The sequence below is a fragment of the Cyprinodon tularosa genome, unplaced genomic scaffold, assembly GCF_016077235.1.
Source record: "Cyprinodon tularosa strain WSP-4 unplaced genomic scaffold, ASM1607723v1 ctg435, whole genome shotgun sequence".
Taxonomy (NCBI): domain Eukaryota; kingdom Metazoa; phylum Chordata; class Actinopteri; order Cyprinodontiformes; family Cyprinodontidae; genus Cyprinodon; species Cyprinodon tularosa.
Window position 1 is genome coordinate 29,252 of NW_024039158.1, and position 60,948 is coordinate 90,199.

Sequence of the window (60,948 nt, forward strand, 5' to 3'; positions counted from 1 at the left end):
GCCTCTATGGATTTTTCTATTTCACATAAACAGCCTCTGATGGTGTCCTGCTGGAAAAAATATACAAGAGCAAAATGATTTACTGACGTAATGTGGAGCTCAGTTAATACAGTGTGGGGGGTTCACACACATAGAATCTTTACAGGAACATGAACTGAATTTAATCTGAATTTAACCTTGCAATCTAGTAGCTTGGCTTTATTTGCTTTGATAAGATTGTTCTGAAAAAGTTTAAAAAACAATCCACTGGACTTTGTTTCCAAGGTTTGAAGACGTTTCGCTTCCCATCCAGGACGAGCGGGTCGTCAGGTTCAATCTGCATGTTTCCAAGCAATACAAGGCCCTGTTTTTGGTCCGCTATGTAAAGCGTCAAACTCAATGCGAATCCAGACATTTTGAATTAAGAAAGCTTCCTGGATGGGAAGCGAAACGTCTTCAAACCTTGGAAACAAAGTCCATGGATTGTTTTTTAAACTTTTTCAGAATGACTATGACCTGTATGACTGAGAATCTTTACCAGCATTTGATAAGTTTGAAAAAACTTGTTTTAACACAATTCTTTAAGCAAGAAGATACACCTCAATATGTCACCTGTGGTATAAGTTCATGAGGATACTGATCCTACTTAAATATTCCCTCATTTTTTGGAGCAGCAGAACCCCCGCATGCATGCAAGAGCAGAGGGAGTCCCCTGTGAAAGCTCTCTGCAGCCGACCAGGCTATCAGGGATTTTCCCACTACTGTACGTAGCATTTGAGAGTGAATGCAAAACATTTTTTGGGGTTTTTGGTAAAAACTCAGAGTACCAGAAGTTAGAACAGATTTTTTATTTACTGGAAGTTTTTGACATGTTTAGCTCATGTGTTACGAACCTCAGAATCTTGGACCCAATATTCAGGCAGACAGATCTGGACGATTTTCAAACAGGCTTTATTTAAACAATTCAGGGAGTGACTGGTCGTCAGCAGGATTCTCTGCAGGGATAAAAAACACAGGTACGTGACTATGAATGTTGGGCTGATCACAACTGGAATCAAAAAGTCACTGACCTTGTTAAGAGTACAGTCAGGGTAATGACGAGCTGACACCAGCCAAACGCAGAGGAGGCAACAGTGTCCGTAAGGAATTATGCAGAGCTGAAGTCGAATCAGAACCAGGTTTACAGACCAGAAGATCGGAGAGACAAAGAGGCACAGAAGGAGAACCCAAGCCGAGGTCAGTAGCGAAAGTCTAATTTTGGTAAACCAGCACAATCCAGGAAACCAGTCCAAAACAAAACTGACAGAGCAGACAAAGGCGAAGCAAAAACTTTCCAAAGACAGAAAACAGGCCAGAATCAGGACCACAGAACTATTACTTGATCACTAGAGTTACTCTCACCAAACACCTCAAATAATCTGGTGCCGATAGTAGGCAGACAAATAGCATAAATATCAGGAACCAGGTGGAAACGATAAACGTTATGGGCCGCCAGGCCAATTAGAAAGGTGAACAAGAGTAAATGAAACTGTAAAATGAAACTTGAAACGCCATCCCATCGCGTGAAGGAATCTCCCAAAATCACTCTGGTCTTGTTTCTTTCCTTTGAGGCCTTACTTTTATTCTCATGCATTTCGTAGACTCTTTTTCTCTTACGATCATCAGCCATTTTCAAAGAACCGCGGTGAGAAATGCTAGCTTTAAAGACTCACCACATAGAAGTGTGCATGCGCAGAAAAAGACAGCTAACTGTGGATGAGCACGTAGGACAGCCTTACGTAAACATATCTTAAGAATGATTGACAATTAGGAGGACTACTTAGTTTGATGATCCACCCGGAAGAAGAACATCCTCCACTATACCTTTAAGTTTGCAAGAAATGTGGAAGTAAGGCTCTGGAAGGATGTAAAGTTTTACTTTAATGCTCTTAATCCAGTCAGACCGAGCTTAAGCTGTTTTACAAAGTCAGTATAAAAAAAATTTGCCCACTTAAATAAACTTAGAAGCACTTAAGATCCTGTGGTATGTACTGTATGCCCTTTGGTGGCACTGGAACACTGCCACATAAACACATTTAAACTGTTAACAAAAACACCATGAGATGACAGATACCTCATGTGAGGTAAGAAAAGTAACAGGAATCAAAGAGACGCTTGTAGGTTACAGAGAGAAATAAACCTAACATTGTTTGTCATTTAGAGCAAAAAGTGGATCACGTAACAGAAACATGAAACCAGTGTTTTGACCATTTTTAACACAATGATAGGGTTAAATAAAGTTAAGCTTTTATGATGTCTTATGGGGATACAGCTCATCTCTTCTATGTTTTGACAGGGGATTTGTGTCTACATGTGCAAATGTGGTAGATGCTTGCAGCAAAAGGTGGACTAACAAATTATTGACTCAGGAGTTGAATGCCAATCAAAGATTTTTGTTGTTGCATTTGTTGATTTTACTACTTGCATAACATCATATGAGTGTTTCCAAGATTTTCAATGCTCAAGAGATGTTGGACGTTGGTGAAAAATGATAAGATATAAACGTTCAAAAGCAAACACCAACGAATGGAAATGTGTGCCTCCCACTGCATGTCAAATTGATTTATTTCCCTTCCACAGAATATGTGAGGCAATTTATCAACAGCCACCTTTCATTTGTATAATTAAAAAAAAATCTCATTCTCCAACTTCAGCACATTATTTTTATAAAACAGACACAATTCCCAATGCACAGTCGACACAGGTTCATGCTCCACCTGTTGAATGCATAGACATGTATTTAAACATACAAATCCATAAGGACAGAAATGCCAACACACAGGCGACGGCCCCCCTGCTGGGAGTCTAAATAAAACTCCACCGACCGTTACCGGATGTGCATCACTGGTTGTCATGGCCACTGAGGACTAGTCTTTGGGGTTGCCAAGGCAACAGCTTGGGGAACTCTTTGCCAACCCATCCCTCATCTCAGAGAAAATAGTGGACGAGTGACGATGAGTATGTCTGTGTTTTGTTTTTTTTCTCTTATTTTTGCAGCACGAGTGTGTCCGCGTGCTGCAGGAAAGGCTTCAGTTACTGCATGAAATGGATGCGTTAGTAATGACAGGTGAAGAAAACAAATAAGAAACTGATGCAAAATTGCTTTATTAAAACAGATGTTTAAATTTATGAAAATACTCTGACATATGTCTCGAGATTCCCTCATATAATTTTGTCAGAGTGTATGGGAGTGTGTGTGTGGTCCTGTCTTGCTATTAGAGGTAGGGCCATATTTGTTTTTGAGTGGGGACATTTTACTCGTTCTTGTGAGGTAATTTGCTAACCATTAGGTTTAGGACTAAAGTGTGAATTGAGTTCAGGTTAGGCATAGGGTGAGGTTTGCATTAGTAATGGTTACGTTTAGGGTTATGGCATAAAAAGTGTTGAAAATCACAGAAAATTATTGGAAATGTGTGTGTTTTACTGTATTTGTTAAACCGTGGGACCCATTTTCTGGAAAAATAGACCAACTGCTTCTTGTGGGGCCTGATGTCTGGAGAGAACCAAAGGTGTACGGTAAATTGAGTTTAGGTTGGGGTTAGGCTGATGTATGAACCAGTAATTGACATGACCGAGGGGATATTTTTGGCCCACATACGGAAGAAACAAGATTCGATGGAGGATTAAAGGTTTATTTGAGCAGCAAGGTGAGTTACAAGCACACTTGATTGTTTGCCAAGAGCAGTGGAGGTGAGACAGCGTCTGAGGATGAGAAGAAGTCAGCTGAATCCGAGGCGGTTTGATACTGAGAGGAGGAATGACGCTTACTTGAGATCTGTGGGAGTTCGTCTGGGGTGGACGGTGGCGTCCAAGAGGGATTCGGGGAAAGATAGCCAGATTAGGCTACCTTTTTCTGGACCCAGTGAGCAGTTGGAGGATTGCTGGTAGAGAGCAGGAAGGCAGGAGGATCAGATTTACTGCAGAGTTCTTTAACCTGGAGTGGAGCGGAAACAGAGATAGGAGTTAACTTGAGGAGATCAAGCAAAGGTTCGCTAGGTTCTTGCACAGGAAGATGCATGCGTTCAATGTAGAACAGCGACCATCTGCTAATAAGCAGATCAGGATCAAGTGGACCAGCTGCCAGCATACAGCTCCTCCTCCTGAGGCACTCCTGCAAAAATCAAACACTACTATCCCCCAGATCATGGTAGTAATGGTTAGGTTTAGGGTAAGGGTCATGGTTAGGCTGTAAAAATGGGTTAGAAATTAATGGATGGCAATTCATAGTCCCTGCAAAGAGAAAAACCTTTTACGTGTGTGTTTGTGTATACTTGCTTATACTGGTATACATAGGGTGACCAAACGTCCGTATTTCCCGGGACATATCCGTATTTCACGTCCTGTCCCGGGCGTCCCGGGTTTTTTTTAGAAAGTGAGGAAATGTCCTGATTTCACTGCGCACGACGCTGCTTGTGACGTAATCCCTGAGCCGCGTCAGTGCGGGCAGCCCTGTTCTTAATCAGAGGCTCTGTTCGAAAACCTGGGCTGCATCCTCCAAGGACGCGGTCTACCTAGACTGGATCCTTAGAAGTCCTTGAAAATAAGGAGGCCGGAAGAGTTTAGGCTGTGAATTCTAACAGGTCTACCCTTCGGCGGGTTTTACCGCTGTATGTTCACGGTTGCTAAGCAACAAGTTGACACACAACAAGTTGACACACAAAGCAGGAAAAGAATGAATCCCGAGGTTTTCAAAACTGTTTGTTTATTTATTTATTTAAAAAAAGTTAAAGTGAACAAAGACTACACTCACAAGAATCCAGAGTGGAATAAAGGTTCCAACCACCGGGAGCAGGAACAAATAAAATCAAATGTAATGATAGAAACCTTAGTCAGTTAAATAAAATGCTGCTGTCATTCTGCACATCTCTGATGTTGCTGCTATTTTCAAATATCCATTACTGTAAAAATGTCCATAGCTGCATATAGGTTATTTATTCTCCAGTTTTATATTGTTAAAACACTTTACAGAATTGTATTTTTTATATTTTAACTCTTCCCTATTATGTTATTCTTATACATTTTTCTAAGGTCCTCATTTGTGTGACCATTTTCAATAATCTTTCTGCTGCTGTAAATTTGCCCATTGTGGGACAATAAAGGGATTTTCTATTCTATAAAAGGGTTACAAATATATAAGTAAATCTAAACAATGTATCTACAAAATATATCTGCAAAATCTCTAATATTCAATGAAAAACAATTTCTTAGTTAAGCATATTGTGCAAAATAGCAATAAAAAAATAAAAATCCTATCAGATTTATAGTCCCCACCCTGCAGATTTATTAGAATCTGTCCTTAAATTCCAGCCAAACTCATTTACACAGTAACAGATATAAACCTTTAGATAAATCAAACATTACCGCCACATATCTGACTCTATAACCATTAAAACAACTATTTTCATTCATTTCAGACGGAACTATTCACAGAGTTGTATTATATTAAACTGAACTTCCAATTTTCACCACTGTTCTGCGCCAAGTAACATTTCCTCTGATCACGGAGCAAATCCCGATGATGAGACATTTGTTCTTTCAATCAACCCCCCCCCCCCTCCAAGGTGTCCTGGTTTTCCCAAATGAAAATATGGTCACCCTAGGTATACTGTCCTTATAAAGACCTGTAGGACTTCTGAGGACCAAAGCTAAATCCTTATGCACCAAACCGCTCTTTCTAGGTTAAAATTTCTTAAATCAAGCGTATTTACACTTAATTTGAGTAGGTTGATAAGTTGATTTGCCAATGGAATTAGTATTTTTTTTCTTTTAAAATAAGATAATTAGATAATATATACTTAAAATAAGATAATTCAATAGTTTTTTGTTGTTTCAAATGTAAGTTGTCTTGTTCCATTGGCAAAGTGTTGAACTTACCTCCTCAATTAAAGAACAAATGCACTTATTTTAAGAAAAAATTACTTAGATTAAAAATTGTTTGCAGTGTAGAGCTGTAGTCAAGATTGTGTTTACAAACAGTTAGGCTTTGGAATGTTCTGGCAATGGTTAAATATAGTTTGTTTAAAGTTTCAATGGAATTACTAAAATGAATAGAAGTCAGTAAACAACCCTAATATGGTCAGAATCCCAAACCGCTGTGTGTTTGTCATTGCATGAACTAGACTTAAGTCGTGGATCATGTAAGTTTGTAAGTATGAATGCAAGATCTCTTTGCCCATAAAACCCACCGACAGTCAAAGTGACATGAATTGGATGAGAAGAAGAAAAAAGGCAGGTCCCGGTTGCTATGATAATGCAATAAGCTTTAGCTCATCTCATTTGGATGTGATCGACATTAAATTCCACCTGCATGATCATCTATGTATAAATACAGTCGACAGATGGATCTGGCCGAGCGTAACGTCTTGAAATATCTGTAGTCTTCATCTCTGCTGCTGCGTTTCAATTCATCATCCTTCATCTCCTTCTCATATTTGTCTGTTTTTCTCCCTCCTTTTCTTTCTCCTGCCCTATTTTCATACACTAATCTAGTCCGTTCTGACTTCTTGTCTCACTCCAGTAATCTTGTCAGGACAGATGGCTCGCACAGACACACACATATAAAACACTTTCTCTCTGATACACAATCGCTGCACATTTTCCCTTTTGGTGACCCAGATCAGCCCGAAACACGTTGCAGCACTATTCCCACAGTCAGACCTCGCAGACCCCCCCAGTATGGACACATACATACACAGCTGCCATCTCATTAGTTGACCCGGTCATGCTTCTTGCTCAGCAATGGGCTGCTGGTGATCAACAGGTCAGCTGAGTAAAAGATCATTGAGCGTATTAATTTTGGTCCTCACATGGTTTTGGTCCTTATAATATTCCTACTAATCTTTTAGGACCTCATATACGGTAGTTAGTATATTGCAAAAAAAATTATATAATCTGTATTTTTATCCTTTTACATAGCCAACATATGGACGAATGAGCTCTGGTCATATGATACTAAAATAAAAAGAAAGCTAGTCAGGAACTGTTCATGCAAGAACCGTTCGTGCAAACAAATTAGTTCTTAACTCTTTCCTTCGAGTGATTTAGGAGAAAATGTTGCATTCAACATTTTTCTCCTATTTCTTATCTTCTCTCAGATATCAACAAACCCTCTATCCAATCTTTGTTTGAGACAAAGGTTCAAATTCTACAAACTATTGATTCAGAAATGCATTGAAAACGCTTTAGATTTATATTTTATTCATATTTGTATACACCTTTTTTGATACCAAGCATCATTTTCCTTGAACTTTAAACCGTGTTGGTCTGCCACAAAGAAAACAGATTCCCATAACACATTACGAATGTTTTTGGTTTATAACACCATACTGTAGAATTTAAACATTTGTTTGCATAGTTGAAAAAAAATCCTATGACATGTCAAATACACCTCAGGAAACAAGTTTTTGCAGCACCCAGCAAATAGGAATCTTGCTCTGTCTGTCTCTCTCTCACTCACATTTTTAGTATTCCTTAAAACCTGAAAGAATAAATAAACATCTCTACAAATCTGAACTCCCTAAAGGCAGGTCATTAAGTTTTTCTGCTGCTTTAGTTTCAGATTCAATTAACAAAACATTGAAAATATTTGAAGGCAACTGAAAAACAGGTTTGGAAAAGAGATGAAGTGTAAGACTTGAGGCTACACTATCCAGACAGGACCAATCAATCTCTGGTTCATTTGTGTGTCATCTGGTGCATTTCTAATGAACTAATCCATTTAGCATGCTCAGAAAAGAGATCACATGTACCGCCAGCAACAAACTCCACACACATGACTGTTGGCTGTCTGCGTTGCATTGATTACCTTTGCATTTGAGTGAAGGAAAAACAAACAGTCTATGTTGTAGCTGTATGCATGTATAATATATAAATCTTTTTTTAGTTTGTACGTTTAAAGTTTTGGTATGGGCTTGGATAGTGAAATATGCAAGTTTCAGAAAGTCTGCGAATCACCACAGACAGCTCGTTCGGTGACTGAGGGAATGTAGGGCAGGTGGCTCTGGTACTAGATGCAAGTACAGAGAAAACAGTGAGACTACTAAAGAAATATAAAGAAATGTTCTAACCAAACATGAGGCATAAAAGATAAATACAATCACCTCATTTAGTCTCTATTCACAAGGATCACTGTTCAAAAATTACTTGCAAAAGTACTTGACACATCATACTTAGCAGTACCACTTGTAATTTAAAGGGCCTATATTATGAAATATATATATATTTTTATGTTTTCTCTAACCATTACACAAGCTTGCCTCTTAACACCCACTTTCTCTAATCAGTGGTCGATGATGTGGAACAGAGGACTGTCATTTCTGTTAAAAAATAATATGAAGTGGCTCTTTTAGTAACTAATATTTAAATAATTTAAATATAATAATATTTATTTCATCCAAATGTCAGGCTAATTATGAGCTCTTTTAAAAGAACCAAAAAGAAGAAAATCCAAATGAGAAATGTTTTCATTCATTTAAGCGAGTTAATCAGGTTATGCAAAGCGCAAAGAAGTAATATGTATAATGTTTTGCGATCAGAAAAGTTGTACTGTATCATGTTAGCTAGTAATTGTGATGCTACATGAAACGCCGAGAGAGAAATAGGATTCAGAATTTCTATCTCACAATCTACTCTTCGATTCCAAGTTCTCCTTTTTTTGCTCTAAAAGGTTATCCTTCATTCAGAAATCCAAATCTTAATCCCTTTTATTTATTTGTTTGGGGCACCATGGCACCGCTCTGAACCTGCATCTCTGGTCAAAATGTTCAGCAGTTCAGTGTCCTAAATGATTTTCTTATATTTTTATTGTTGGTTTCAGTTTGAGAGATGAATGAACAAATGATACACATTCAGCTGATCGATCATGTTAGGCAAGTATTGCCTACGTCAGAACGGATTCAACTGATGTGTTTCCTTTTATACATATTTATCCTTAAAAAAAGTCTTCATCTATCTCAAAGTACAACTGTTTTGCAAAATTTGGAAGGTTCATTTGATTTTTGCCATTTCCATCAAGCAATCTAGATGCACAGTGCCAGAGTGGGTAGCAATGCTGCCTTGCAGTAAGAAGTTTTCCGGGTTACCAGCCCGGCCTTTCTGAATGGAGTTTCCATGTTCTCCCTGAGCATGCGTGGGTTCTCTTCGGGTACACCGGCTTCCTCCCCCAGTACAAAAACATGATTGTTTGGTTAATTGGCTTCTCTAAATTCTCCTTAGGTGTGAGTGTGTGCGTGAATGGTTGTTTGTCCTGTTTGTTTCTGTTTTTCTCTGCTATGGACCGGCGACCTGTCCAGGGTGGCCCCGCCTCTCGCCCACTGACAGCTAGAGATAGGCACCAGAACCGCTCACAACCCCAGCAGGGATAAACATGAAGAAAAATGGATGCATTAAGTAATTCTAATGTAATACTTCGAGAGGCGTCTGCTCTGCCGATAATGCAAGCGTAGAAGAAGAAATGTGCTGTTTACCTGTGCAAAGAAAGAAACAACGAAAGAAAAATTTCTGAGGACTTCAGTGTTGAGGAAGAGCATGAGTTCTTTGCCGAGCTGAATGCGCACTTTCATCTGGTTTGGTCTGCTGCGGTTTCCGTAGCGTCGTGAACGCGCTTTTAGGAAATCCTATACACTACTGTTTATGCTCTAAAAACATTCTAAATGACTTTGTTTCGAGTAAATTATGGACGCTGCCCACTCAGGACACTTGGAATACATTGGTCGAGCAGTATGGAGGAATATTGACACGTTTTTTGTGGACTTTTATGGACCTTTCTGTCTCGGGCGCCATAGACCTCCATTATTTGAATGTCAGCAGACAGCAAGAAGCCTCCCAGATCTCCAGATGCATTTGAGATATCAAAAAAGTACTCCAGAGTGTTGTTCAGCATGGGGGTGAGTAGAAAATGAAGGGTAATCATGTTTTGGGTATACTATTCCTTTAAGACTGTAGAAATTGTTAGGATAATTATCATTTAAGATATGTGTGTTTATTACACCCTGGTATGGGCTGCCTGTTGCGCGTCAGAACTGACGTTTTAATTTAATTAAGACAGTTCCTCTGTCTGGATATATACTCTTATTTCTGTACGTGGCAAAATTAACAGCATAATTTGGGAGTTTTCTGTCATATGATTTTTGTCAGCTGGAACAAAGACACATCTAAAAGTTGCAGCATACTAGACCTTAAAAATTGGGATTTCCCACCCCTGGTCTAAGCCGTGAAGTGTGTCTTGGCCGCAAGGGATTTTGGACTTTGTTCAGCCTTATTAAACAAGAACCTAATTGCCAGAGGTAATAATGATAAGGCGTGAAATAGGCAACACCCAGACAGGGATAGACAGCATTGCAGTAAAGGAACTGTCTTTCTACCGGGTTGGAAGAAAACAACTAATATCTTATGACAAATAAATATCCTAGTAGTGCCAAAGGCAATATCTTATCATGTCCATCAAAAGCATTATATAAGACCTATGAAAAAAATTATATGATTAAAGGCATTAATGCTTCAATCACTGACCTGAATATATCAGCTTAAAGTTGACCTAACCTGACACTAATATATTCAATACAGTTCATTCCTTTCACTTGCCTGCAAAGCTTCCTGATTATCCTCTTGGTCAGAGTCTCTTAACCCTGATCCTCAGGGCCTCCTGTCTTTTATGTTTCAGAGGTATCTCTACTCAAACACACCTGTTTCAAATGCATCAAATTGCATCATTTCCTCTGCAGCCATCAAATGCTCCTAAATCCTTTTAACCACCTTTTTATTTACGTCAGGTGTGTGGAGGGAGGGAAACATTTGTAACGTGTAGGACACTGGGCCCTGTAGACCAGAGTTAAGAAACCCTGCTCTTGGTAACGGCTGAGTTTCTGTAGAGTTTAGGTTTGGGTGTGACACTAAGGGCACTGAACCATTTTTTCCTCCATTTTGTAGTGTGAGGTGCCAAATCCAGCCAGATAATGAAATCAGCCTATACCCATAAGTGGTCAGCTGCAAGAGCCTTTACATAATCTATTGTTCTATAAGGTGGAACAGCTGATTTTAGATAGGAAAAAAAAATTTGGATCAACCCTGACAGATGCCATCAACCCCTTAAATTATAACTGTAAACTCCACACTAGACCAATGAAAACCTTTTTCTGTATGTTGACGTTTCCTGTTGATACTGGGACGTTGATTTCCAAATGAAATGTAAATTCTGTTGAACTTCGGATCAATGGGTAACAGTCTTATCCTCTTCCCTTTTCTTTAGGTAAGACAAATGTGATGTCAGCTCTGGTCTAGAAGGGGCTTTGAACACGAAATGTGACAGCGTTAGGGCATTTCCTAGATACATCTCTGTGTGGTCGCTAATCTAAGGGCTCATAATGCTTTTTTCAAGTACAAGTCGTGAGGAACATAAGCAGGTGTGCGGGTTGTTGTCCCATTTTGGTCAGCTCCAGGGGCGGAGTGTTCAGCACAAACTACAAATGACACAAGGAAAAGAAAACAGCCTCTTCATGCAGTCGAAGAATGATAGTCATTTCATTTCAGGATATATTCTTCCAACTGTTGATAGTGGTAATATTAATGAGCTAAATCACAATATGTCTCTAGATGTTTACATTTGCGAACCATCGCCAGACCTCAAAGACATATCAAGCAATTACCAAGCTTAATCCATTATGCCTGATGAACCAAAGTCTTCTCAAAGCTAAGGTAATCTCTCTTTCTTTAACATAATTTTGAACAAAAAAAAGCTGAGTATTTTTTCTTTCAAAGTTAAAGCACTTCCCTTGTTTAAACTTTGAGTAAGAGTAAATGTTCATTTTTAGAAGCCTGAGCAGCCAGACTGACTTATGCACATGGTATTTGAGTCTGGAACGGTGCAGGTATACAAGGCATATAAGGGCCCTATAGAGCCCAGTTTTAAAGGGCTAACAGAGTGAGTGGAAACAGTTGAGAATCAATGAGGAAACAATAGATGTCATGTAAAAATAAAGGGCATCATTAAAGCATTGCCCCTACCTGCTGCTGCATGAAAGCATTGCTGCATTAACTCTGGCGCTAAGATTAAACTCCAGCTTCCCGCGCTGATTGGTGTGGTCTGTTTTCAGGCTTTACAAGGCTGAGTCAGTGTGGCTGGCCAGGTTATATTTTCAGAGCAATCAATATAGAACATATGTCCAACTGAACCAAAAAGGTATATCATTTCATAAGGTAGAGGCATATGTCTTAGTAAAAAGAACAGTGAATAAAAAAAATAAAAAAAATGGGAGTAAAGTTCTAAAATCCCAGTACCTTCCTCTATTTAAATTAGGAAATACAAACTTCCCTTTGAACAACTACAACCAGCCCTTTGAAAGAATTAATAATACCGATATGGTCCGGATATAAAAATCTGTTTGACATCTCTGATATATTGGGTGAAGCTTAAAAATGGGATGAAACGTTTACTTGAAAGTAGACTCCCGTTATTAATTACCATCAATACTACTGTTGAAGCATTAGGGGTGTAAATCACACCCATCATGGCGATTCGATTCAGTGTCATTTCCAACGATTCGATTATTTTCGATACTCAAGAATACTCCACGATACGATTCGATTCCATAAATTGTTAAATTTTTTTTTTGTTTTTTACACCTTACAGGCTAAACAATGTTTCAAATTTGAAATAAATCAATGAAAGCTGTAATATCGTTGCGCATTTTTTTTGAGAAACAACAGCAAATAACAGAAGTAGAAAAGTTGTACTCCACCTATTCCTATTAAAACCTCATTCACTGAAAAATAATAATGCCCCTGCGTTATAGATTCTGAAAGGCCTTTCATCAGAAAATACTGCACAAAATCAGTGCAATGCAATACCTCGGCTCCAGACGTCCCCGCCCCCTCTACAGACGCTCCGCTGCACCTCTCTTTGTTTTGCTTTTATGACCGAAATTGTGGGAAACAACTCGTGAAGTTTGACCTGCTAGAAGAGCGAGTTTCACGAGAACGCTGGGACCCTTTTTGGACCTGGATCTCCACTCTTTTTGGCCGTCATGTCCCTCCGTCGTCGGACTAAACTCGGCCGTATCTAGACCCACAGTGTGTAGCACAGACCACGCTTCAATATTGAGCATAAATCAAAAATGTCAGTGTCAAGCTTACTGCAATGCACTGCTGTAAGAGAATAACCAGGAAACGAGGTAGGAGGGCAAAATAGGTTTAGCGCCACCACAGCACGGGAGGGAGAATTACGCCCAGGAGCAAATGGATAAATATAGACCGGAGAAAAAAAAAACATGAATCGATACTCTTGTGGACGTTTCGATGCATGGGATCTTTGGCTGTTGGAACGATGCATCGATACAAAACGATTATTATTTACACCCCTAGGAAGCATGTTTTTCCTCGTCCTAATTGGGGTGAAATGAAGGCTGGGAGTGATAAAAGAAAAGTGTTTACAGTTTTCTCATCCTCCTTTGTGCCGTGAACATACAGGTGAAGACACCTGTTCTGAGTGTTCTGAGTATCAAGCTAATGAAAAACGCATGTCCTTGATGAACTGAGGGTGTTTTGCTTCAATGTTCGAGTGTGAGAAAGTTTTTTATGCAGGGGTGGGATGGTCCTAAAGGAGAGTGTGTTGAAATTTATACAGTTTAGATGTGTGTGCTGGGCTTGCCCCAGTCAGAGCTTTTCTCTCCGTCTAAGGAAGTGAAATAAATTTGGACTTTTTCTTGCAAGAAATGCCTCTATCAGATATTCAGATACAAGTGATAAAAAAATAAAGCTTTTTTTTTTTTAAAGAAAAACACCTTTCCCATTTTTTTGCCCTTTCCAAAGCCGAAAATGTGATGTTAATCTCTGAGACTGGCTAGCCATCATGTCGGATATACACACTGGAAGGGATAGCAACAAAATACTTATGAATCTTCATCAAATGAGCTTCACTGTATCACAAACAGAATCCAGTGGATCAACATGTCCGGATACTGTTGCTCCATATAATCGAGCCTGACGTAACATTGGACAAGGAAAAATTATAGGCCTTTTAAGGCAAAACAACAATGTGGTGCATTTTTACCTCCAGCTAATGAGTGTGGTTCAGGATAAACAAAATCCAGTTTCATTCTCTTTTTCATGTGCGGATTCCACATAAATCATTTCACAAAATATAACATTTAGAGATTATCCATCCATCCATCCATTATCTGACACGCTTGTCCCGAGTGGGGTCGCGAGGGGTCCTTGTGTCTATCTCCAGCAGTCAATGGGCGAGAGGCGGGGTACACCCTGGACAGGTCTACAGTCCATTGCAGAGCAAAACAACCATTCACACACACCTAAGGAACATTTAGAGAAGCCAATTAACCTAACAGTCATGTTTTTGGACTGTTGGAGGAAGCCGGAGTACCCGGAGAGAACCCACGCATGCTCAGGGAGAACATGCAAACTCAATGCAGAAAGACCCTGGGCTGGGACCCAGAAAATTTTTGCTGCAAGGCAGCAGTGTTACCCACTGTTCCACTGAGCAGCACATATTTAGAGAATAGGAATGCAAAAATAAAAATGTGTCTAAATAAGTAAAAGTAGCATTTTAATAGTGTAACTAATGTAACAAAATACAAACAAAAATCTTGGTTAAATAAAAGACTCAGCAGAGTACAGATATGCAAAACACTACTTAAGTACTGAAACAAATTAAACGTACTAAAATACTACACTGTGCTTCATAGTAAAGGAGTCTCTGGAGTCCAGTGCAGCAGCTGGACATTGCACAACAACTACATTCCCCAACATGCTGTGGGGACCCTGGGATGTGAAGATAACCATACAAATTAAAAGAGTAATCTTCCAAAAAATAAAATAAAAATACTAATTAACAATAAACCTATATACAATCTCCAAGCTGGTTCAGCTAAATATGTGGTATGAATACAGGAAGGGAAAAGGCTGATGATAGAGGATGCAGAGGATGCTTTTCCACACCACTTAGTTCAGTCCCATTGGTCCATGATGGTGCCCCTTCCCCCATACAGATCCCACCTTACAGACTGTTCCTTGATGTCTCTCATCTCAAGCACATGTCTACAAACATGAAACCAAATTCAGAGGCTCTTCATCATGCAGGCAAAAGTCAGATATCGTCAGAACAGTGCAGAAAGACTATTTTTTTCTCTTTAATCTGATGAACAATATGGAGGGGTGGAATATAAAGGGGGGTGTGATTGTTTTTGGGAAGATGGATGCTGTTGAGGATGGAAGAAAAAGGAGGAGAAATGGGAGTATAGACAGGCAGCAACAGAGAGAGAAGTGGGGGGTGAGTTCATATTGAGGAAGGGTTGGTGGTGGCGGATGGTGGGAGACTGGGCTACATGACGTTTGTTTCCATGGTGATGGTTGCTCTGTCTCCCACATGTAGGGAGATGGTGTTTTAACATGTGTGTGTGTGTGTGTGTGTAATGGTATTTTTGTCCTTTAGAAAAAAGATAAAATAAAAATGTTTGTTTGGTGGTAATATTTATTTACTAAAATACCAAATCAAAAGCAATGAACTGTGCCAATTTAAGCCCTGAAATGCACCTACTTTTCCAGTCAAAACAGATTTTAGAATCTAGATGCTACACAAGAAGACTGATAAAAAAAATGTCTTATGTTTCCAGTTTATTGTTCATTTAATGGATTATTTACTGATTATCAATTTAAACTGAGAATAACACCGCATGCATGTTTGGGAAGCAATACTACAACTATAACTGCTGGATTCAGATAGATTATTTTCTTTTCTTTTCTTAAAAATATCAAAATGATTAAATCTTTTGGTGCAACTGCAGCTGCTAGTGCCAAACAAACACTAATTCCAACCAGCGTGCTCTGGGCTGCAGAAATGCCAGATCAATTACAGTGAGCCAGTCTGTTTTTCCACCTGTGTTTCTGCCATCAAGCTTTTCAATCCCTGATTATTGTAATTACAGCTTAAATTTGGACTGATGGGCTTAAACCTTAGAATTTAGCTTGGAAAGGCTCATTTAAAATAAACATATAAGACCAAGAGCTTGGATGGGGATGTAATTTGAGTGGGGACAAGTGAGAAGGTCTTGATGCTTCTGCATGTGTGTGTTTTATTAGAGATGTGACAATGCATGTGTCAGAGAAACAGGCTGATATCTACGTGGGGCGTGACCAGCATGGCAAAAAGATCCTGTTGCGATCCACCAAACTGGAGGAAGGCAAGGTGGAGGAGGAGGAGGCAGCAGGGAAATTGGCCTGGGAATTCTGCTTAAACTTTAAGGCAATATCGCCATCTGCTGTCTGTGACAAAATCAGACCCTTAGAAAAAGAATCACAGAATACACCCTAAAATATCTGATTGTCACCATTTTAATCTGCACTTTGTTTCCAGATTTTCACACAGACGATTCAGGCAGAAAACATGAAACCTGAGCATCCAGCAGCAGCAGCATGAGTCACCAAGCCGTCTGGCAAATTCACTTGCCAGTGATGAGGGTGTTAATTCAGGCTATAGACACATCCGTCTTCCTCCATTAACGACACACACCCTCAGCGTTTCCCCCAATTTTAATGATATTATCTCTATCATTTGCAATTCAGCACAGTCTGAAACAAGAATTTTGTACGGTAATGTAACTAAAATAAATTCATTATGGCTTGCCTGCAGAATTTTAAGTAGCTAAGGGACATGGGAGGAATACTGCTGGTTCTCATAAAACCAGCCAGGCCTGGCAACTGTTAAAACACCAGAAGAGTTCAATCTGAAAAACTAATACGAAGTGAAAAGACAATTAGGACAAATTTATTGATACAGTTACTCTGTCTTTGGCGCTCAGACCTCGGCAGGAAACATAGCGCTTAATTTTGATAGATATGCACTACCAGTTTCAGAGGCCTGAAACTGGTAGTGGAGAGGAGATAGATGAAGTTGGTCAGTACGTAGACTGCTAGTTAGCCAGACGGTATGCTGAGCTTTATAGGGAGATCCAGTGGATCACGTGAGCTGACACTAGAGCTTCACTCAGGGACCTGGAAGATGGAAGTCAGGTTGAGAGAACCTGTCCATGATGAGCAAGCATGGAGCAACAGTGGAGAGGAAAAACTCCCTGTGTAGAAGAAACCTCTTGCAGAACCAGGCTCAACATGGCGGTCTTCTGCCGGACCGGTTAAGATGAGACAGGGAACGCAGTAAGAGTCCGGGAAGAATGACACTCTGATGAAGCTTTAGCTACGAAGGTGGAGGAGGGGCTGGAGGTGGGTTGAATTGGTGTCATCTGAATGAAGTCACAGCGTATCCACAGCCTGTGCACTAGGTGGCAGACAGTGCGGATCAAAGATGAACTTTGGATGCCGATTGACTTTCGTGGAAGCGTGGTTCAAAGCTTATTGGCTGTGTCACAGGTGGATATAAGAGAGCAATCAGTTTGTTCAGTTGAACTTCTGCCTTGGCTCCATTTTAAACTGCAGGACCAGAAAAGTTGAAAATGATGATATGGCAAAAATAACTAACTAACTAACTAACTAACTAACTAACTAACTAACTAACTAACTAACTAACTAACTAACTAACTAACTAACTAACTAACTAACTAACAGGACTAACCATATGCAAGATAATATGTTTAATGTTCATGTTTGTTGGTTTTATTTATGTATAAGATATGTGTGTTTAATGTTTTCTTATATACACTCCTTGAATTACTGGAGGTTTAAACAATAAAACGAATACAGAAAAATTGTTGGATGGTTTTCTTATAATTTTTACTTGCTGTGCAGCCAAAACCTTTAGTCTTACTATTGATTCAGATATTAAACTTTAAAGCTCTCTTGATATCAATGGATAAACAGGGCTTCATTTGAAGTGAAGGCCTGTTTTGCTTTGTCTGTCTGACATGATGTAGTTGTGGTTTTGGAGTCAAATGCAAAGCAACAGATAGTCTTTGAACAAATTTTACAATATCAGAAGGAGCACACAGAGCCAGAAATGAACAAAACAGGAATCTAAGGAGCAACAGAAAGCAGGGATAGAGGAGAAAATTAATCGGAAGGTATCAGGTAACAGGAGGAACCAGCAAGGAGTGGGGGCAAGAGAGGAGTTTAAAAATATTAATGGACTGTGGTGGTTGGTTATTTGTTTAGAGGTGTGAGAGGGGAATACACTGCAAAAAAAATAAAATAAAATAGGTCATTAAAAAATTAATAAATAGGTAAAATAGGTCAGGTCTAAATAAATATATATACAAATATATATATTTTTTTTAATAAGTGCATTTTTCTTAAATTGAGGAGGCAAGTGAGACACTCTGCCAATGGTAAAATACATTTTCCATTTAGAATAAGAAAAAAAACATTTGCATTGTCTTATTTCAAATGCATATTATCTAATTATCTTATTTTTAGAGTAAAAATATTCATTTCATTGGCAAATCATCTTATTTATCTACTCAAATTAAGGGTGAACAGGCTTAGATTTTTATTTATTTATAGGTCATTTTTGCAGTGTAAGGAACAAAAGGAGGCTGTGTTTTTTGGTGAAGATCAAACATAAATAAGTTTAATACATAATATCAGAAGAACAGCTCTGATGAAGAAGGGATCAAATTCCATAGATCTCCACAAGAGGGAGCATTACACAAATTAAAGTTGCACCTTCTTTCCCAGAGAGTCTGTGTCCATCTGTTTAGTTTCATTCAGCCTTGAGACAGCCTTAGAGGCAATTTGATGAGTGACCCTTAAAGTTCAAAGGTCAAACACTGTAACTCTACATATGTTTCTGCTGAGGTATGAATATTAAAGTCCTCTGCTGTTGATACAATGCATTAAAGGTAATTAGGAATGCAGTGCACATGATTTACAAAAAAGATCTGTTTGTCAGGGGTTGAATCACGATGGGAATACGAGCAAATAAGAATTTTGCAGAGTCCTTTTTTAATGTTGTTTCAAGAGACAGCTGAATTCAGGTCAGGCAATATACTTTAATTTCCAGCCCCCCTTTAAAGACAAAACATTTGGGAAAAAATTCTTTGCACCTAGGTGATAATAATAATTTATCCTAGTGCATTAGAGGGTTCTGCACCTGTCTGTTTCCCTTAGTTTGCTTATATTATGGTCTAAACAACCCTGGAGCGGAAGGTCACACGCCTCATTTCACCACCATTTTCACACAACAAATGAGACGGGAGAGTTGATTTTTGCATAATTACTTGAAGATTTGCCGAAGCCATGATCAGGAGCCGTGGCCAAGGCAAAAACAAATGAAATTAGGTTGAAGGAAGGCCTTTGGAAAACCACATGCTCTGCGGTCCTCAGTTCAACTTAGAAATCAGTTCAAGAAGAAAAAAGGAAAAAGAATCACCCGGAACACAAAATAAGTGAGTCATGAGTGAAGACTTTTTTCACTTACAAAAAGAAAAAAAATTAAAAAAGAAAAAGTTTGGAAAGTTCGGTATTCATTCTTTCCCTGCTTTGTGTGTCAACTATCACGGTTGCTAGGCGACAGAACGTACTGGGGTAAAAGCCGCTGAAGGGTAGACCTGATTCCCAAACAGCATCATTGCAGAATTGCATGATACCAACATTAAAGCAGGGTGGTGGTAGTGTGATGCTCTGATCAGCTTGTCTATGAATTCCTATTTCTACAAGATCTGGAAGTAATGCAGTCATCAGTTTGAAGCAAAAATACAAAGTCAATTTAAGTCACAGTATGCGGCAGGAGAATAATCCAAATACCTTTACCTTTAAATATTTAAATGCTGAGATACTTTGGGGTTAACTTAAAGAGGTCATACATGCTCAAAAACACTGTAATGCAGCTAAATTAAAACAATTATGCAAAAAAAAAGTGGGCTAACTTTCATCCATAGGTATATAAAAGATTCATTTCAAGGTTTCTCAAACAACTACTGGCAGTGTTTGCATCTGGGCAAGCAGAAGTCATGATGGACAATGAAAAGATGAAAAAACAATTGTTTGAGTGGGGAAATACTTCATATTCAATAATTTATCGTTTATCTTCAACAGCAAAGAACATGTTAGAATTTCATCCAGGTGTCACAGCTTTCTATTAGCTCCCTGTTCATACTCAATAAAATACATCTAATGATCGGTTCTATGTATTAACTTTCTATGACTACAATGTGAACTGGTACAAACATATTCAATGAAAATGAATGCAACCTCGGTACATTTATGTAAATTAATACAACAATCTGCTCTTTGATTATCTTGTTTTTCAAAGTTAAATGCTCAATTTACCACCTAGTTTTGCATCTGATGAGCTACAGCATCCAATACCAGGACGACTTTGCATAGCATCCGAGAAAAAAGAGGAAAGGAATGAAAGGAAGCTAACAAATGTCTCCCTAATGGTTGGAGGTTCTTCTAATCACAACCATCATCAAAGCAAGAGCAATGAGAACTGGAGCTTTTTCAATTCTAGGAAAGGTGTAATTAAATGTAAGCTGATTCTTATGTTTACTGATTGATCTGTGTATGTAGTTTTATTGTTTAAGCTTCAGAGGTAGAAAATCATTTGCACTCTCAATAAGATCTATCTGTTTTTAAAAGCTCATTACTATCTTTTGAAAGTACCGTAGTTTGCTGGAGTGCATTTTCTTGCTTTTTGCAGGATGAAGAACACACTACTGTTTGTCCTCACTTTCTCAGGTCAGTCTTTAAAGCTGCGTACTGATACATTTTAATTCACAGTAAATATTCTGAAGGTGACACATTTTTGTTTTGCATCAATACTTCAGAAAAGACAATTATCATAATGTTAATTTACATGTGAAATTAAAAAAAAATAATCAAAAACATTACAGTGTTATAGTTTTGGATTTTTTAGCTACTTTTCCAAAATTGTTTCAATCAGATCTTATATGCCTCATTTCATTTCAAAATATGGTTAGATACATTTGTTACAGGGGTACACAACTGCAGCAGTTTAATGCTGTTGTTTTTTCCATTATATTCATTTTTCTTTTTTTGATTCTTGGACTTTAAGTAATAGGCATCTTTCTCCCTGGAAACCACCACTGACCAATTGATTCCAGTCTTAAACCGAATATAACGAATATCGATTCCATGATCTTAGAGCTGATTTTTTTAATACAGTTTTTCTTCCTTATTTTTTGCATATACCGATCATGAATCATGAGCATACAGGAATGTTTTTTTGACGTAACAGACCTGACCTGGAGATATTTTGGTGTGTGTTTAAGGTACCTGTAAAAAAGTGACCTTTTAGGGGGGTTTGCTAGAATTATTCTTCGTCATTCATGTATGTGCTTGTTAAAATCCTGCAAACACATTAATGTGATATTTATATATATCATATATCATATATATATATACTTCACTCTCCTGCCGAACCCTCCCCACACACTGATTATCTTTAATTTTATCCACTTGCTCCTTCTGCTTAATATACGGTTTAGCCCAGCTATTGGAGCCTGATCATTGTTGTTTTTTGTTTGTTAACTTGAGTTTGAGTAAAGTCAGTTGTTCATCACCTTGCTCTTGGTGGCCAGTGGTTAGAAAGGGGTTATTTGTCTTGTCTTCTATTTCCTGATCGTGTTCTGGCTCATGCCCACTGAGCACTCTGTTCCTGTTATGGGTCGGCGGAGGGGAAGCTAGTTTGAAGTCCCGTAGTCCTGGCTCTTTGATGGAGCCAGTTTAAAGTTCAGCAGTTCTCTTGGTACCATGTCTTGTCTCTGTCTCTTTTCAACTACTGGGCCCACCTGTCTCCATCTGAGCATGTCTGTCTGAGCTCACTGCTGGACTTTTGGAACTCTTAACCTGCCTGAACAGTCCATGGATTCTTGGAACCACGGATCTTTCTGTTCCTGTTTGGATCGGACCCCTGACCTGGATCAGATTCCTGCCTGCTCTCTGGGGTTGCTGCGTCGGGGAAACTCTGGGCGGCTCTGCGTCGCTGCTTGTTTGGCAGTCCATTGGCTGGATCCTGCCTCCTTCGGAGAGGATGGACTGAAGTGTTAAACCAGAGTGCCTCCGCCTCCCCCCTGCAGCCGATGCAGAATGGAGATCCACAGCTCTCTGCTGTAAACATTTTAAACTTTCCCACTTTCTGTCTCGCCTGAATACAGGGTCCATCTGCCCTGTTCTTGACAATTTGTCCACTTTTTGATGTCTGTTTTATCAATGACCGTGGAGTGTTTCAAAGCTCGTCTTAAGACTCACTTTTATTCTCTGGTCCCCTATGGCTATTTTATTGTTTTCAACTGTTTTATTTGTATTTAATGTTTTATTTGCCTTGTTGCATCTGCAGCACTTTGGAAACATTTTGATGTTTAGATGTGCTATATAAATCAAGTGGTTTGGATTGGATTGAATGATAATGATGTCCCCCCATGATAACTTTCAAATTAGCCTTAGCAGATTCAGTGCTTTTGGAACAAAAGATGTGTGAACCTAACGTCCGGATTTTTTTTTTGTTTTTCTGATTGGTTCAAATCTTTCTCTTATCCATCAGGGGTTTATGTTCTATCTACAAACCTGTTCCGGGAGTACCACTATGTGAACATCCCAAAGACGTGGGCCAAAGCTCAGCAGTACTGTAGAGAGGTGTATGGTGATCTGGTCACCGTAGACAGAATTGAAGAAAGCAGCAGATTATTCACTGCCCTGCAGGAACCTGGAAAGTTTGCTTGGATCGGCCTTTATGATAAGATCACCGGTTGGAAGTGGACGATGGGAGAGGATGACTTTGACTTTGTCGGTGAAAACAGTTTCCCACCCTGGGAAAAAAATCAGCCTGACAATGCAAAAGGCAAGCAGAGCTGCATCGTCATGAACTATATTGGGGGTTGGCGAGATCAAGACTGTGACTCAAAGCGCAGATTCATCTGCTTTGATGTAAGATTAATCTTACCAAACCAAATACTTTATTCTCAACATTTCTGGGAATAAAACCATTAAATATCAAAATATGAAAAACAGGAAAATGTGTGAAAATTCTATTCTCACTATTTCCCTCTTTTTTTTTTACCATCAGAAAAAGCTGCTTCTAAATACATTCCAGTAAACATTCTAAAAACTTGGGAAGATGCTAAGAATTACTGTCGATCTGAACACACTGATCTTGTCAGAGTGTGGAACATGTCTCAGAACAACGAAATTCATCCCATGCTTGGAATTAACAATTGGATGGGCCTTTACAGAGATCTCTGGGCTAACTGGTCTGACCAAAGCCCAGTTACCTTCACAAACTGGGAGGTAGGCCAGCCTGACAACAGCGGCAGCACCAACATGACTTCCTGTACTGCAGTCAAAACGGACACAGGAAAATGGTGGGATGTTGACTGCAGTGAAGAGCACGAGTTTATTTGTCAGACTCTGATCCCACCAAGAAGGAGGATAAAGCTGAGCTTCCAGTCTGAGGCTGACTTGACTGACCCTCATATCCAGCAGCAGATTTTAGAGCAGGTACAGTACAAGCCTTAATGTCACTACAAATGCACTTTTCCTCTCTACCCTGAGACATTTAACACAAAAGTTCAGTTGACCTAAAGTTATATAGCAGTTTTTTAAAGAAAAGTTCTGTTGGAAAGTTTTGAGCAACAGCACCCTCTGTGAGGCTGGGGTCATCTCTGTGCAGAGCTCCTAACTGATTCCCCACTATAAGCTTGCTAATAAACCATACCTCATCATCAGCTAGCGGCTCAGTTGCTGCAAATGCACTCCCTCCATCTACCTCATTTTTCTTAAACCAGACCTTTTTGGCACTACTGGTTTCTATATGAACTTAAAATTGGGTTTAGTTAGAGAGGGGAAGACAAAACCCAACAGGGCAGAACCAGAACCTTTGATGGCTGTGTTAAGGACCAAGGCATGGACACTTTACTCCTGAACCACTGCCAAACCTCCCACAATTTCTTCTATTAATAATGTCCTTCAGCACTGCCAAATTTTCCCACAATTACCCACATTTGAATCCACTAACTTGTAGACATGCATGAATGTTACCACTTTGTCCACCTCAAGGAAAAAGTCATCAAACCTGTGTGCAAAATAAATCTGCTGGTCTGCCTAAATCTGCATACTGAACTATATTACGTACAAAGTTAATAAGAACTATGCTGTGAGAATACGCCTTTTTACACTGTCCTATCCTATTTCAGGCAGCTCCATTTTCAGCTATGACTTTGTAAACGATTTCATTCAATTTTGGTTTTATGTCTGCATCTCATTGTACCGCTGTAGTGCATGATCTAAGAACTATACCTCTAAAATACAGATAAACAAGGTGAAATCTTGTTTCTATATGCCAGACTCCTACAAACATGTCTGATTATGATGACAGACAGAAAATAAAACAGAAAGAATTTAAATACATCAATTTACCAAGCAAAATCATTATTATTCCATACAATTAAGTACTTTCAGTAGCCAATTTCATTATTTAATGATGACCTGAATCCCATTCTGCTGGTGCATGCACATATTAGCTAATTAGCTGTACAGGTTGTGCTTACAGTACAAATAGGGTAGTGACACAACCTGTGTCCGCTGCAAAAAACATCAAAACAGGATTTTAATAGAAATCTTCTCTTTGGACTGGATGTAGACAAAAAGGCCATACTGTATAAATATTGGACCCATTGACACATTTATTCTATCTGGTTATTTACACAGAATCCTGTATTATTTACATCAGAACTTGAGAAGTCCCTTTGTAGCAATGGCCTTCCCCTATGAAACATCCCACAGCAAGCAGAATTTGTTAATCTTTCCAAATCAAAGTGCCTCTATGACTGCTGAGTAGAGCTATTGAAAAAAAAAATCATTTAAACTGCTTTAGCATCTTAGGTCTGTTGTTACTGTTACAACTCTGTTTAAGCTTAAATTTTACTTTAAGTTATTGATTAAAGAGTCAAATTGATAAACCAAATTGTAATTAATAATAATAAAACCCAAATGAATAGCATTTTTTTCTCCATTCTTTCCTTTAGCTGCACTCTAAACTGGAGACGGATGGAATTCCAGACTTCAAACTCCGCTGGGTTGAGAAAGGTGGACAAGTTTTTCACAAGAAAAAATCCCAAAACACCTGAGGAAAGCTCACCCTTTTAAAAAGTGAAATTATTATTATTTTATTAAGTAAAAATTATATTCACTTCATAGATGAAATACACAAAGGTCACTATTCTCTTTCTCAATCTCTCTCGCTGCACACAAACACACACACACACACACACACACACACACACATATATATATATATATATATATATATATATATATATATATATATATATATATATATGTGTGTGTGTGTGTGTGTGTGTAAAAATAGTAGTTTTATATATATATATATATGTATATATAACTACTATTTTCACACCCCTCGTGGGGTGGTTTGTGTCATCCTCAAGCTCGGGTCCTCTACCAGAGGCCTGGGAGTTTGAGGGTTCTGCGCAGTATCTTAGCTGTTCCTAGGACTGCGCTCTTCTGGACAGAGACCTCTGATGTTTTACCTGGAATCTGCTGTAGACACTCTCCCAGTTTGGGGGTCACAGCCCCCAGTGCTCCAATTACCACTTCTTCTAGTCCATGTACGTCTTGTTCCAGTAGCCCATTTCTCATTCAGTTGCCCTGGTTCCCTAGCAACTGACAAGGACCTTGTAAACCCGGGCGACGTCCAAGTCGGTATGGCTCTTGTATTTGCGGTTTCACTCATGCCTGAGGCAGGCCACTAAGCACTAAGGACCATGCCCAAGGGTCCACCTTGATGTCCATGCCGGGAGTCGAACTCACGATCATATATGTATATAGTGTATGTGTGTAAATCTAGATTTAAACAACTAAAACTTTTTCTTCTGCTCAACTCTACTTTGAAGGTTGGAAAATTAGCACGCCGAAGTCTTGAATAGTTTAAAGCCTTGAATATTTTTAAGTACTTGTAGCACTCTTTATCTTAGCCTGCATGTCATCATAACTAGGGTTAATTTCTTTCTTGATTTTTTTTCTGCTTTACACATATTCTGTAAATTAGTTAACATGCTATAAACGCCATATTAAAAATTATACACCTGATATTAAAAAATTCTCTTTTCTTTTTTTTTTTTTTTTTTTTCTTGCATTTTTAAAGGTTTGTTGCTAATAAATGCAATAATAAATGTTCCTGTTTTTGGTCTAAGGACACGGTGGTGCCTCTTGAATTACTCTTTGTTGAGTGACACAAAATGTTTGAGTAGTGTTTGGTAAACTAATTGAAAATTTATCTGATAAACAAAATATTCCTTATCATATCGTGTCACCATTTTTAATTCATTTCTTAAATTTCTTATGATTTATTTTTCTGGGTATCAGTGGTCAGTCTGAGTGACGTAATGGTTAACTGGTCAGAGAGCAAAGCCTTCAATGCTTAAGATTCCTTATAATTTAAAAGGATTGTGGACGTCGTCTGTGTTCATCTATTTAATCCCACTTTTCACTTTTGAGGTTGAGAAAAGTCAAACAGTGTAACACTCCATGTCTCCTGCCTAAGGTATGAATATTGAACTCTTGTGTTGTTCATACAAATAATAATAGGTAATGGGGCATGACATGCATGTTAATGACTAAAGATCAGTTTTACCTGGGTTTGGTATTATAGGAATACAGGTAGAGAGAGAGAAAGAAGGATTTTGGGGAGTACTTTTCCTTTAAAGTTGTTTGGAGGAATGACTGAAGTCAAGTCAAGTCAGTCTGATAGCTTGTCTGATTTTCATAGAATAGTTGCTCCCCTCTCTTAGTTTGCTTACATTGTGATCTAAACAACCCTGGAGCGGAAGGTCACACGTCTCATTTCACCACCTTATTGAAGCAAGGAAATGGGAATCGGGAGATATTTTCACACAGCAAAGGAGGCAGGAGAGTTGATTTTTGCATAATTACAGCAGAATTGCTGAAGCGATGATCAGGATCAGTGGCCAAAGCAAAAAAAAAAAAGAAAAACATGATTTTTTGGGTAAAGATCTTTGGAAAAGCACATTCCTTATTTGAACTGAGAAGTGAGGAACTCCAACACCAGGTTTAGTCCTTTTCGAAGAACTGATGGTTTGGATTGCTTTGTACTCAGAAGTCAGAGAAACACTTGTTAAATGTCCATTAAAATCCTACTGCTGTTCAACCTCTCCAACTGACGAGGCTGCCTCAGTGTTGGAGAAGGGAAGAAAGTAGAGACATTATAAGTGCTGTTGATAGCCATAGCTATTGCATAGCCAACAATGAGCTTATCCTGCAAAATGTTCACATTATAAATGAAATATGCTTACTGGCTGCTTAAATTAGATTCAAGATTTAAATTTAACCACATTTTCTTTAGTTTCAAGCGAGGAAAAAAAGATGTGATAATAATAAAAAGATTATTATTATCACACCAAAAGTGGTAAAAAGTGTTTTCCACTTGTTTTCATATTTCGTTGTCTGAATTGTGCTAGAGTTGGCACCAATTCCTTTATATATCTATATATACCTTTATATCCATTTATATGACAACAATCTGAAGGATGCTTTGTGTGTTTGTGTGTGAAGGAAAAAAACAAAAGATAGAATAACAGAAAAAAATATAACTGCATCATTAAAAAGATAAATGAATAAAACGTTGGTCATTTGTAGAGCCTCTTGGTTAAATCTCATTGAGCTTACCACATCTTGCCACTGGGATTTTTTTTTTTATCATTTCTTGAACTAAAATGACTCCAGCTCTTTCATGTTGAATTGTTTTTCCAGCATTCATTAAGTCCAAACACACATTTGAAATTGCATTAAGGTCTTGCCTTTGATTAGGCCATCCTAAACACATTAAATGTTTTCCTTTAATCCACATAAGTCCTGCTTCAATAGTCATTGTCCTGCTTGAAGTCAAATGTCCATCAAAGCCCTAAATCTTAGTCATACTGACACAGAATTGTTTCAGGAAAATCATTATATTTTATCTTTTTAGCTCCAGCTTTCTGATCTCTGATCAGCTTTGTCTGTTGCTTAGTAGAAATTATTAGTTTGGGGTGTCCAGTGATCTACAGAAAAACCAAACTACAGAACAATGAATGTGACTAAAATCTTTGAATTAATCTAGAATATATCTGCGTTCAGATACTTAAAATTTTTTTCCCTAGAAAGAGCCATGTATGGAGTTAGTTTGCTTTGTCATGGTTTTGTTCTGGCTTCTGACCCACATACAGAGATAAGACATACAGAAGGCAGGTTCAACAGATTTACAATTCACCAGGCAGGGGTGAATATATATATATATATATATATATATATATATATATATATATATATATATATATATATATATATATATATATATATATATATATATATATATATATATACTACCGTTGAACAGTTTGGGGTCATATTGAAATGTCCTTATTTTTGAAGGAAAAGCACTGTACTTTTCAATGAAGATAACTTTAAACTAGTCTGAACTTTAAAGAAATACACTCTATACATTGCTAATGTGGTAAATGACTATTCTAGCTGCAAATATCTGTTTTGTGCTGAAATATCTACATAGGTGTACAGAGGCCCATTTCCAGCAACTATCACTCCAGTGTTCTAATGGTACAATGTGTTTGCTCATTGGCTCAGAAGGCTAATTGATGATTAGGAAACCCTTGTGCAATCATGTTCACACATCTGAAAACAGTTTAGCTTGTTACAGAAGCTACAAAACTGACCTTCCTTTGAGCAGATTGAGTTTCTGGAGCATCACATTTGTGGGGTCAATTAAACGGTAAAATGGCCAGAAAAAGAGAACTTTCATCTGAAACTCAACAGTCTATTCTTGTTCTTAGAAATAAAGACTATTCTATGCGAGAAATTGAAGATTTCCTGCAACAGTGTGTACTACTCCCTTCAGAGGACAGCACAAACAAGCTACTGCAGGTACTATTTAATGAAGATGCCAGTTTGGGACCTGGGAGGCGTCTGTTTCTCAAACTAGAGACCCTAATGTACTTATCTTCTTGCTCAGTTGTGCAACGCGGCCTCCCACTTATTTTTCTACTCTGGTTAGAGCCTGTTTGTGCTGTCCTTTGAAGGGAGTAGTACACACTCTCCTTTTCTTCAGCAAAGTAACTTGCTTTGTGTTAGTCTCATTTCTAAGAAAATACAGAGTTATTATTATTAACCCTAACAGGCCTTAGCAAGAATAGCCTGGAAACAATTATATTTTGTATGAGAATATAAAGGTTACATATGCTACTAACCAGACTGACCATATGGAAGATGATTTGTTTAAATATGTAGTGGTTTCTCAAAAACACTGAATATTTAAAAACAGACACCATTAAGGTTGGTAGTAACACCATCTTACTGAGGGTCTTTTAAATGGCTAAAATTTGCAGGGTATTCCAATACTGTACGTCATTGACCCTGAATGCACATCATATCTGGTTTCAATTTGGGGCTTAATTTACACTTGAAGAACGGACCAGACCTCATCCCAGTTAAATAATAATGTGTACTTAAAAAAATAACAGATCTGTTCTGGCTAAACCAACCAATTAAGACGAGCTCCAAACATTTTGAACGGAAGAAGAGGCCAACCACCCAGCAAGGATCATGCTTGAAACTTGTTGATAGATAAAAAGTGGGAGGCTTCCCTGCATTGTGGTAACCAACCCTGAAGCAGAACGTCACACACCTCATTTCCCTTATTCCTCCGTCCATTTCCATGCTTCCATGGCTTTCATGGATGCATGGAAATGGAAATCTGAGTTATTTTCACATAACAAATGAGGCAGGAGAGCTGATTTTTGCATAATTACAGAAGATTTGCCGAAGCTATGACGAGGAGCCGTGGCAAAAGCAATGAAGATTTGGTTGAAGGCAGCTCTTAGGAAAACCACGTGCTCTCCGGTCCTCATTTTAACTTAGAAGTCAGTTTCGAGTAAAAAAAAAAAAAAAAACTTGGAACACAAAATAAGTTCTAGCAGGAGTAGAAAAATATTTATTGATACTTCTCCCAGTTAGCATTTCATTGTTCTGTAAAGAACCTTTTTTATTTCTAATCTTTTGTAATAATTCTGTTGTATTTCTGACAATAACCAGGCTGTTAGAAATTCTTTAAACTTCCAAAAGGCACTGTCTAGTTATGGTGATGACGAACTGATGGTGAGGTTTGCTTCGTACTCAGCAGTCAAAATAAAAGCCTGTTAAATAATGTTAAAATCCTACTTAAACTCCATAAAAGTGAGCATGTTGCAACAGTGTTGGAATAGAGATTCCATTAGGGCTAATGAGCCAACTATTAGCTTATTCTGCCAAGCTTGCAAATTCTAAATTAAACATAGTTTTTTAATTTTAGTTATTATATTGAAGTTTAAAAAAAAATATTTTGAGTTTTAAGTGTGAAATACACACAAAAAAATGTAATTATCCTGCCAAGAGAACATGATAGCTAGAACTGTTACTGACATATTGAGTGAAAATGAATGTGACCTCTGTACATTTTTGTAAATTAATAGCACAACCTGATATGCTTTGATTATATTGCTGTTCAAAGGTAAACGCTCCATTTACCAGCTAGATTTGCATCTGCTGAGTTATAACATCCAATAAGGGAGAAAAACTTTGCATGGCAACCTAGAAAAAGGAGGAGAGGAATGAAAGGAAGCTAACAAATGTCTCCTTAATGGTTGGAGGTCCTTCTAATCACAACCACCATCAACGCAAGAGAAGCGAGAACTGGAGCTTTTTCACTGGGAAAGGTATAATTACATCTAAGCTGTTACTTATGTTAACTGATTAATCTGTGCATTTTATTTCTATTGTTTAAACATCAGAAGTAGAAAATCTATTGCACTCTCAATAAGATCTATTTTAAAAGCTCATTGCTATCTTCTGAAAGTAGTTTGCTCAAGAGAATGTTTCTTTTTCAGGATGAAGAACACACTCTTGCTTGTCCTCACCTTTTCAGGTCAGTCTGATATATTTTAATTCACGGTAAATTGTCTGAAGGAGACACATTTCTGCACCACAGTCTTTTGGGTTTCTTTTTGCTCTCCTGAACTGGGCCTTCGACAACTTCATTGTCACTTTCTACAAGCAGGGAAAAAATAAATGACCTCTCAGGTTTGTCACCAAGAAAGGCAATAGAACAGTTCATCAGTTAGTCAATAGTAAATCATGGCATTCATAAAAATTAGTAGAATTTAGTAAGTCATGCAAAGAAAGTGAGCATCAGATGCACAATGAAAGACAAGTGTTAGTACTGATTAGAGATTCAAATTAATCAGTTTGTGCTCAGGCAGTTTCCAAACGGCATTTTATACACAGATAAAAATAAAAATGGATAAAAACTGGAGGCTTAAACCCAGGGTCAGCTCACACCTTAATTAGTTTTTAATCTCTCAATCCTTGCTTATGAAAGTGAACCCAGCTTATCAGCTGAGCTCCTCACAGTATCTTGGCCATATGTGTAAGAAATGGTATCGCTTTGTCCAGTTCCAGTTTGAAGTGTGATTCATGCAGTGTTTAATCAGACTCTAATGTAATCATATTGAGAAGAGTAAACTACTTTTAAATGAAAAACACATAATGTCCTCTTCTGGGATTTTATGTTCCCAAAAAGTAAAAGCACCCATCCCGCTTCTATCTGGACTGTTTAATTAAAGGTCCTCAGCTTCACTCCAATACTGCCCATTATTGAAAGATTAGGTGGGGGGATTTTTCAACCCACCCTGTGAAAGTGTCAACGCAAAAAAGAATTACCTTACACATCACAACAGCAAGCTGCTCCGGTCTTGTCAGAACCTCTTCTAGGTGGTGCATCTGAGCAACATGTTTGATAGGATGTGGTCACAAAAATCAGTTATTTGCCATTGGTTTGCATTGCATTGCATAATTTTAGCAGTGTAAGCAGAATCACTATATATGTTCCGTTGATTCCTACCTCCAGCTGTGTCCGGGCGAAGAGGCGGGGTACACCCTGAATAGGTCACCATTCCATCGCTGGACGCTTTGCATTTTTTTAATAGTATTTAGTGTTTTAAACTGTTTTATTTATATTTATTGTTTTATACTTACATTATTGCATATGCAGCACTTTGGAAATGTTTTGTTGTTTAAATGTGCTACATAAAGGTAAATGGGTTTTGCAGCCGGTCGCCGAGGCTTGGTGCCAGGGGGTGGGGCGTGTTTCAGTGCTCTGTGGAGCCGGGGCATTTTGGACGGTGCCGTGGGGGGGCCGGTGTTCGGCGCCTGGCCCTACTTCGGAGTGGCGGGCTGCCGGCTGGGCCCGCGGACTCGTTCCCGCGGCTCCCGAGGCACCGGCATGGCGATGGCTGGGGGGCTTCTTCGTGGCTGTCTCTCCTCCTCCCTTGGTGGGGGTCAGATTTCCGGGGCTGGCCCCTCCTTGGTGCCTTCGCTCTTGAGGTCCCTTTGGGCGCCTGGGGCTTTGGGTCCCCCGTCGCTGGACTCAGTGCTCTGGGGGGTGTGCCTCTTCAGCTCTTCACAACCACTATTGAGCATTTTTTCTATGGATAAACTTTACATGCACAAGTTCACCCTCACAAACAATTACAGGTGCTTGGCTCCAGGTACTCAGAAATTCACTTCCAAACAGAAACCCCACATTCATATCTTCAGGGAACACAGAGTACATGTCAGACTTAATAATATTACTTTAGCGATAGTTTCAAGGTGTTGCTTTATTGTATGTCTCGTACCGTGTCTTTTGGTTGTGCTGTTCTTTTTTCATCTCGTTACAGGTGATGAAGCAGACTGAAAATGTTTTGTCATTGTCTCCTTTCTTTCTCCTCTTTCTTTCATCTTTTCTCTTTTTTTCTTTTTTCCTTTTCTTCTTCTGTTTTTCTGCTGTATTTACATTGCAGTGTCCATATAAACTGAAAAACTCATAATTATAATAAAGCAATTTATATGCATGAAAGAAGTGGAGCAATATGGCAATTGCTATACTGCTACACTTGTGAAAGTAAAATCTGTTGGGCTCTTTTTGGCATCAAAACAATTATTCTTATTTCCACATTGCCAGACAGGACACTGTAAAAAAAAAAAAAAAAAAAAATATATATATATATATATATATATATATATATATAGATATATATATATCTATATATATATATATATATATATATATCTATATATATATATATATATATATATATATATATATATAAATATATATATATATATATAGATATATATATATCTATATAGATATTTATATATATATATCTATATATATATATATATATATATATATATATATATATATATATATATATATATATATATATATATAGATATATATATATATATATATATATATATATATATATATAGATATATATATCTATATATATATATATATATATATATATATATATATATATCTAAATATATATATATATATATAGATATATATATATCTATATAGATATTTATATATATATATCTATATATATATATATATATATATAAATATATATATATATATATATATATCATATATATACATATATATATATATATATATATATATATATATATATATATATATATATATATGATATATGCTACATAAATAAAGTGGATTGGGTTGGTTTTAATGATCATCAGATAATTTAATTCAGTGCTTTTGGCACCGTAGATGTGTGAACTTAAAGTTTTTATTGTTTTGTTTTTCTGATTGGTTCAAAACATTCTCTTATCTATCAGGGGTTTATGTTCTGTCTACAAACCTGTTCCGGGATTACCACTATGTGAACATCCCAAAGACGTGGGCCAAAGCTCAGCAGTACTGTAGAGAGGTGTATGGTGATCTGGCCACTGTAGACAGCATTGAAGAAAGCAGCAGATTATTCACTGCCCTGCAGGAACCTGGAAAGTTTGCTTGGATCGGCCTTTATGATAACATCACCGGTTGGAAGTGGACGATGGGAGAGGATGACTTTGACTTTGTCGGTGAAAACGGTTTCCCACCCTGGGAAAAAAACCAGCCTGACAATGCAAATGCAAAGCAGAGCTGCATCGTCATGAACTATATTGGGGGATGGAGAGATGAGGACTGTGAAACAGAGCGCAGATTTATCTGCTTTGATGGTAAGATGAATCTTACCAAACCAAATATTTTGTTTCCAGCATTACTGTGAATGAAACCTTCAAATATCAAAATAGGAAAAATAGGGGAAAATAGTAATTTCACAGTAGAAAATGTCTGAAAATTGGATTCTCACTATTTCCCTCTTTTTTTTTACCATCAGAAAAAGCTGCTTCTAAATACATTCCAGTAAACATTCTAAAAACTTGGGAAGATGCTAAGAATTACTGTCGATCTGAACACACTGATCTTGTCAGAGTGTGGAACATGTCTCAGAACAACGAAATTCATCCCATGCTTGGAATTAACCATTGGATGGGCCTTTACAGAGATCTCTGGGCTAACTGGTCTGACCAAAGCCCAGTTACCTTCACAAACTGGGAGGTAGGCCAGCCTGACAACAGCGGCAGCACCAACATGACTTCCTGTGCTGCAGTCAAAACGGACACAGGAAAATGGTGGGATGTTGACTGCAGTGAAGAGCACGAGTTTATTTGTCAGACTCTGATCCCACCAAGAAGGAGGATAAAGCTGAGCTTCCAGTCTGAGGCTGACTTGACTGACCCTCATATCCAGCAGCAGATTTTAGAGCAGGTACAGTACAAGCCTTAATTTCACTATAAATTCACTTTTTCTCTCTTCCTTGAGACATTTAACACAAAAGTTCAGTTGACCTAAAGTTATATAGCAGTTTTTTAAAGAAAAGTTCTCTTGGAAAGTTTTGAGCAACAGCACCCTCTCTGAGGCTGGGGTCATCTCTGTGCAGAGCTCCTAACTGATTCCCCACTATAAGCTGGCTGATAAACCATACCTCATCATCAGCTAGCAGCTCAGTTGCTGCAAATGCACTCCCTCCATCTACCTCATTTTTCTTAAACCAGACCTTTTTGGCACTACTGGCTTCTATATGAACTTAAAATTGGGTTTAATTAGAGAGGGGAAGACAAAACCCAACAGGGCAGAACCAGAACCTTTGATGGCTGTGTTAAGGACCAAGGCATGGACACTTTACTCCTGCTCCACTGCCAAACCTCCAACAATTTCTTCTATTTATAAGACCCTACATCACTGCCAAAGTTTTCCACAATTACCCACAATTGAATGCACTAATATGTAGACATGCATGAATGTTTACACGTTGTCCACCTCAATGAAAAAAGCCATTCTGTATGCAGAATAAATCTGCTGATCTGCTCAAATCTGCATACTAAACTATATTACGTGAAATCTTAATAAAAGCTATGCTGAGAAAATAAATGTTTTTACATCCTTTCTGTTATATAATTCTCTGTCCTAGAGTCCCTATCCTATTTCAGGCAGCTCCATTTTCAGCTATAAGTTGTAAATAATTTCAGCCAATTTTGGTTTTATATCTGCATCTCAGTGTACTGCTATAGTGCATGATCTAAGAACTATACCACTAAAATACAGATAAACAAGGTGAAATCATGTTTCCATATCCCAGACTGCTACATACATGATTATGATGACAGACAGAAAATAAAACAGAATTGATTTGAATACATCCATTTACAGAGCAAAGCCATTATTATTCCATACAATTAAGTACTTTCATTATCCAATTTCATTATTTAATGGGGACCTGGATCCCATTCTGGTGGTGCATGCACAGATTAGCTGATGGTACAGATTGTGCTTCCGGTGCAAATCGGGTAGTGACATGACCTGTGTCCCCTGCAAAGACATCAAAACAAAGGATTTTAATAGAAATCTTCTCTTTGGACTAGAGACTGACATTTTTTCGGGAATCCCACGGGTCACGGGATTCCCGTGGGATTCCCGTGGGATGGGAGTCAGTATTAGTAACGATCACGGGATTGGGATGGTACAGGATTAAACAATAACGGGAGCAGACGGGAGTGGGAGCAAACCAATAGTAACTTCCGCTCTGAGTTTTTCACCCGCGCTCAAAAACAACAAGAATGGGAGTGGTGCGGGAGCGGGAGTCATTCTGAATGGGAGCGGGATGGGAGTGGGAGTAATTTCACCAGGAGTGGGACGGGACAGGATTTAGATTTCTACTCTGGCCCGGGATCGGGACGGGACACCATTTTTTTCTGTGGGAGTGGGACGGGACAGGAGTGAAAATCCACTCCCGTGTCAGTCTCTACTTTGGACTGGATGTAGACAACCTGGTCATACTGTATAAATATTGTACCCATTGACACATTTATTTTATCTGGTTATTCACACAGAATCCTGTATTATTTACATCAGAACTTGAGATGTCCCTTTGTAGCAATGGCCTTCTCCTATGAAACATCCCATAGCAAACAGAATTTCTTAATCTTTCCAAATCAAAGTGCTTCCATGACTGCTGAGTAGAGCTACAGAAGAAAAAATCATTTAAACTGCTTTAGCATCTTAGCTCTGTTGTTATAGTTATGACTCTCTTTAAGCGTCAAATTTACTTGACAAAAAAACCCCCACACATTTGCATAAAATAAAGACAGGACAGTTATTGATTAAAGAGTCAAGCTGATAAACCAAATTGTAATTAATAAAATTAAAACCCCAAATTAATAACCTTTTTTTTTTCTCCATTCTTTCCTTTAGCTGCACTCTAAACTGGAGACGGATGGAATTACAGACTTCAAACTCCGCTGGGTTGAGAAAGGTGGACAAGTTTTTCACAAGAAAAAATCCCAAAACACCTGAGGAAAGCTCACCCTTTTAAAAAGTGAAATTATCAAGTCAAAATTATATTCACTTCTTAGATGAAATACTCAAAACCTTTGTGTAGAAACTAGTGTTGCACCGGTGCCATTTTTTGGCCCTGATACCGATACCCCATACACGGCAGTGCAATATCAGCCGATACCATCTGTTTGTATATATATACAACTGCATACTACTTGGATGTAAAATTATTGCCATAATGTCTTTGTCAAGCTGCTGCCTACCTTTGTGAAGCAGGAAACAGACTAATAAAAAGTGAATCCAGTAGAACTTTTTATTGCCTACCTGGAATGGGTGACAATAGTTGAATAAAGTTTTGGCTCTCAAAATCTCTGTGTGTAAATCTACATTTATAAAACTAAAACTTTTTCTTCTGCTCCACTCTGTTTTGAAGGTTGGAAACATTAGCAGGGTGAAGTTTTGAATAGTTTGAGGTCTTGATATTTTTAAGTAAGTGTAGCACTCTATGTCTTAGCCTGCATGTTATCATAACTAGGGTTAATTTCTCTCTTGAATTTTTTTTTCAGCTTTACACATGCTCTGTAAATTACTTAACATGCTATAAACTCCATAATAAAAATTATACACCTGATATTAAAAAATTGCTAATAAATGCAATAATAAATGTTCCTGTTTTTGGTCTAAGGACATGCTGGTGCCTCTTGAATTATTGTTTGTTGTGTGAAACAAAATGTTTGAGTGGTGTTTGGTAAAATTAATTGTAGAGTTGTCTAATAAATAAAATATTATTGATCATATTGTGTGACCATTTTTAATTAATTTCCTAAATCCTCATAAAAATGTAATTCAGTGTATTTATTAGGATCCTAAATGGTTATTGACGGCGCAATCCGTTAATTCTGGAGTTTTTGGGATCGTGATTTATTTTTCTGGGTATCAGTGGTCACTCTGAGCAACATCATGGTTAACTGGTTAGAGAGCAAAGCCTTCAATGCTTAAGATTCCTTATAACTGAAATGATTGTGGACGTCGTCTGTGTTCATCTATTTAATCCCACTTTTCACTTTTGAGGTTGAGAAAAGTCAAACAGTGTAACGCTCCATGTCTCCTGGCTAAGGTATGAATATTAAACTCCTGTGTTGATCATACAATTAATAATAGGTAATGGGGCATGACATGATGGTTAATTACTAAAGATCCGTGTTACCTGGGACAAGGATTTTTAGGAGTACTTTTCCTTTAAACCCTTTTGGAGAAATGGCTGAAGTCAAACAGGTGATATACATTTCTTTCCAGCGCTCCTCAAAGACAATACATTTAATACAATAGTTGTCATTTAACCTAGTGCATTAGAGGGTTCTGCACCTGTCCGTCTCCCTTAGTTTGCTTACATTATGATCTAAACAACCCTGGAGCGGAAGGTCACACGCCTCATTTCACCACCTTATTGAAGCATGGAAATGGGAATCGGGAGATATTTTCACACAGCAAAGGAGGCAGGAGAGTTGATTTTGCATAATTACAGCAGAATTGCTGAAGCGATGATCATGATCAGTGGCCAAAGCAAAAAAAAAAAAAAAACATGAGATTTTGAGTGAAGATCTTTGGAAAAGCACATTCCTTATTTGAACTGAGAAGTGAGGAACTCCAATACCAGGTTAAGTCCTTTTCAAAGAACTGATGGTTTGGATTGCATTGTACTCAGAAGTCACAGAAACACGTTAAATTATTAGATTCAAGATTTAAATTTTGAGGTTGTTTGTTTTCCATGTACATTCTGGGATTCTCTCCAGATTAATCCTACACGATAAAATCATGATCACTACCCTGGATCATATTTTTGCATACAATCAGACAAAGAATTGTGTTGTATAATGCCTGTAGCAATTACAGCCTATTGAATGGGACCATGCACACCATTAACGATGCTATGGAACTGCTCGTCTCACTAGGATAGAGCAGGAGTTTGGGGATTTCTGGTGCATGTTCTCATTTGAATAACTGATCTCAGTAGTCCTTCAATAGGCTCTTTTGTTGGATCCTGCATTTTTATTTTAAGAAACCAGATCCAATCATGTAGAGTTTGAATGCAAGAGGTGTAACAAGTCATCTTCCTCTTTAGAATCACTGGGCTCTATAAACAACCCTTACATAGAAGTCTGTTTGTATAGTGGCGGCTATCTGTCCTGTGCGCCTCTATGTTCCCTGGGTTGATTGGTCTGATGACCAGGCAACCCCACTCACTAAGGACAGGTAGTGCTATGGTTGAATGGATTAATAAAAAATAAAAATAAATAAAAGACAACCATATACTTGTTCTAACAATAAAGCAGATATTTTCCCAATATAAACTCATGATTAATTTTTTTTATTTTTAAGGATACATCCTGTTTAAAGGAGAGCAGGAAATTATTAATATTGCCGCCTATGTATAAGTAAAGGAGACTAGGAGGGATTATCGGAATAAAATCATGCAAATCCTCTTTAGGATTATTTTGATCATGGTGACAAACCAAGCATAACACCAGCAGAAGTTTATCTTTTATCTGCATATGTTTTATGAGAGTACCACCATATGGTCTTCATATGGTAGTAGACGGGGAGCGCTACTTCAGCAATTCTTTAGAGTTTTTTTACAGACCTAGCCACCGTATACAATCTACAAGAAAACCAAGAGCTGTTTCTATAAGTGAAAAGTTACCTAGATCAGTCTTCATGATGATGCAACAAGATGAACGTGGGTAAGGAAAGATGAAATCTTTAACAGTAATGGAGATTTAGGCTTCTGGATAAATACTAAGCCTGATGATAGAGATTTCAAAGAGGGGTGTGGCGTGATTGCTCAGATTAGGGTTTGGCAAGATGAACTTTGGAAAGAATATTTTGCGGATTAGAAGGAAAAGTGATAATATCTACTGTAAAAGGTGGGAATATCTTTGCATCTGTAAAATATACAGAAAATAAGGAAGAGTGTTGGTAGTGTGATAGTCTGGGGACTGATTAGGGCTTTTAGGACAAATTTGTTTAAGTAATAGAACAATTAATTTTCTTGTGGAAAATGGAACTATACTAACTAGTGTCCATTGCAAACATGATTAGGGAGAAATACTTTCCCTCAAGAAGTGTTGCTTTAGAAAGCCATTTCTTTTCTTTAACTAATTAACATATATCAGAAACTGGCTTTTTTCCTATATAAACAGAAATTTGAAAAACAAATTTGTTTTTAAACCACTCTATGGGTGCTATTGTTTTTCTAACAATCCATATAAAAGCATCTCTTCGAAGAGGTCAGCAGAGTCCTTATCTTTCAGCCATGGCAAGGACATGAAACCAGATTAGACAAAAGCAATCTTTTTCCCATTGCCCTGACGAAGGCCCTTCCAGACGAAACGTGTTGCCATGTTTTTAATCATAGTAGCCATGCACTAATAAAGGCTTTTAACAGCTTTCCTCCTGAGTGCCTTTTTTTAAATTTTCAAATTGCATCCCTTAATGGAGAGCACCAGAGGGACATGTTTTCACTCCTATAATTTACTCTATGCTCAGTTTATTTACTATTAAACTATACATTTTTGCTAAATCCATGATTTAAAAATAGAGGACTATAAACTACAAACCCATCATGTACAAAGAAAACTGTGAAAACCATTAAATGTCTTCATTCTGATATTTTTTCCAAATGGCAGTGCAAGGTTAATAACTTCGTTTTAGACAGATCATTTGTTTGTGTTTACTTCCTGTTTTAAATGACAAATCAGTAAATTACTGGCTTTGCATAGCTACTGAATGAGAAGGTGGAGTTAAAGAACAAAGGTTAGAAAATTCGAAGCTTTGAGATCTTTTTAATCAAAGATTCAAGGAGGGCAACGGAAAGAGAGAAGAGACCAGGTGAGCCAACCAAATGGTTCTTATTTTAACATTACTGGTTACTGAGTTATATACAAATCAGATAATTAGAACTTAGAAGAAAAGAAAAGACAAGAATTTTAACTTGAACTTTAACTCACTGATAAACTCATTTTAACTAAGGAAATGTGGGAAGTCAAATATAATATTACTGTCAAAAATAATCTTTGTAAAAAATCAGTATTAAAATTCTGTGTAGATTTTTTTTTTTTTTGGTGCATTTTACATTTGAGTTTAATTAAAAATAAAATGAAGTTTGTGTCAACCTCTTAATAAATAAGATTTAATTTAATATATTTACATATTAAATATCTGCATTTTATTTATAAATCTATTCATTTTAATAGATTTACAGGATGAGGAAGACTCTGCTTCTTGTTTTCACCTTCTCATGTGAGTTTCTGTTAAGAGGAAAATGAAACCTTTTTTTGTAGATATATATCGATATTATTCTGGGATAAACTTGTTATTATGCTTCGGCCATCAGGGGTTTATGTTCTGTGTATAGACCTGTATCCAGAGTACCACTATGTGAACATCCCAAAGACTTGGGCCAAAGCTCAGCAGCACTGCAGAGAGATGTACGACGGCGACCTGGCTACAGTAAGCAGCTCAGAGGAAAACAATAGGTTGATCACCGTCCTGCAGGAAACTGGAAAGTTTGCTTGGATTGGGCTTTATGATAACACCACGAGTTGGAAGTGGACCATGGGGGATGCCGACTTTAATATAGAAACGAAAGATGGTTTTCCACCCTGGCAACATCAGCCAGACAACACACAGGGCAATGGGAGCTGCATTGCGATAAATCTTCACGGAGGTTGGTGGGATTTCTCCTGTGAGGTAAAGCACCCTTTTATCTGCATTGATGGTAAGATGATTTTTTTACTACATCAAATATGTATTTTTTTAACCAACAGCTAATAAAGAAATATCATTTTTAAGTGAGGCTGTAGAAGAAATTAAAAAAATTTAAGAATAGAACGAGTGAAAGTTGTATTTACTCTATTTTCCTCTTTGTCCTTTAGAAAAAGCTGCTTCTACATACATCGTAGTTGAAACATCTATGGTTTGGGAAGATGCTAAGAACTACTGTAGGTCCAAACATACAGATCTTCTCAGAGTGTGGAACTTGTCTGAGAACAACAAAATCCACGCACTGATCGAAACGCATCACTGGATCGGTCTTTACCGAAACCTCTGGGCTAAGTGGTCTGATGGACGTCTGGCTACCTTTAAAAATTGGGAAGCTGGCCAGCCTGACGACGTCTCAACTTCCTGTGCTGCGGTCAAAACAGACACAGGAACATGGTGTGATGTTGACTGTAATGAAGAGCACGAGTTTATTTGTCAGAAACCGATTACCAACAAGAGGTTAAAGTTGCGGTTCCAGTCTGAGGCCGACCTGACCGACCCTAACATCCAGCAGCAGATTTTAGAGCAGGTAGTAACCCTCGATTTGACTACAACTTTTTTTTTTCCTTTTTCGTGAAATGTGAACAATACTTTTAAAAAAATTCAAAGGTACAGTAAATAGCTTGTTAAATATGGGTTCTGTTGAGAAATTTTGAGCAATCAATATGTGCAGCTTCCTTAAACAACTATCTGCACCACAACTGTGTAAAACTATTATAATTTCAATCCCTGTTTATTGAACTCAGAAAGTTAAAATAGAACTGCTTGTAAAAAATTTTATGAATACATACATATATATATATATATATATATATATATATATATATATATATATATATATATATATATATATATATATATATATATATATATATATAGGGATAGTACAATGAATTATATGTTTGAACAGAGTGTTACTTAACCGATTACACATAACACATAATATGTCTATAGAGCTGTGGCAAATTCCCAAATCAATCTTGATTGACCATTCTGAGAAGGAACTACAAAGGAGTAGATTATTATAGAAAGACATTCTACTTAAAGTGTCCTACTAGCTCATATTTATTCAATTGAAGTCTTTAAAATAGACACTAAGATTTTTACCTGTTTCATCCCGTGTCTCCTCTCCCCATTAACCCCTGGCTCCCTCGCTTTGCCCTATTCGGTTTTCAAAACAAATCAGTCTCAGTCGCTCTCGCGTCATCTCGTGCTGCATTCACTGCAGTCCGTCATTGGAAATTAGCGGACGTAATTCTCAAATTATCCATAATTTATAAGCCTCGCCACCCCTAACGCCAACTGGGGTGGCAGCAGAGGTGGCAAGGCTGTCATTTAGGGTGGCATTTGCCACCCTATGCCACCCCAGTAGATCCCCCTATGGTTGTCCGCGACAAAGACCCTCCCCTATGACACACCCACTGGCAAACTGTTCCCATATATATTTAGCTAGAGTGACTCTGATTATAGAGTAAAAATGTATGTAAATATAATGTGTTCATATAAACCACTTTTGTGTTTTTGAACATTATATTTATTCATTTACTTATTTGAACTGTTATTTACAAAAGATAAGAGATTTCTGACACCCCCAGGAGCTGCCACCTTAACGTGGTGGGGTTGTTTGAGTGCCCGAATGATCCTAGTAGCTATGTTGTCTGGGGCTTTATGCCCCTGTTAGGGTCTCCCGTGGAAACAAGGTCCTAGGTGACAGGTCAGACTAAGAGCAGCTCACAAGACCATAATGGGTAGAATTAAACCAAGGACCATGGCGTTGCCCTGTATCATATATGCAATAATGAAAGCCAATCAACAGAACAATCTGTGTTATAATATGACAACATAAAATGGGTTTTGTTTTTTCTGCTTTTAGCTGCACGCTAAAATGGAGGCCAACGGTTTAACAGACTTCAAACTTCGCTGGACTGAGATGGATGGGAAGGTTTTTAAAAAGGAACCAAAGAGAAAAACATGAGGAAAGTCCCTCCATTTTCAGTTGGTGAAACAAAATCCATGTGATTCTATTCTAACCTGCAGTAGTTCATATCATAATGGTCCACTTCTCTGGAAGTCTCTTCTGCAACATCATAGGTTAATGTCTCAAGCCTTTAGTTAAAGAATTATTTAGTAGTTGCTTTTTAAATTATATATTTATATGTATTTCTTTTATTATTGTTGTTTTAAAATATTCTTATACAGGTCTTAATATATGTATTGATTGTTATACAGTTTATGGTGTCTGGGTTTTTTTTCTTTGTTTTGTTTTTAAGGGCCAATGAATCATGTGATATGATATTGTGTGTATCAATAAACGTGTCTTTACTAGTTCATATAAACATATTTCTGACAAAGTTAGTAAATTATTTCCTTTTTGGCTCCTTTTTCTAAGCTAAATATATTTATTTTAGAGCTAAAAAAAAGATAATAGAGATTTATAATCTGTTTTAGATGTTGATATAATAAACAGGTTGGGATAAGTTAGAGAAGTCCTGTATATCCAATTATAAACATTACACAACAAACTGTGATGCAATGCCTGGTCTCCTCATTTAAGTACGAAAAAATATTTGGTCTTCATATGATGTTTTTATATTAAACTTGGTGGGATAGGTTTCATAAAGCATTTAACTTGCTTTTAATTTTACCAAACAACAATCATATCAAGCTTTGTGTGTTTTGTTTAAAAGCTTATTTGTTCCTAAGAAGAATAAAAGAAAAATAATGATGTGATCTAAAAACATTAAACTTTATTCTGAAATACCAACATGAGTAGTGCTTCCAAAATTAGAGGAAAAGTTTGAGTTTTTTTACTTAGAAGTAATACGTTATAATAAGTATTTCCCTATCTAAGTCTTTAGTTATCTTAGATTTAACTTACCTTGTTAAAATTGTGCAAAGATCCACACATTGTCTTCTTCATGCCTTGGACCTTATGCTAACATATGGTATTGATTCTAAAGACATAAAAGTAATTCCCCTCAACCCTTTACTATTGGAAAACTTTTTAGTAAGCTCCTAATTTTATTTAAATAAGTTCTCTCTCCCCTGAATAAAATGTTACTTTAGCAAATAATTATCAGAGAATATGGTGACAAATTTCAAATAATCAGTTTGTTTTTTCAATCTTCTCTGTCTCACAAAAACAAACAAACCTTCTGGACCTTTATAATCCCTACATGCAGCCTGTTTGATAGACTAAACTCACAATTATTCTATCAAGTATAAATAAGCTTTTTAGGTTTTAGGAGGTATGACTTTTATTTATTTTTTGTAGACAAACTGTTACACTAACCTATATGGAAGTTTTTGAGAAGAATAAAATTTATGTATTACACTTTTTATCGGCGAAACTGTGTTTTGGTTCTCAAGTTGTTTTCAAATTTAACTAACTGTTTTTTTAAGGTTTCCAAAAGAAGCCTGACATTGAAGAGTATAATTATAAATATTAGAATTAGAACATTGTTTTTTATTTTTTATTAAAACTGCAACTATTTTTCCACATTTCTCATGTTTTTATGTAAAAACTAAAGAACCTGTTTAACTGCCAGTCAGTGAGCAATAAAACATTATTGGTCATATTTGAACTCTTCCTTATTATGTTATTCTTATACATTTTTCTAAGGTCCACATTTGTGTGACCATTTTCATTAATCTTTCTGCTGCAGTAAATTTGCCCATTGTGGGACATTAAAGAGATTTTCTTTTCTGTTCTATCAAAGGGGTAGAAAGACATAAGTAAATCTAAACAACATATGTATGAAAAATATATCTGCTAAATCTCTAATATTCAACAACAAAAAATACTTAGTTATACAAATTATGAAAAACAGCAATAAAAAAATAAGAATCCTATCAGATGTTTAATTCCCACACTGCAGATATATTAGAATCAGTCCTTAAAGGGGAACACCTTTTTGTTTTTACATTGGGCCCTTGATTTTACGTTATTACATCATGTTCTACTCACCCATATCAGTTTTGTGTCATTTGGAGCTGTTCTAAAGATATTTGGTTAGGTTATATCCAGGTAACACCAAACCCATATACACAGTAACAGATAAAACCTTTAGATAAATCAAACATTATTCGCCACATATCTGACTCTATAACCATTAAATTAGCAATTTTCATACATTTCAGACGGAACTATTCTCATACTTGGATTATATTAAACTGAACTTCCAATATTCACCACTGTTTGGGACTAAGTACCATTTCCTCTGATCATTGAGCAGCCGGCTTGCTTGGTCTCGCAATGCATCATGGGATATCCAAGGATAGCGAGGATGCATCGGACCCATCCTTCAAATCGGGCAAACGGAAGGACGCATTTTAAGGCCGCATAACGAGGAGTCTTGGAATCCGACCAGACCTCGGCTCCACGCTATGACATAATCGGCCTTCGAATCTAGCCTTCTAAGGACACAGCCCATGAATTAGAACAGAGCCAGTATCTGTCAGGGTTCCTGTGTGTGTGTGTGTGTGTGTGTGTTTGTGAGTGCGAGTGATGCCTTTTCTCCTGAGAGGATCTTGGTGGAGTACCTGTGTTGCCTACACAGGTGGAGCTTGTCAGCTTCATCAGAGTGCTGGGATAAAAAGTGCAGCAGAGACTTCACTCAGCGCTGGACGATTTTCATTTACCAGTTTTTCTGGCGCTTTGTTTCAGAGGACTCAGTTCACCGACTCACCTTCCAGTGGATTTACCAGCAAGTTAACTGCCTGCCCACTCCACCAGCAATCATTTCCCACCTGACTCCATCAAATCTCTGTATTTCCAACCATCTTGCACTATCAGAAGGAAACCACCAGCCTCCCCACACGGGACCCAGAACATATTCCCTCCACGGCTCGCTCAGAGTATTCTGAAACGCCACCATTCACGTAACCTCCTCAGACTCCTGAAGGAACAAGAAATGTCTGTTTCTCTTTGTTTTGTCAATAAATCCCTTTTTCCAAATTTTAACTGAGTTGATTCTGCATGTGGGTTAGAAGATTAAATCCCAACATGACAATTTCAGTACAAAGATTGTTTGTTTAAAAAGGAATAGTAGGGGACCAGCCAAGAAATGTGGGGAAATATTGAATGACCATACTGTACTTAAAGAAATATATATAAATAACCCTTTGAAATCAGTGAGTTGACCTGCCCTCTAGTTTAAATATATTATTACATATTTTGTAGTTGCTAGTTTCTGTAAGATCTCACTCACCCCTCCTCTTCTGTTATCTTGGGCGGCTTGGGCCTCGGCAGATGCAGAGTTACAGAGTTTTTTTTTATTTTTGTTTAGTTTCTTTGTCATCAAAGCGTATGACACGAGACAAAATATGGAATGTCTTCAGAGATAGGGATGCTTAAATATTGCTCTTCCCCTAAAAATGACATGCAGTATGTGTTCAGCACATAGAATAAATATAAATAAAAAAAAGTTATGCTTTATCAGTTGTCCCCATCGAATTAGGAAAAGTCACGAAAGATGAAGCAAAAAAAAATCTTAACTATTTTTTAAATGATAAACATTAAATGGGATCAAATTGACCCCAAGAACGAAAGGAGTTTTAAAAAATGCCTTTCAATACACAACCCCATTTCTTCTAATACAAAAGCATCGAGATAAAATCACTCCCCCCTGCCAGGAACCTTGTGTGTTACTAATGTTTATAAGGCGCTATTCTAAAATAACTGAAACACCATGGCCGTTTCTCAGTTCACTAGGACGCCGGTACAGACTCGTGTTCTCACCATGTATTTTCTAGAGAAGAACACAGGAAAGTGTGGACTTGGGGAGAACGGGAGAACGCAGCATAAATATGGGTCAATTGGAACAGAAGCGTACTGATGACATCACCAAACGCTCAGCATGTCTGGAGCCGCATTTCACCTCCTGTTATTAATAGTCTCTAGATAATAAAATATTCTTTCTTTTTTCATTTAGGGGGGGAATAATAATGAACACAGTCAGATAAACACAAATCAAATGAACATTTTGCCAAATAAAACAATATTATTTTAATAGTATTTCACACGTCTATGCTGAGAGAGGGCTGCTACAGATGGACTAGGATTAGACCTGGCTGCCCGCTGGTTGCTGCAGTCTCTCAACTTTAGAAATCTTATTTTAAATGACGCATTAAATCAGTAAATGGCCCATATAGTTATGTATAAAAGTAAAATGTTCTCACCTCAAATGATCTTAAAACATACTTTTATTAAACAACAGCAACAAAAACCTGCCGATGGCACCACTGCTGCTTCAACCATGTCAGCCTCTTAAACCCAGGGGGCTACCATCCTCACAGCATCATCATCATCGCCCTCTTCCTCATCTGAGCCAGTAGAACCGAGTGCTTCAGGAGCTGGAGGCAGTAGTAGCAGCTCAACAACAACTGCTGCTTACCTTATCAAGGCTGCACTTTAAAAATCAAATTGTCTAGAGAGCTGTTCTAAACAAAATTTATTTTTGTTTACACTTGTGTATATAAAATGATAAAATAAATCTGTCTAAGTCTTTTTTTTGCTGTTGTTCAATAAAAGTATGTTTTAAGATCATTTGAGGTGAGAACATTGTACTTTTATACATAACTATATATATATATATATATATATATATATATATATATATATATACATTTAGTGTATTTTGCTAATAAGATTTTAATTCTACAGATGAGCATTTCAAAATAAAGGCATGTCTGTTGCTCACCTCTTTTCTCACTCAGTAACACACAGTACCGCTCACTTAAAGTATACTTTGAGCCCAGAGATAGCATCAAATGACACCATCGAGGCTCATCAAACACACTAAAGTCGTGGGTCTAAGCCTACAGCTAAAAGACAGAAAACATCCTTAAATTATTTTCCTAGACTTCAACATGTTATTTGAAGGCTAATATGAAACTAAATATATACATAGCTCAGAAAGCTGAAATGAATCATAACAAACTGAACACAATTCAGGATATATAGTTACTTTAAATACTTTCTAACTTTCTAAGTATACGGTATTCATATTTGGAAAGATGCGAGTGATTTTAAAAATAGAATCTTATGTGTAGAGAGTCCGATAAAACCATTATTGGAATAAAAAGCTCAACAGAGCTATGGCTCGGTGTGAGGTTTGAAACTGTATTAAAGGGATATTGTGTGAAAACTACTGCTATCTTATAGCTTTGAAGTGGGGGTATTTCATTGAAATGAATGCTACATCCCAGCATGTCAATGCCTCAAACATGTATAGCATCAGGACAGATTTTACAGTAGGCCTATCCATATACAGTCAGAACTTTTAGTTACAATGCAGTTGTTGCCCCTCCTGTCATGGCTGTGCATGTTCATCAGGCATCACATCCCGAATATATGACGCCATGGGATGCTATCTATTACAGCAGCGGTAGCCGTCATGTGTCAAAAAGCCTCAACAATGCAGAAGTAACCATGTGAAGTGAAGGGAAGTCTCTCCAAGCCAAGCTGGCATTCACTGGGACAAAAACCAACTGTTCACTTCACTAAACCCATATAAATCTACAATTCTGTACCAACAAGACTGATATACAGTATGTTGCTGGTTATGCTTTCTGAGGTAACAAGCAACACTGTCTAATTGAACCGAATGGAAATAGTTAGCTTTACTCTAAATTAGGACATACAGTTCAATTGTCAAGGAGAACCTTTTATTAGCTAAACAATCATATAAGACTACTTTACCCAACCTCAGCAATCATGAATGCCAAAACTACCAGCAAAGTCAGTTTATATTACCAGTCCTCATATTGATCCCACAGTTAGCTGGAGGACCAAATAGCATAATCAGTTTGTGGTTTAGAAGGCTTAAAATGTCGTATACTTAATTTTTAGTTTTTTCAGAAAAACTTTTGAAAACACATCACACTGACACTAATGAGTCCTATCTGTGTCCGTAATCTTCTGGCAGGTACTGCAACATCACTGAGTGTTTGAAGTAACCACAGCATTTGGACACGCCCCTGACTGCATCCGTTCTCTACCTAAGCGTATGTACCCACCCACAGATAAACAGAGAGAAATAGAGGAGTTGCAGCATGACAATAATTCAGCCATGACATCAGCTGCTGCCAGGCCATCTCTGGCACACCCTAAATGAGTTCTCATGTCCCCCACGGCAAGATGAAGCACCGCTGATAAAGCTGAGCTGTGGCCCTCGGCTTGCTGCCTCACTCCGCTACTAAATCACAATCCACCTCCTGCACTCCTGTCCAATCTAGGTGCAATGGGTGGATGAATTGCAACAAAAGAATGCAATGAAATGTCTTGGCTAACACTGCTGGGATGTGGAGGCATGCAGGAAAGGAGATATGCAGTGGACAACTGTATGACCACTCAAGGGAAATACTGAATTACTTTCTAGATGCATTTTTTAGATCCTGCATTGTCTCTGGCTGTTAAAGTTTTCTCTTTTAACCAGCTGCACTTAAAGCATCATATCTGTTTCCCCTGTCTTCTAATAAAAAAACTTTTAATGGAATGAACTGTTCCCATTTGACACTAAATCAGTCCCCATTAGAAATAAATAGTGTTACGTCCCTGTCTCTGTCTTTTACTAGTGATCAGTAATGTACTTTTAATCAGAGCCTTTAATTACAATTGCCATTTTAGCTGTCACTTTGAGTCATCACCTCTTCCTGTTGGCTCTGCAAGCATGCTGTATCGAGTTGAGTGGAGTCCAAATAGAAAAGTAGCTTTGCAAAATATAAGTTTGGGAGCCAGCAAATCACACCAGCTGCAGATGCAAATTGATTCTAAGTGATTAACAATAAACAGGTGGGTTGGTAAAGCCCTGCATAATAGATTCATCATACTTTATTTTAGATTGGTACAAGCTGACCCAACAAAACTGAATGTACAGTTTATTAATTGTCTTGTTTTTTTTTTATTTATGATGAACCCAGATTAGTTGGTTCAAATAATATCATGAAATAAAACTCTTAATACTCTTATTATAGTACCCAGAACAGAACATGAAAGCAGTGTGAGCACTAACAGTTCAAAAGAGCCCCACTTCAAAATCAGGAACTTTCCCTGAAACCTATTCAGATAACTAAGCAACATATGAAGTAACTTATCATTTCTGATCATCTGAGCATCTGTTATATTTAATAACACAAATTTCACTCTATTGGCCTTTTTCCCCCTTTTTTTCCTAAGCATTGACAAAAATAAAAATGCTTCCCTGTTTTAGCAGTAATTTCTACAGAGATATTTGGGTGCTGCTGGCTTTCTTACCTATCATTAACCATGCTGATTCCATCTCATTTCACTGTAATTCACAGTCATATCTGATGAGTCCTTTTCAGGGTCGTAATGAAGCTCAAACTTCACACTTCAAAAGCCACTCCATCATCCTAATCATTTGGGAAGAGCCAAAGTGTGACCTTCTTCTATGAGGTGTACATGGTATGCAGTCGTCCATGTGACCTTTGATTCACTTAAAGCTTAATGATAGAAAGAAAAAAAACACACAATTAGAAGTTTGTGTGTTGGGTATGCACTTCGTAAGAGTGGTTAGATTTTCGATTTTATATTTTCAAGATCCTGCATGGACAATTATATAAATAAATTCAATTTTAATTCAATTCAGTTTATTGAAATAGCGCCAATTCACAACACATGTCCTCTGACCTCACTTTACATTTCAACTAGAACATACAGTCAGATTGATTCAAAGTTTTCTATATAAGGAAAACCAGTTGACTGCATTGACTCGAAGGCAATCCCTCACACTTAGCATGCTTGTAGTGACAGTGGAGAGGAAAAACTCCCTTTTAACAGGAAGAAACCTCCAGCAGAACCAGGCTCAGTGTGAGCGGCCATCTGCCAAGGCTGACAGGGGTTCAAGGAGACAGAAGTAGAAAATAAATCCTGCCATGTTTGTTTTAACAGAGCCATAGCGACACACAGAGGTGCGGTACATTCTTCATCTCCATGGCTAATTTACGCACTGGTTTAGTGCTAAATTCATGGCTGAAGTACAGCTCAACTGCCTTGATGGCCATAGTATATCACAGAGGGTGATATCTGCACTAGGTAAACAGCTGTTCTTGACCCTTAACTAGACACTGAAGCAGATTGCTGGGAGCAACAGAGGGGATAGTTGTGCTCGAAAACAAGAAAGGGAAACTGGCGGGTATTTTGGCACAGCTAAAGAGTAGGAAGCCAACCATTCTGTTTCTCTTTCTGACAAATGGCCAACACTGGATAATTAAGTCGACTTGGTACGTCTGACTGTTTGTGCAGAGATGAAAAACTATGCTGTTCTTTGCCAAAGTAGCATAAAAGGACCATGCTAGGCTCAGCCTTGCAGATTAGTGGTCTTTAATTATTCTGAGCAGACCTTGACCACTAGTCAGGGACACAATGGGAGAAGACTCCATATGTATGTGGATGAAGGTTAATTAACTAACTGGGGACAGGTAAAAAACAAAAACAAAACAAAGTTCTAAGGTAATAGAACATGTGACAATAAAATGTCTGTCATACAGGAATCTGCCACTGAAATGTATTGCCGCGTTGATGCTCACAGTGCACATTCCACCTGGTGCTGATGCTATTACCATTAGCCTGCTGCAGATTAGCATCCAGAGGCATTTTAAGTGGTTGAAGGTGACTTTAATGATATGAAACTGCCAAGTATGTCACAGTATGTCAGCTTTCCCAATTATGGAAACATCACTGTCGACTGTGTGTACACCAACATTTACGGTGGATACAGAGCTATTTCTGGACCCCGTGTTGGTGTTTTCCACCACATCTCCAGCTTGTGCAAAAAATGCATCAACATATGAGATGCAAAATACCCAAAACACCTCTCGTTCCCAGATGCTCTTGACAGGTTCCATCCCTGCTTTGAGGATTCCAACACCCATCACAACTGCCTTATATCACCACCTCATGATGGCCACAAAAAGTGAGTGGTTTGTCATCAACTCGTTAGCGACCTTGAATGAAACGAGAGGGGGACCCATATTTTTACTTTTGAATATAAATCTGACCTTGTTCGAATTTGTAAATATACTGATATAATTATTTACACCAATAAATAACTTATTTTACTAAATCCATTAACTAACTTTTCTAAAGATTATAAATACTTCTAACATTCATATCTATGGTAGATGTAAACCTGTGATCCGAAACGTATCTTTTTGAATAACACATTCACTGCTATAAAAGCAGGCTTTTGTCACTGATATTGTGTCTTAGTGCTCACATTGCTTACAAAACCATTTTGAATAAGTAATACTGTCCCAGCACTGTTACTTTTTTATGCCTTGCTGCCAAATATAGAGACGTATCTGCGTATGCAGGAGTGCAAAGAATTATTGCATAAGCGCTGCTGACCTCTGCCAAGTCCTCTATGAGAGTACTGTACGAGCAGATGGTGAAGATGGACATAGGTCTACAGTATCTATCTCTCCCGCGTAGGACAGATACACTCATTTGTGCAAAGGAAGGACACATTAATATTTGTAAATTTAGCAACTAAACTCAGCAAGATATTCTGGACAGCTGTGTGGGGGTTATGTTTGAACCAACTGGCTGCATACTGTCTTTACACAATTAATTTAAGCCAATATTGTTTTCACTCTGGTCTTAGGTTTGGAGGCAAGTCAACTGAGAGTTTTAATAAATTGTTAAGGTCAACGACTGTCCCTTTTGAATCTGTGGCTATATAAGCATGTCAGATGAAAAACTGAAAGGATCCTGCAAGGTAGAACAATAAAAAAGAAACAAAATAACAATAACAAAAACCAAACCTTAAAAATCATGATAAGATGCTCATGACAAATAAAGTGGTCATCTAGTTAAGACAGTGGTATCAAAGTGTTTTTCTCGGTTTTTGTCTGCAATGCGTAGTTATTAGCAAAGGCACCAGAGTCCTAACCTGACTCCGCCAGATGGATTTGCTCCACATATCCATCTGGAAACCTTCCGTTGAAGTCATTTTGGGAAGGGGCGAAAATACTGGTTAGCTGATTGGCCTATGTTGGTGATAGACGGGCCAAATAAACCAATCAGATCAACGAAGCATATGACGTACTAACAGAGCGACGACGAAAACACAACCACAAGATCAAATTCTTGCCGAAACCAGTCGGGAGAAGAGCAAAAACATCTTTTCCTCTGAGAAAAGCCTCCAGAGCAGTGTTTTGCTCTTCTTTCAGTAAAGAAATACTTTGTAATTCCGATAAAATTGGCGTGCTGGATAGCCACGCCAATGCTAGTTTCATCGGCTGAAGCCGCCATGTTCTTTAGACTGAACTGTCGCGCTTCTCGTTGCGTCACACCTCAACCCGCCTCAAAGCCAACGCTGATTGGTCGTTCGTTTGGTGAACTGCTCCAAATTTTCTTTAACGGAGAGTATCCAGGCTGATTAGCGAGTGAAACCTTGAAAGCTCATGAGATCAGGATGTTCTCACGAGGCTACCAGAGTCCTACATGGGTCTTATTTTTTGAAACTGTATCCACGTGCACCCGAAGAGTTCGGAACCGAGACCTGACCCGTTACCAACAATTATCCCCATTTAGAAGTCGGGACCAAACGGACTTATAGAGTTCAGAACCAAGACCTGACCTGTTACCCTATTTAAACCCGACTTGTCTTCCTGCTGAAGTAGCAGTTAAGTTCTGAAGCAATACTGTAAATACCAACACTACCTTAGATGAAACAACTATATCTTTGTTTATATTATCATGCGTCAATACAGTTATATCTATAAATAATAATGAAGTCTTAAGACACCACTTTAGATATTAACCAAAATTATTCCAAAATGCTGTTTGTACTGTTCAGATGGCTGCCCTCTCAGCTGCTTTGTCAGCTTAACCTTTATGATTTTGTGAACCAAACTTCCCACCCCAACCAAGCAAAACCATTAAAATCCTCTTAATTATTTCCTGTCTGTCTCTGAGGGAAACCCTTGAGGTGTCCTTGCACTAGTCATCCTTGCTTTCTTTACTGGAGAAACCCATTAATCAGCCATGGGAACAGCAGAGGTCTCTTCCTCCATTAAACTCCATTCCGGTAGCAACCTTAGTTAAAACTTAGTCTCTGTCCATTTCTCTGTCAAGGATCTGTTCATTTCTTCTAAAAACTAATGGACAAATTGCTAGGATAGAGTTCAAAACATGTGTATTGGTAAAACAAAGGATTAATTAATTTGTTGATAAATTGTTAGCACATGCAACTGAAATGAAGGAGCAGCATCTCCTTCCTGTTGCACCAGAGGTTCTACCCTCAGTACAGGGCATCTAGTCTGGGAGGCTTGTGAAGCTTATGTTGAACTCTGAACAGAAAATAATCATGGATAAAAATGTGCTTCAGCTTAAATAGAAATTGTGTATATATTATTTTGAATGTATGCATAAATACTACTCTGAGTGGGTTTCCCTTCAGCTGGTTGCAGAGTCTGTATATTTCCAGTTCACGACTGATCAATTGCTTCATTAGTTGAGGATTGTTTCAATAATCAACCAGTCACCATCAATCTAGTTAATTGTATCAGCCCTGGTGTGAGGGGCCCATTAAGTCTTGTTATCTGCTTCCTAATACATATAGTTAATACAATAATAGCATTAAAATATTTAACTGATAAATACAGAAACAAAATCAGCTGCAGTCCAACCAGCAGCTGACTATGGGCAGTGCTGTGACAACAATGATGCATTACATTTGAGCGTGTCTACTTAATTATTAGTGAAGTAAAAATGTAAAAATGTTTTTATCTATTTTTGTACAAGGACCACTCCTATGCCTTGCCTTCATCCAGTGACACCCTGAGGGCCAGACTTGGAGAACTTGAAGATGGCGGAGCGTTTGGAAAGAGAGAAGGAACGCCAAAAACAGAGAGAGAAGGGCAAAGAGCCCTGGGAGTGGTCCTCTGGAAAATCTCTGATAGAAGAAAATTATAAAAGAGGAGTTGAAAGAGCAGTTTGAAACATATTCAGGTAGAATTAAAAAAAGAACATTGGACATTTTTTCTTTAAGTGTAAAATAAACCTTATTAATCCTCCCTTTTCCCTGGTGACGGTGTGGTGTCAATGTGAACGCACCTTTTGAAGTCCTATTATTGAATGTATGATGATATTTTTCAAGCCTATTTCTATGACATTATTTTTCTGTGCTTTACTGTGTATAATAAATACTTTATTGGGTTATCCTGCTTTGCCATATTTATACTGAGAGAACATTTTCTTCAAGGTACCTAGTCTCCTTTTCCCTAGCTCCTTCCTTTGCTGCTCTGTTTACGCCTGCTCCCAATCAGCTCATTAGTCTTTCTTCAGTCTCCCATAAATACACTCCTGGTGCAGTTCCTCAGTGATGGTTCCTCGTGTCACTTCACCTTACCTCGTCTCACCTCGTCTTACCCTGGCTCCTCGTGATTGTTTTCCCCTGATGTCTCCATGGTTCTCTGTTACCTGTGTTTATTCGTTAAAAGAACTGCCTCTCAACCTCAACCCAATGGTGACAATGATTCCAGATCATCTTTAGCACTAACGGTACATCTGCACCTACCGCTTCAGCCAGGATCACTTGGAGCTTCTGTTTAATTCAATCAGGGCATCGGATACAAATTTCGGAAAAAAATTTACATTGTGGTTTGTATATGTGTGTATTATCCAGATAACTGTAAATGGTCAATGGTAAATGGCATATACTTATATAGCGCCTTTATTCAAGTTAGGAGATTTGACCAAAGCGCTTTACACTACATTCATTCACCCATTCACACACACACTCACACACTGATGGTGGCAAGCTACATTGTAGCCACAGCTGCCCTGGGGCTCACTGACAGAAGTGGGGCTGCCGTACACTGGCGCCACTGGGCCCTCTGACCACCATCAGTAGACAATGCAGGTGAAGTGTCTTGCCCAAGGACACAACGACACTGAAAGTCAGAGTCGGGGCTTGAACCGTCAACCGTCAACCCTTCGATTTCATCCTACAACTGTGTATGTAAATATGGTTGTGTGTCTTGCAAGACGCTGGACTAACAACCCCTCAGCCAGCTAGTTAAAAAGCTGTGCTGTGAGGTCTGCCCTGGCAGTTTGGTGGCTGATGCTGAACCTGCTCACTCTGAAAAACGGTGGGCTGATGATTCCTTCTGAGGGCACAGTAAAAGTAGTCAGATCAGCTGAGTGTTTTGTTCGCCAGACAATGTCAGGACCCACTGTCAATTTAGACTTCATTTGTCAGTATGTCCGAGCCCAGACTGGTTCTCAAGATGTGTTTTATTTTGGGAGGCACATTCAAGAAACTCAGTTTGGAATTGAAAATCACCATTTTGAGCTGATTTCACAAGTTGTCTGCCTTCTATAAACTAAGGCTGCACCATGTTGCCAAACTGGACACACTTAAGCTGCAGAGTGGCAACACTAGGAAAAGCTGCTCAAGACCATTCTAGTTCAAGGTTTTTAGCTTGCATACAATACAGACAGTACAGTACAATACATACAATACAGTTTTAAGATAAAGATTTGCATATCTAGATTTTGAAGCACTATGAATAAATAGGTTTGTGATTATATATATATATATATATATATATATATATATATATATATATATATATATATATATATATATATATATATATATATATATATATATATATATATGTTACCCCTCTAAAGAATTATTGAGACTTCACTTTGGTATAGATGCTCAGTGGTGCAAACATTTTGGTGTGACTTGCATAGATGGATTAAACAAACGCTTCATTCCCAACCTTTATCTCCAGGGATGATATCACTTTTAGTCTAATATTGCAAAGTAAGGCTGATGGGCTCTGCACTAATACAATTGTTTGTCTAGCTAAATTTTTCATTCATAAATGTAGAATTGCTAAATCATCTCCAAATGAGTATAAGCTACATATAAAATAATTAAAGATTCTGAAAAGTCCTTAAGCAAAAAAAATATGATATCCTAAAACACTTCCCAATAGAAGTAAACAGCTAAACAAAAACTGAATTCTCCCCTCATGTTATACTTATAATTGTATTTATATCATTGTTTTTAATTTTATAATTGTTTTTATAATTTATTATTTGTTTATTTATTTGGCTTTATGTATTTGAATGTTTATGTTAATAACCCTCTATAGCAAGTCAATGTTATAGATATATTTCATATTTGTATGAAGAGATGCTCCTCCTGGCTTTATTTTCTATGCAACCTGACTTGAAGAAACAAACTCTATGCAGCCATGTTTGTTTGTAAATTTTTATATTTTCAATAAAAAAAAATTTAGAAGTGTGTATATATGTAGAAATGTATGTATGTTTTATGATCGAAAAAATCAAATGGTCTCCATTGTTTCATAAAATTTTACCATATGTGAACCTTTTAAGATTTGGTATGGACACAGATTAGGAACAGACTTTTTGGGCAAGTATTAAATAGATGCAATTACTAATGTGAGCGAAAGAGTCCAAGGGCAATAAAGTAAAATGAAAAGAAAAAAGTGGTGATAATAGAAAAACTTATCATGAGAATTAAGTGGGAAACATAATCACTGTTTGCAGAACCATTTCAGTCCTGCAGTAATAGGGCCAGGTTAGATTCTTTTAATAATTTTTCTCCTTTGCAAGATTAACATCAGGAGAATGAACCAAACGGGTATTTGAAAATAAACTGATATTAAAAAAATAAAAATATTGTTAATATAAAGTATATTAAATATTCTGAGATGAAAGTCCCTCTGATACTGTTTAAATGTCCAACAGCAGATTTGCCACATTACAGTATTAAAAATGTTTATCTTTTCATTGAAGTGACTTTTTTTTTTAACAAATCTACCTTTATAGAGAAATACAGGAAAAAAACAATATTGAATGAATGACTATGTGTCTTTTATTGTGTCTATAGTAAAACATTTCTTTGTCGTCTCATTTTAAGCTGTTCATACGCTGCTTTGGTTATGAAAAAGGCTCAGAGCTTCAGCAGTCACACATGTTCCAGACTGATTCAGCTGACAAATGGATTTCACCTCAAGAGTTCTTTAGAGTGGATCAGAATATGTAATAATGGAAACATAGTCCCAAAAAATGCAATTCCACAGTTAGAAGGACACTGGCTATTATTTACATAATCACAATTACTTTAAGTCTTTTTCAGGAAGTATGATTTTGTTCTTCGCTGTTGTCATCTCTGGAAAAGTAAACTGTTTCAAAACACATATGCACCAGCATGAGGTGGGAAATCTTAGATTATTTGGAATATTTTAGACCACTGGATGTTCCTATGGTACACAGGCTTCCACCATAGCACAGCCAACTGAAATGAGGGAGCAGCATCTTCATCCTGCAAAGTAACACCGGAGGTTGCACCCTCAACAGAGGACATTTGTCCTTGGGAGGCATAAGAAGTTGACGTCAGAACGTTGGCCATATACTGTACATTATCTTCCCTCTTTCACTTATGGACTTAGCTTCTTTTTTACCCCGCCTCTCCATATTCTCCTTCCTCCTTTCTCTCCTTCTGAGGACAGCCCTTCCAACTGTTGCCAGCACTTTATTGGAACCACTTAAGAAAATAATCTGCGAGCATCCATTTGTTGCTTTTGTTTTTAGCTGTTTTTCTTCAGTATGGAGCCCTTCAGGCAGACAGGATTTTTCTGCATCAGAATGAAACTGTTGATGGAAAATTGAACACAGCTTTGTCCTTTTGAAAGTAAAATGATATTAACCTCTTACACCCTAAGGGGGTATAAATAAATTTCTGCCTGATAAAAACACACAAAAGTAAATCACTTATAGCCTCACAGCTATTAGATTTAAGAAGAAACTTTTGGTACGTCTGTAAAGGTAAGATGTCATAGAATGGTTTTCTGGTGTCAGCACCATTGTAGCTTTGACCCTGCCTGAAATATTAGGGACAAAATACAAAATATTTTGCATTTTTTCAAACCTCGCCAAAATTTCCTTTGAAATAAACATTGCAAAACACTACCAAAATATTATTTATAGCACAAAAAAGTAGTACAGACTTTTAAATCTAAATGTTGTGTAAAAATATACCAAATTTGGTTTCAATCAGATGAATCATATTTATTTTAGAATGGTATTAGTGAGAAATTTCTTAGGTGGAGAGGCCATTTTGGCACATTTATCCAAAAATGTCACCAAACTGTGCCAAATGTGTTTTTTACATCAATACTGGGGGTTTGTTAAAATTACGAGCCGAGGTCACGTAGCAGCTGGACACCACCGGTGGGTCCGTAGGGTTCTAGGGGTTAATACCAAAGAAAATTTTCAAGAACAAATGAATAATAAAGAAAAATGTTGCAAATTAAGATCAACCTTTTTTGCTTCCCTCCTTGAACTGCCACCTTCATGTGGTGAGGGGGTTTTAATATCCAGAGGCCATGTTGTCGGGGGCTTAAATGCACCAGGTAGGGTCTCCAAAGGGAAAAAAGCTCTGGGTGACGGGTCAGACAAACATTGGTTCAAAAAGCCTTTATGAAAATAAATAATTCAATAAACATCATGTACGGCCAGAACCCCCGAGCTTTGAGCTAGGTCTAGCGTGTTCGTATGTGTCATGATGGGTTTACAGGTTCCTAACCCAAGTGCAGAACACGCTCTGAGACAAGGAAAAATTCAACAGTTTATTGAACAGACACAAATATAAGTGTTCAGATCCAGGGGGTTATCAGATCCAGGATTGGTCAGGACTGGATTACTGATCTGAGATGTGATTCAGGCTAGCAGCAGAGGAGGGGAACCGGGTTGGGTCCAGAGGCTTGAAGTTGGCAGAGGGCTAAGCAACGGCAGGGCTTGACTTCAGACTTGTTAGTGTTCAGACCTTGAGATTCTCCAAGTTCTCTTTTTGAGAGCTGGCAGGCAGGTTCAGACAGTTTGATCTCCAGGTTTGCTTCTGAGAGCAGGCAGGCAGGTTTCTGCTGAGAAGCTCTTCCAGAGCTCCAGGTTTCAGTCAGGGTTTTTCCTAGGAGGCAGAGTGGACAAAACCACTGATTAGGTTCAAAGTCAGGTTTTCAGGGGAGTCAGAGAATCAGACAGGCTGGTTAGCTCAGGCTTCGCTAACCTTAACTGGCTTAACACTCTGGCACTGAAGAGTAGTCCTGCCGCTGCTTATATGCTGGTCTCCCTGATGAGCAACTCAGCCGCAGGTGTGGTAGTCAGCTTCAGCTCCAGGAGACCTAGGTCGCCCTCTGCTGGAGAACGGTGGACAGATCTCCAGATCCTAACGAGTGCCTTATGGTGAGGTTCCTCTTCATGGGATCTGGCTAGGCCCAACCAGAAAGAGGGATGCAAGCGATTCCCCAATAGACCAACCAACTGCAGGGTGAACAATAGGGGACCGGTGCAAAGAGGATTGGTAAGCAGTCAGAAGCACAGT

General features: G+C 37.8%; 3 protein-coding genes across 4 annotated transcripts; all 3 read left to right on the forward strand.

The window, feature by feature from the left end:
- Window positions 1-21,573: 21,573 nt before the first annotated feature.
- Window positions 21,574-25,127, forward strand: LOC119792945 (macrophage mannose receptor 1-like). The gene is made up of 4 exons (XM_038299804.1): window positions 21,574-21,604; window positions 22,481-22,863; window positions 23,002-23,433; window positions 24,960-25,127. Exons 1-4 carry the CDS (start codon window positions 21,574-21,576, stop codon window positions 25,059-25,061), a joined length of 948 nt encoding a protein of 315 aa, XP_038155732.1. The 3' UTR covers window positions 25,062-25,127.
- A 6,965-nt stretch (window positions 25,128-32,092) lies between these two features.
- LOC119792931 (macrophage mannose receptor 1-like) lies at window positions 32,093-37,527 on the forward strand. Its single transcript, XM_038299786.1, has 4 exons — window positions 32,093-32,303; window positions 33,688-34,071; window positions 34,233-34,663; window positions 36,647-37,527. The coding sequence occupies exons 1-4, from the start codon at window positions 32,093-32,095 to the stop codon at window positions 36,746-36,748; spliced, it is 1,128 nt and encodes a 375-aa protein (XP_038155714.1). The 3' UTR covers window positions 36,749-37,527.
- A 3,036-nt stretch (window positions 37,528-40,563) lies between these two features.
- On the forward strand, window positions 40,564-50,082 carry LOC119792952 (macrophage mannose receptor 1-like). 2 transcript variants are annotated; one of them, XM_038299817.1, is made up of 5 exons: window positions 40,564-40,618; window positions 40,984-41,029; window positions 41,124-41,507; window positions 41,665-42,080; window positions 49,480-50,082. In XM_038299817.1, exons 2-5 carry the CDS (start codon window positions 40,993-40,995, stop codon window positions 49,495-49,497), a joined length of 855 nt encoding a protein of 284 aa, XP_038155745.1. In that variant the 5' UTR covers window positions 40,564-40,618; window positions 40,984-40,992; the 3' UTR covers window positions 49,498-50,082. The 2 variants fall into 2 exon arrangements, with proteins under 2 accessions (XP_038155745.1, XP_038155744.1); XM_038299816.1 differs by lacking the exon at window positions 49,480-50,082 and adding an exon at window positions 43,425-43,961.
- The last annotated feature ends 10,866 nt before the right edge of the window (window positions 50,083-60,948 follow it).

What these genes read in the sequence shown, in the direction of transcription:
- LOC119792931 (XM_038299786.1), top strand. Translation starts at nt 32,093, where the DNA reads ATGGGTTTTGCAGCCGGTCGCCGAGGCTTGGTGCCAGGGGGTGGGGCG. An exon ending in GATGGCTGGGGGGCTTCTTC is followed by an intron (nt 32,304 to 33,687) that starts GTGGCTGTCTCT and finishes CTTATCTATCAG; the next exon opens with GGGTTTATGTTCTGTCTACA. An exon ending in CAGATTTATCTGCTTTGATG is followed by an intron (nt 34,072 to 34,232) that starts GTAAGATGAATC and finishes TTTTACCATCAG; the next exon opens with AAAAAGCTGCTTCTAAATAC.
- LOC119792945 (XM_038299804.1), top strand. Translation starts at nt 21,574, where the DNA reads ATGCCCACTGAGCACTCTGTTCCTGTTATGG. An exon ending in GCACTCTGTTCCTGTTATGG is followed by an intron (nt 21,605 to 22,480) that starts GTCGGCGGAGGG and finishes CTTATCCATCAG; the next exon opens with GGGTTTATGTTCTATCTACA. An exon ending in GCAGATTCATCTGCTTTGAT is followed by an intron (nt 22,864 to 23,001) that starts GTAAGATTAATC and finishes TTTTTACCATCA; the next exon opens with GAAAAAGCTGCTTCTAAATA.
- LOC119792952 (XM_038299816.1), top strand. Translation starts at nt 40,993, where the DNA reads ATGAGGAAGACTCTGCTTCTTGTTTTCACCTTCTCAT. An exon ending in TCTTGTTTTCACCTTCTCAT is followed by an intron (nt 41,030 to 41,123) that starts GTGAGTTTCTGT and finishes TTCGGCCATCAG; the next exon opens with GGGTTTATGTTCTGTGTATA. An exon ending in AGCAGCAGATTTTAGAGCAG is followed by an intron (nt 42,081 to 43,424) that starts GTAGTAACCCTC and finishes TTCTGCTTTTAG; the next exon opens with CTGCACGCTAAAATGGAGGC.